General features: G+C 35.7%; 4 protein-coding genes and 1 pseudogene across 5 annotated transcripts; 1 reads left to right on the forward strand and 4 right to left on the reverse strand.

Annotated features, from left to right (window-relative positions):
- Nucleotides 1-13,252: 13,252 nt before the first annotated feature.
- Nucleotides 13,253-16,554, reverse strand: LOC127106267 (ATP synthase subunit beta, chloroplastic-like; annotated as a pseudogene).
- A 445-nt stretch (nt 16,555-16,999) lies between these two features.
- Nucleotides 17,000-17,598, forward strand: LOC127106269 (ribulose bisphosphate carboxylase large chain-like). The gene has a single exon (XM_051043572.1). It carries the CDS (start codon nt 17,166-17,168, stop codon nt 17,487-17,489), a length of 324 nt encoding a protein of 107 aa, XP_050899529.1. The 5' UTR covers nt 17,000-17,165; the 3' UTR covers nt 17,490-17,598.
- Nucleotides 17,599-19,334: 1,736 nt separating this feature from the next.
- LOC127106268 (DNA repair protein RAD51 homolog 3) lies at nt 19,335-23,375 on the reverse strand. Of its 2 annotated transcripts, XM_051043570.1 has the most exons (9): nt 23,129-23,373; nt 22,859-22,960; nt 22,093-22,215; nt 21,932-21,965; nt 21,666-21,736; nt 21,349-21,575; nt 20,947-21,078; nt 19,843-19,909; nt 19,335-19,731 (listed from the first exon to the last, which is right to left on the reverse strand). In XM_051043570.1, the coding sequence occupies exons 1-9, from the start codon at nt 23,238-23,240 to the stop codon at nt 19,550-19,552; spliced, it is 1,050 nt and encodes a 349-aa protein (XP_050899527.1). In that variant the 5' UTR covers nt 23,241-23,373; the 3' UTR covers nt 19,335-19,549. The 2 variants fall into 2 exon arrangements, with proteins under 2 accessions (XP_050899527.1, XP_050899528.1); XM_051043571.1 differs by lacking the exon at nt 21,932-21,965 and having other exon boundaries at nt 22,179-22,215; nt 23,129-23,375.
- Nucleotides 23,376-26,689: 3,314 nt separating this feature from the next.
- LOC127103618 (uncharacterized) lies at nt 26,690-27,860 on the reverse strand. The gene is made up of 2 exons (XM_051040867.1): nt 27,714-27,860; nt 26,690-27,597 (listed from the first exon to the last, which is right to left on the reverse strand). Exons 1-2 carry the CDS (start codon nt 27,714-27,716, stop codon nt 26,836-26,838), a joined length of 765 nt encoding a protein of 254 aa, XP_050896824.1. The 5' UTR covers nt 27,717-27,860; the 3' UTR covers nt 26,690-26,835.
- Nucleotides 27,861-29,030: 1,170 nt separating this feature from the next.
- Nucleotides 29,031-31,288, reverse strand: LOC127103617 (pentatricopeptide repeat-containing protein At2g22410, mitochondrial). Its single transcript, XM_051040866.1, has one exon. It carries the CDS (start codon nt 31,074-31,076, stop codon nt 29,031-29,033), a length of 2,046 nt encoding a protein of 681 aa, XP_050896823.1. The 5' UTR covers nt 31,077-31,288.
- Nucleotides 31,289-72,089: the final 40,801 nt, after the last annotated feature.

Genomic DNA, 72,089 nt, shown 5'->3' on the forward strand with positions numbered 1-72,089 from the left:
TTTGGTTTTGTTATTGGATATTACTATGCCTTATATTTGTTTGTTTTTTATGTTTTATCACATTATAAATTAATTTTATATTTTTAATTATTTTAAATTTTATAAAAAAAATCATTTTAAAAATAAAATTCAAAATTTTATTTTTTTCACAAAAAATTTTATATTCAGATTTTTTTTTTCGAAAAAATTATATTTGATTTTTTTTCAAATAAAATTATTATTTTCTTCTAAATAAAAAAAATATTTTTTATAAAAAATATTTTGTATTTTTTTCAGTAAAAAATTGTAGATTTTTTTTTTATAATTTTTTTAATTTTCAAAAAGGTTATTTTTTCAAATTTTCAGAATACAAAAACTTTTATTTTCAGATTTTTTTTTTAAAATAATTTTTTATTTTCAGAATTTATTTATTTTTGATTTCCATTTTTTTTAAATAAAATTTTTTCAGTTATTTTTCTTTTTTGGAATAATTTATTTTTAAGATTTTTTTTTTAAATTTTTTTTAAATTTTCAGAATATAAGTTTATTATTTTCAATTTTTATATATATATATATATATATATATATATATATATATATATATATATATATATATATATTATATATATATATATATATATATATATATATATATATATATATATTCTGAATATTTGTTTTTATTATGTTTTGTATGTTTTTTAAATTTTAAAAGAAAAAATATTTTAAAACCTCATAAAATTTATTTATGTTTTTAAATTTAAAAATTAATATTAATTTAAAGAAAATAAAATTTAAATTAAATTAAATAATTTTGATTAAAATCAAAATCCATTTAAAACCGGTTTTAAACCGGTTCGAAAAAACCGATTTAAAATTTCAAATTGATTTTTGTGAGAAGTGGTTTGATTTATAAATCATAACCATAAAAATGGATTGATTCATATTAAATGGTATCTATGCACACTCCTAACCACGAGTTAATATTGGTACTACTAATTTATATTTAATATTTTCTATGATATTCTTTCCTATAAACATCAAATATCTTGTGAGTTTATTTCTTCTTGAGATATTGGTTCATCCTCGCCGGGGATGACCATGACCATATTGTTTTATTAGCCTTGATAATGATGAGGAACTCCAAGTTCACCTGTCATATGTATGTGCTATGAAACACGGACTCCGACACGAACATTGGGACACGACACGATACGGACACTCTGACATCATAATGTTAAAATATAAGACATCCACACCGCTATATATAAGAGAATATTTGAGTTTTATTTATCTATCTATGATTAAAACATTTGAAAGTATTCTAATCAAAATTATATATATTAAATTATTTATTGATAACATAGATTGAATACATGTTTAACGATTTAAAATTTGTGTGAGATTTTTGTCCAAAATATGTATAAAGGTGCGTTGAAGTAAAAAAAAACATTTTTTTTTTCAAAACACTTGTTTGAATGTCTGACATATGTGTTATGAGTGTCATATAGAAAAAGATTATCGAAACATAGAAAAAAATCATTTTTAGTAGACACTTGTCTGACTTTTCTGACACTTCTTTGACTTTTCCGATATATATTGTATGAATATCATGCAACTGTCGGATACCGACGTGTGTCGGACTCCACGATACGCCTATTCCTAGAGGTGTCTCTGCTTCATCGTGTATGTGGCTTATTCTAATTTATATTTTATTATTCTATTAAGAATGCTTCATCGTGTATGTGGCTTATTCTAATTTATATTTTATTATTCTATTAAGAAGGTAATCGATACATCATCACGCTTTGAACTTGATTACATTATTCATCAATACCATGGCTTGCTTGCTTTTAAAAAATGCTGTGAGTATGAGGAATTTGTGTTGTTGGTTGTCTCAAAAAGACAAATTTATTGTAATTTTCAATGCAGTAATAAAATCTACAAATTTATCCAAAATTTTATTGTATTTTCAAAACAAATGTGCATGATTTGCAATGCAGTAATAAACTCTTTTATTTTATTGTTTTTTGGTGCTTTTTATCTCATATTTTTCTATTTTCCTAATAAAAGTTTATACTACTTTAACATTTTACATACTATAATTTATTGGCCAAAAAGAACTACATAATTTTTTTAAACATTAATTATTATTGTTCTTTTTTATTCTATTTTAATTATGACATTAACAAAAATACTTGTTACTTATAATTTTTAATGAAACTCTTATTGTTTATAAATTTTTTTCTTATTATCTAGTTAATGTTAGTGCACTAGATTATCATTTTTTTATTTTACATTTATGATAATGAAAATATTCTACTAGTTGATTTGGATAATTCAATAAAATTGTTAATTTTTTATTTATTATTTAAATTTAATTGATATATTTTAATAGTGTAAAATGATTTTCACTGTTATTTAATTATATATGTTAGATTTTCGATAATGTTTGACTTTTATTTTAATCAAATTTAAAATATTATTTATGAATGATTGTGACAAATTGATTGTGTAAATTATTTTACATTAATAATGTATAACAATTAATATTTTATCATTTTTTAAATTGTTTAACCTGTTAAATATTATGAAGTAGAGGCAAAAAAAAATTCATAATCTGGCTCCTAAAATAATTTATGATATGAGACTATTTTTAAAATAAATGTATTATACAAATAACTCCGTTTGATGGTAATAATAATATGTAGATAGACATGATATAATTTAAATTTGGATAGTGTTCAATATGTTAACTACAAAAAAACCATTGATATCTCGTAAATTAACTTCTTTAAAAATTGATTTTATTTTATTTTTTAAAATGCTAGTCAATCCAGAAAACTTTTTAATTCGGAGACAACTTCATTCTCCATCATAAAAAGTTGAATAGGTATATTTCACCTAAATACCATTTAATTTTAATATATTTAATTATTTATTAAATAATATAATTTTTTTTATTATTTTCAAAATATTTTTCACTAAGTGTAACATTACCCAACTTCTTGAGTTAAATAAATAAGAACTCACATTCAATTTGTTTTCTTCCAATGGAATCAATTGTGTCATGAGTAAGTGATTGACTTGACCTTATTTTTTTAAACAATATTGTTTCTTTTATAAACTAAAAATATTAGAAAAATGTATTTAGAATTCAAAATATTAATATTTACAAGGATACAATTTCCTCTTGAAATAATTATATATATAAAAAAATTAAATATATAAATTAAAAACTTTAAAATTGTATCAAAATTTTAACATTACTAAATAATTTAAATAATGGTGAATTTAGAAACTTATTTATTTAGAAAAATGATTTTCTTATCACACCTAATGATGGTAAAATTACTCCATAATAGAAATTTTATTAATATTATCATTCGTTCACGCCTAATTAAAATATTTAGTCATTTCATATTTATTAAATGATATTCCACGTCTATTTGAGACTCTTAAAGATATTAGAGAATAATTAAGTGAGATTTTGTGGAGTCGTTGGCGATAATGGTATTGAATTCCAAATGATACTATTTGGAGGAGCCAACGAATAAAGTATTAACTACATTAACAACTAGAGAGGAAATCCCTCCTCAAACACATATAATCTTAGATAGAGAGACCGTGTAAATTTTTCCTACAAAAATAACTCTCCCTAATCAACAACTAGATCTCATGGCTTTCAAGGACAAATGGGTGATAACGCTCCCATAAAGTCCAACCTCAAAATCATGATGTGATGTTTTATCATAACCTAAACTAAACAAAATAATGAGTTTAAAAATCAAAACTTGCACACTAACAAAATCCTTAAACAACAAATGTCTAAGGTTGACTTGATGGCCACACATAATAAAATGTTGGAGACTCAAATCTCTCATGTGGCGCAACAATAAGCCTCTTTATATGCTCTCCTAGAACATTTTCGGGACATTCTGAATTAAAACCAGAAGGACATGTAAATGTTGTCACACCAAGGAGTGGAAAACAATTATAGAACGTTTGTGGAAAGGATAAGAGTGAAGGGAGTGAATCAATCAATTTCATGTGTGAGGTTGTGGAAGAACAAAAAGAAAAATGGTATGTTGTTCATCTGCTGTATAAACCATCTAATCCATTTCAGCAAAGATTTGTGAAGGAAAAAATCGAGAAAAAAATTAAGAAATTTGTGGAGCTGTTAAGAAAAATACACATAAATATCCTTTTTAGAGGCTCTGTCTCAAAACCCGTCATATGCCAATTTTTTAATGAAATATTATCGAACATGCAAATATTAGAAGATAATTATACAATGGTACTGAGTGGAGAATGCAACACCATAATTCAAAATAAATTACAACCTAAGCTAAAATATTCAGGGAGTTTTCAATTCATTAAGTTATAGGAACAATGAGCATTGAGAGATCCATGTATGATTTGGGGGCAAGTGTGAGCCTTATGCCTCTATAAATTTATAGGAAACTTGATATTAGTAAAATGAAAAATATGAATATCTCATTAAAATTAGCATAAGGGTCCATCAAATACCAAGTATGAATCTTAGAAGATGTGCCAATAAAGATTAGGAAACTTATCATTCCCAATGACTTCGTTTTAATGGCAATGGAGGAAGATTCTGAAATCTCTATCATGTTAGGGAGACTTTTCCTCAACACTGTTAGAGCCATCATATATGTTAAGTGTGGAAAGCTTACCTTTAAAGTGGAAGATGAAAATATATCTAGTTTTTACTGTCAAAACTTATGAAAGCATACATTTAAATGGGAGTATTATCATTAAAGATATCCCATGGGGTGATGTTATAAACCCCCCCTAACGGGGCAACAAAACAAATCAAGGGCCTGAGAGTTAGACAAACTCTCATTTACGAAGTATTGCCTGAGGGAAACAATAATTGAAGTCTCGCTTGAGTGACTCAACTATCTAAGTATCGTCCGAGGGGCTCGACTATATAAGTCTTGCCTGAGTAAATCGACTATCCATGTCTTTCCTGAGGGACTCGGCAGACAAAGTCTTACTTGATGAACTTGATTGTCTAAGTCTCACCCGAGGGACCCGATTGTCTCAGCCTCACTTGAAAATAAATTACCTCTGCTTGATGGATTGTGACTTCAGATAATGTTATCAGGCCTAAAGAGGAAGAGCCTATGAAGAGAAAACCCGAACTAAGTGTGGGAAAACGGGGTAAGCGCCTAAAGTAATCTTAGTCGTCCAACGTAGGTTTAGTCGCCCGAAAAAGCTTTGGATGCCCGATTGGATGCATCTCGCCCATTAGAGATCTTGACCCGTTCCATTTATTGTGTGTGGCCCATGAGGTATCCAAGGGATATCAGTCAAAGGGAAACCGTCTCCCCCACGATTTGGAGGAGAATGAGTCTTCCACTATCTCCATGTTTATGATAGTTGAATAAAGGAACTGCTCATTGTAACACCCCAATTTATTTATCCACTTACTTAGTTATTTATTTAATTTAATCGGGTAATTTATTTAAATAATTATTTTGCGATGTGTGAAATGTTTGGCCGGTGACGACATTTGTCGTGTTTTGTGTGAATTAATTAATTAAATAGAAATTTGAGAGAATATGAAGAATTGAGTCGGTTTTGTGAATTGAGAGAGTTTAGTGGTGAGTGGAGGAAAATTGAATATTATTTGGGCAAAAAGTTTAATTAAGAGAAATTAATTAGAATCATATATATTCTAAAAGCTAGAGAAAATTAGGTTAAAGGGACTTTTTTGTCAGTACGTGAAAATAAGAGGTTATGAGAGAAGAACATTGGAAGGGAGAGATAGGGCTTGAGAGAAAGGATCCTTAGAAGCTTGCTTTGATGATTTTTGCTTGAATTACAAGGTAGGGGGGATTCTTCATCTAAGGGTGCTTATATCATGAAAGGGTAGAGTGGTTTCTCTTAACCTCCAATAGGGTTTATATTTTTCTCTATTATTTGATTAGGAGCATCATAGATTAATGTTGTGATTCGTTTTGTCATGGAATGATGTGATGATATGTGATTTGTTGTTGTTTTGTTGATGTTCATGAATCAATTGGTGTTATGATAAAACTATGTTGAATTGGGGCATCTGAGGGTATCATTATAATTGATTAATTCAATAAAAACAAGGGATCATTGTTATTCTGGGGATATTTGATGTATTAGTCATAATATGATGTGAATTGGTGGTGTTTTGATTGATAATATTGGTATTGGTATGAGTGGTAAGAGGTGTGGGATGAAGAAGACGAGCGATTAAATGAAAATTTGGTTTTCTGGAAAATTTAATAATGTCGATCGATTGTCATTGTAGTGCAATCGATTGCATCCGTGTATTTTTAGAAAAATTTCCTATGACAATCGATTGTCATTATAGTGCAATCGATTGCATCAGTGTATTTTTCGAAATAATAGTATGACAATTGATTGCTATGTTGGATCAATCGATTATTGCTTTGTATTTTTTGGAGAAAAAAATAATGTCAATCGATTGCTGTGAGGAATTAATCGATTAACTAAAGTCATTAGTGAATCATCATTTATGACAATTGATTGTCACCCTATGACAATCGGTTGTCTTAGGCCAAATTGTGAAAAATAGTTTGTTTTGATTTTGTTGCATTGTCCAACGATTTTGGTCGTAACTTTTAATTTGTAAGTCTAAATGAGGTGTCGTTTGAAATGTTAGAGAGATGACGCGTAGACATATCTAGTGCTAGTGTTTTGATGAAATAATTTTGTCGTGTGAGTGTATGATTATTGTGTGAATGTATGTTGTGAATCATGTGCATAATTGAGTAATATTTGTACATGCTTTTTATGATTGATGAGGCGAGTGTTTTAGAGAGGGAACTACTCGTATTATGTTGGAATGTATGGATAATTTTGTGAATTTTTATGTTTACTTAATGGTGAGATGATGTTAAAATTAATTGACATGTGTGAACATTGTGTGGATGTATGTTAAAGGTGTGAATGTATGACTAATTGTGTGAATTGTTATGCATGTTCTTGATGATTGATTACAGTTAGAATGGGGTTGTAATCTTTGAAGAAAATCATCTGAAGAAAATGATTCAGATGATGTGCATGTTATTCGTCGTGATCATAAAGAGGGAATATGGGAAAACTAGCAAGTAAATGTTTTATATCACTTAGCAGTTTATAATTATTCATTTTACTCTTTTTTTATTCATTTTACTAAAGATTCAATGTTGTTGTTGATTATCCTAATTGGTTTAAATTGTTGTTCAAATTATATGTGTTTACCGACTAGTGACAAATCTTAGCATATAACTTTTGGACCGACTACAAGACTTTCCATTTTGGTAATCGCTCTTGTTGGTTAATCATTTGATTTAGTTTTATTGTAAAATTATAAGGTTTTTCTAATTTTGACTTTGTATTTTGTGTAAATTATTGTTCTTAGTTTTGTAATGCAGGTACAATGTTCCTGTTTTAGAAATCAGCAAAATATGATTTTGTATTCTATGATATGGTTATGTAATTTAGGTACAAACGAAAATATATAAAAAATTCACCCCTCAGTTTTTAAATAAAATCGACGTGATAATATAGGGTTATTACCTTGGTTTTTAAACAAAACCGAGATTTTATGTTGGATGCGCCATCCAACTTTGTAAATAATAAAAATGCAGATGTTGGGGTTCGAACCCATGGTCAAATTATTTTATCCCTCGGTTTTTCATTAAACGAGGTGTTAAGTGGCATATTTTCATGTTGTCGTTTGTTATGTTGCTTCGGTAGCCGAGGTTACATCTCTCTCGCGTGCGACGTTAAAAGTGTTATATGTAGTAATGTAACCCTTGCTCTTATAAGTTCCTCAGGAATTTGAACTTGATACTCATTAATATTCCTCCCTAAATCCAACCCATTATCACTCAAGTCTTAATGCTCTTTCCAACTCCAATACTCCAAACACCTGCAAACATTATATGAGGGACATAATTTGCTATTTCTTTCCAAAGCCCTGAGTTGGAACCTTTACACTTTGTAATTTCATGCATATCTCCACACTTTACTAGTGTAAAAAGAGGATTTTACACCTATTTTAAAGATATATTACACCCATTATAATCGGGTGTAAAATCAAAGGGTGAGATATGTATGAAGAATTTATACCCATTTTAAAACCTGTATAAAAAGAGGGTATATTACATATATACATCGAATTTGAACGAATTTACACCCTATTTTGGATAAAATGGATGTAAAATATCTGTTATTCACATTAAAATTTAAGAGTTACACCCTATTTTAGATGAAATTGATGTAAATTGTCACATATATACACTAAATTTACACCCTGTTTTAGTTAAATTGGGTGTAAAATGAGTGATATTTACTATGAATTTTAACAAATTTACACCTTTTTTCAAATATAAAGGGGTAAATTATTTAATAATTACCTTGAATTTTAACATATTTACACCCTATTTTAGATATAATAGGTGTAAAAGATATCAATTTTTAAAATATTTTTTAAAATTCATTAAACAAAATATTTTTAGATATTCATGGACATTTGATAAACAAAGAAAAGGAGCTAACGAAAACGGTTAAGAATGTGTGATTTGGCCTAACTCAACCCTAGAAAACCGGTTTAAACTGGTTGGTAGAGTGAGGACTGCCTCCATTTATAAACACATGTTCAGACCTTATATTGTCCGATGTGTGACTCTTAACAAAAACAAAATAGATTTTCTCATCTTCATGTATCTCGTACTAACAAGTCAATACACCAAACAAAATGGTATCCATATGTAAAAATCCAATCACTTTTTTCATATAAGTGTTGGGTGCATGTGTGAGTGGTTAAAGTCTCACATTGCCTATGAATGGGTAAAATATTTGATTTATAAGAGAGATGATTCATTTACCGACCACCTTAAGGTTTTAGGATGAGATGTGGTGTCTCCCTCGCTCGTGGTCCTGAAGCATTAGTCTCATGGGTGCTCCCGACTATCTCAAACTCCCCAACAGTGGTATTAGAGTCGTGGTTTGGCTTTGTAGGGGAGACGGAGTTGGATCCGGTGTTGAATCTTATTATAGGATGTGGGGGATCACACTTGTAGGGGATAATGTTGGATGCAAGTGTGAGTGATTAAAATTCCACATTGTCTATGAATGAATTTTTTTCCAATCGCTTTTGTTTTCTCATTATTTTTTTGTTTTCTTCGTTCTTTTTCTCTTCAATCATTTGTATTTGGTGTTTCTGGAGATTTTTCTCTTCAACCATTTGTAAAAAAAATTGACCTCAAAATTATCAAATATGATTAATCGACTATTTTTCATATAATGATGTGTTTGTGAATACCTACAAATTCAACTTATAATACATTAAACAATTACATATTAAAACAATAACTCGCATGTTTTTCATTAAATATATATAATAGAAAAATATTTTATATTATATTACCTTATCGAATCTTTTAACAATATTTTGTAATTTGGATACAAAGAAACTTTGTAATCATTCCAAAGAGTATCATGTACATGTTCTCGTTGAAAAGAGTCTTGTCCATATCAGGAATCATATATTTTAGACAATCATCCAACTCTTCATCAACCTCTTCTCTTAAAGAGGACTTTGGTACATCAGACAATTCACCCTACTAAATTCACTTCCTATAATTTTGACAAATTCCATTAACTCCTAGGTATTCATTCCCACACGACGCCGACTTCTAAAGGTGTAATACTCACACAATACTCACACAATTAGCATAAGGATTTGAACCTCGCAAATTGCCATGAGCATAGTCAATACATCCTTCCGCCACTATTATAAAAAATAATTAGATTTATATATATATATATATATATATATAATATATATTATATATATATTATATATATATATATATAATATATATTATATATATATAATATTCATTATTATATACCAAATATATAAATTATTCAATCAATTTAAAAAAAATGTGTTGCTTGTAATAATGATCAGGTGAAGTCAAATAGAGTGTTTTTTAAGAAATATGATTTAACAATTTCACATAGTATAATATCATACAAAAATCATTCTTTTAAACAATAAATTAATATGAATTCTCATACTTCTAAACAATTTATTTATTTTTAATATAATTTTAAAACATATTCAATGATTAAATTATATGCAATCATACATATCTATCATAAAAAAATCCGGCATAATTAAATTTTAAAACATTTTCTACCAGCAATTTTCATGGCTCCGGTTCAACCCATGTTTTAGAGTTTAAAATTAACCGTATGTGCCGAATCATAATATTATATTAATTATATATATATATATATATATATATATATATATATATATATATATATATATATATTATATATATATATATATATATTGTATTACTTTATAAATTTTTAAAATAAAAGTTAAATTTTTTTTAATATCCAACGTCTATAATTAATTGATGGTGTAAAACCCTTTTACACTGTCCGTGTATTTCAATTAATCTCATTTATATATATATATATATATATATATATATATATATATAATATATATATATATATATATATATATATATATATATATATTACTTTTGTTTTCGATCGGAATGAATTAAACTGAATTGAATCATTTTCTAAATGAAGAACTCTCGAAAATGTGAATTTGATGATGCGTTAGGGTTTCTAAAGGCAGTAATTTCTAAAGGCAGTAAAAATTGCATTTAAATATGATAAGGAAAAGTATGATTTATTTATAGAAGTCCTAACAGATTACAATGGTAAGAGAATTGAGAAGAACTCTCTTCATATAACTGATTTCAAAGCAAAAGTCAAGAGTTTGTTTAGAGAGCATGTAGATTTAATTTTGGAATTCAACAACTTCATGCCGAAGGAACGTCAAATCACACTAGATCTTGGCGACTTCATTCAATTTTCTGGTGTCTGCACGAATTGGAGAGATTTTCAGAAGAATCGAAGACGAGTTATTGATGCTTAAGGTTTCTAAAGGCAGTAAAAGTTGCATTTCAATATAACATGAAAAACTATCATCAATTTCTAAAAGTCCTAAGTGATTTCAGTGCTGACAGAATTCAGAAAAGTGGTGTCAAAACAAAAGTCAGAGAGCTTGTTTAAAGGGCATAAATATTTAATGTTGGAATTCAACAAATTCATGCCGATTTCTGGTGAGAGCACTAGTTAGTACTAGTGCATTGAATATACGTATTTTTTAAAAATAAACTTTTTCTTCGTTCATATAAATTTTATATTTTAAATCTTAAATTCTTTTTCCTTCTAACCTTTTTGTTGCTATATTATTCAATATTAATAGTTAGATTTCGGGGTGGAAAATAGCATTAAGAAATGTCTTTTTCTTTCTAATCTTTTTTATTTCATTAATTCTATATCTTTTTCTTTCTAATCTTTTTGTTGTTATATTGTTCAATCTTATCTCTTTTTATAGTTAATTTTAATTAATTAAAATAATGAGGAAATAGAAATATTAAGAGGTGGGGTGAAAAATAGAATTAATGAAATTATGGTATAATTAGTGAGAAATAAAAGAATCAAGGTGTGATTATTAGTAAACTAAAATAAGTAAAATAAATAGATTATGTGATGGGATTAGAGAGTTTTTAAAAAATTTGAATAGTACATGAGAAAGTGAGAAAAAGTGCTTTTGGATGGCAAGAACAAGGGTTTGAGGAAGAAGAGGAAGTCATAGTTAGAGTGCTTTTGCTGGAAAATTGAGGTAAGGGGGGAGAACTACTCAATTAAGGGTGTTAATTTCATGAAAGAATAGTGAGGACTCTTTAATCCTCCTCTAGGTTTTCTCTTATTTTGTCATTGTTGATTGTGTGTGAATTATTCGTTATGAATACATGAATATTTTGTTTTGAATGATGTTGTTGTGATGAAATTCGTGTACTGTACTATGTCAAAATTGATACATGATGAAAGTATGTGAAATCTGCAAATTTGTTGTTGCTAATTAGTGTGTTTGAGTTTATATGAGCATGACTTTAATCCATGATAAATTTGTGAAATTATGAATATGTGTGAAATTAACATGTCTATGTGCTATAATTGATGTATAATTCGTTTCGGGTTGATTGGAGTATTCCGGGTGTGAAATCGGAGCTTCAATGAGCTCTAAGGGCAGAAAACGTGTTTCTGTGTTCTGCACAGGGGTGACAACTGTACCTGCATGACAGGCTACCCGTTAGCGTGTCGAAAGAGGTTGACGCCTGTCAGCTGAGTGACGGGAATACGTCAGGGTCTTTTGAGTGATGACGGACATGGGAAGTGGTGACGGATGGAACAAAGGGATGATGGGTGACGACCGTCATGGCCCTAGAACAGATCGTCGTGGTCTGGGCAGTCATTTTGACACGTCGATTCGGACTTCCAGTGCTGTTTTTGAACCTGGAAATTATTTGATGTTGTTTTATGAGATTTAATGGGTTGGGACGGGAATCGATATGCTCGAAATATTATCGAATGAGTATATGATTAATTGTTGATGAATTGTGAGTTTACATAAACATTGATATACATTAGTGAATTAACATTGGTGAATGTTATTGATAAATTAATATTATGTATAGATAATGTTATGTGATGATGAACTAATGTGTGAGTTGTGCATGTATGTTATGTTGATGACTGCATTTTTGCGTATAATTGCATGTGTTATGCATCATAATGTATGGACTTCGGTCCAATTGTGGGATCGGGAGTGAGTAGTTGATGCCTATGGTGGGATAAATGAAGTGTTGTTGATTCAGTGGTGGAATCAGTATGATTTTGATGTGTTATGGTTCAATGGTGGGATCGGGAGCAAGTGCCCTACTTCCATATAATGGGGCTGGTGAAGTATCGTTGATTTAATGGTAGAATCAGTAATGATTTGATGTGCTATGATCCATTGGTGGGATCGGGAGTGAGTGGGGAATATCAGTAACATACCTCTAATGTCTAATGAGTCGATACCGCATTTGTATTTAGAGTTAAGGTGGTGCCACATTGCATATATATACTTGTACTCTGAATGAATTTATATTGATGATGTGATGTGTAATATTTGTGAAGTGTGTTGTGATTTGATGATGTAGATGTTTGTGATCTTCCCTTTTATGTAATGCACCACTATATTATCTGAGCATACTCTTATCCCTTTTTGTTGTTGTGGCGGTTGTGCTCTTCTAGAGTACAGACAATCAGGTACAAGAGTAGCTGCTTGAGTTAGGGGACAGTGTCGATGCCTCTTTAGCTATTTTGTTCTCCATTTCTAAGTTAAATTCGTAGCCTTCGCAGTAGCTTCATCGATATTACCCACCAAATAAAAGGCTTGTTCAGGAAGACTATCTAATTCTCCAGAAAGAATCAATTGAAATCCTCTAATTGTTTCTGCTAGACCAGCATATTTCCCTGGAGAACCGGTAAATACTTCTGCTACGAAAAAAGGTTGTGAGAAGAAACGTTCAATTTTTCGTGCTCTTGCTACAGTTAAGCGATCCTCTTCGGATACTTAGTCCAACCCAAGAATAGTTATCATGTCCTGAAGTTCGTTGTAACGTTGTAACGTTTGTTTAACTCTTTGTGCAGTTTCATAATGTTCTTCACCGACGATACGAGGTTGGAGCATGGTCGACGTTGAATTTAAAGGATCTATTGCTGGATAGATACCTTTGGCAGCTAATCCTCTTGATAGTACAGTAGTTGCATCCAAATGTGCAAATGTCGTGGTAGGAGCAGGATCGGTCAAATCATCTGCAGGTACATAAACTGCTTGAATAGAAGTTATAGACCCTTCTTTGGTAGAAGTAATTCTTTCTTGTAAAGTACCCATTTCAGTACCCAGGGTGGGTTGATAACCCACAGCGGAAGGCATTCGGCCCAATAAGGCGGATACTTCGGATCCAGCTTTGACAAAATGGAAGATATTATCGATAAATAGAAGGATGTCCTGCTCATTGACATCTCGGAAATATTCTGCCATAGTTAGGGCAGTTAAACCAACTCTCATACGAGCTCTGGGGGGTTCATTCATTTGACCGTAGACTAGAGCTACTTTTGATTCCGCAATATTTTTTTCATTAATTACTCTGGATTCTTTCATTTCCATATAAAGATCATTTCCCATACGAGTACGCTCACCTACTCCGCCAAATACGGATACACCTCCATGAGCTTTGGCAATGTTATTGATCAATTCCATAATGAGTACTGTTTTACCTACCCCTAGCTCCACCGAAAAGTCCTATTTTTCCGCCACGACGATAAAGAGCTAAAAAATTAACTACTTTAATTCTTGTTTCAAAAATGGATAATTATGTATCTAACTGTATAAAAGCAGACGCAGATCTATGAATAGGAGATGTTATGCGAGTATCTACAGGACCCAAATTATCAATAGGCTTTCCAAGCACCTTGAAAATTCGACCTAGGGTTGCTCCGCCGACTGGAACACTTAGAGCAACTCCCGTGTCAATCACTTTCATTCCTCTCTTTAGACCATCTGTAGCACTCATAGCTACAACTCTAATTCGATTATTTCCTAATAATTGTTGTACTTCACAAGTTACGCGAATTTGTTTGCCAACCGTATCTCGGCCTTGAACTATCAGAGCGTTGTAAATATAAGGCATCTTCCCTAGTGGAAAAACTACATCGTGTAAAGACAAAGTGTCATACAACATACGATATCAAGTTTCGATGATGACAAAAGACCATCATGCACGTCTACAAACAAATGCAACACATTACCCACCATATCCTTTTCTACGCTCCTCTAAATCTACTATAATCATCAAAAAAACATGTAGACAAAGTGTGATCATGACTAAATGCATGAAAATCACAAATCACATTTTTTTGCAGATTTGAAAGCTTTGAGTCGACCATAGGGGTCAGCTCAAAGCTCACGGGTCAGCGCAAAGCTCAACCCAAACTGGAGAATGGTCAGCGCAAAACTGCTTGCGTCGACCATAGGGTCGGCGCATAGCTCACGGGTCGGCGCATAAACCCCTTGAGTCGACCACACGTCAGCGCATGGCATAGTGATGCTATCCACGGGTCAGCGTATGAAATGTTTGAGTCGACCATAAGGGTCGGCGCATGCCCCACGGGTCAGCGCACGCCGACCTATGGTCGACCGTTCGCGCGCCAACTCAGTTTTCTGAGTTATTTCAAATATTTGAAATACTGTTATGTTTGTTTGATTTTGTCTGTTACTATATATATAGAAGTCAAAACACTTCTATTAACTAACATTTGTTAATTTGTTTGCAAGTGTTCAAGGAAACAAGAAAGAGTGAAAAAGGTGTCAAAGATTCATCATCTTCATCCTCAACAGTTCACAATACATCAACTGCACACAATAACGTTTGATGTGATTCGTGATAGATTGAAGGTGATAAGGTTCGTAGCTACGATTGAAGAATCGGGTTCGAGTTGAAGTCTTGGCAGGTTCTTTCTTGAATAAAACCATTAGGGTTTTATCCTCCAATACCGGTTTGTGTTTGGGGGTTTTTGGACGAATTGCTTCATTAACATTCAGCTGAGCGAAGGTGACTGATAAGAGAACGTCTTCATCAGTCTAGTAGCGGATTCGGTGTTTGTGTAGTGAAGGATTCGGGTTTGATTCGTTCGTGTTCGTGATCAGCCGGGCCAAGGGGTTGAAGAACGGAAGGTTCCTCAACGAGTGGCAGGAAACGGAGGTCCAGCATCAACAATCAAAGGTCTTGATTCATCTTGAATCAAGGAGCAAGGATAAGAAGTATCATTCAACACATTGGAAGTTCTGTTGTTTACATACTTTGAAATCCTTGTAAAAACGATTAAATCTCACAGGTGATATCTAATTAATCATCTCAATTCTATTTTTAGAATTGAGGGCAGACGTACCCCGAAGCGAGGACGGCGGGGGAACTGCCTCATTAAATCTGCGTCTTCTTTAATTTTCTGCATAATCTGTTTTTCAGCTTAAAATTTAAGTGATTTTAGTTTAAGCAATTTTTACCAAACGTTGATATAAGTTGAGTAAGTGATTAAAACTGCTGTTTGAATACTAAGTACAATAATACATTGTACTAGGACAAATTGATCTACTTACTCAACTCAAGTATCACTTGGGGTGTTTATGCACACCAAGTGTTTGTAAATTTGCTTAAGCCAAAGCTGTCTTAAGTTTACATTCTGTTTGATTGGGCATTTTGTATCATTGGAACTAGGCTTGCTAGTAAGTGAATTATTTCATTGATTGAGCAAATAATTGTAGTGACTTGTATTCCAATTCATCTATTATCCATTAGCTTAACGCATATCCGGTTTTCCAATAACGGTTCGTTTTAGACTAAATTTTCCTCGGTCGCTTCCGCACCTAAAACATTTTTAAAACCAACTTTTCTTCTAAATTGGTAGCGCCGACTCGAGTTTTTAATTGGGATCTATTCAACCCCCCCCCCCTTCTAGATCCGTGCCATAGTCTAACACATCGAGTATCGGACCGATTATTTATGTGATACGCCCCAGATTTTTGTTTTCAAGTACAGAAACCTCAGTATCAGAAGGGGGAGGAGTTATTGTCATATTGCAAAATATCGGGGGTTTTTTTTGAAAAAAAAAATGTTCGATAACAAAGCAAGTGGCTAATGATATTGAAAAATAAATGTAAGTTAATAATCTATTTTCTTGATACCATCCAATCAATTCAATTGTTTTAAAATTTCAATGATTGAATTTTCAAGGTTAACCCAGTCATCTAGATTATAGATAATACTATATTATCTATAGAATTAGAACCTGAAATTTGTTTATGATTCTGTTTTTCTATCTCATTGGTCCTTCTTTTTTATTTCCTCAGCATAGGATTTATACTTAGCATATCATTTTTACCAAAAAAAATTACATATACAACATAGGTCACTGTCAAGGTCAAGAATATCTTTTTTATTATTTAGATTAGAAAATGATATTCCAAAAAAAAAATAAGAGACTAAAAAAACGGTTGGGTTGCGCCATACATATGAAAGAGTATAGAATAATGATGTATTTCCCAAATCAAATATCATGGTAAAACTTAACAATGACCCATTCAGATTCATTGATAATATTAGTTGATGGATCATTTGTAAAAAGGTTTTATTAACTCCTAAGTTATGTCGAGTAGACCTTGTTGTTGTTGCTATAATTCTTAATTCATGCGTTGTATGGGGAGATTTATGTCACCACAAATAGAAACGAAAGCAAAGGTTGGGTTCAAAGATGGTGTTAAAGATTATAAATTGACTTATTATACTCCTGTCTATCAAACCAAAGATACTGATATCTTGGCAGCATTCCAAGTAACTCCTCAACCTGGAGTTCCGCCTGAAGAAGCAGGTGCAACGGTAACTGCAGAATCTTCCACTGGTAGATGGACAACTGTGTGGACCGATGGACTTACCAGCCTCGACCGTTATAAAGGACGCTGCTACAAGATCAAGCCTATTCTGGAGAAGATAATCAATTTATTGCTTATGTAACTTATCCCTTAGACCTTTTTGAAGAAGGTTCTGTTACTAACATGTTTACCTCCATTGTAGGTAATGTATTTGGGTTCAAGGCCTTGCGCGCTCTACATCTGTGTTTCCACTTCTCCCCGAGACCCTGAAAAAGATACAATTTTTTTTAGGAACACATATAAGATTCATCATTACAAAACAAAAAACAGAGGGGTAATCTGACCATTAACACAGAATTTTGAACTTGTTATCCTCTTGTCTAGCAGGCAATTACTTCAGCAAAAAGGATGATTTATTCGGATCGACATGAGAGCCCAACCACATTGCATTGCCATATTGGAAAGATGTTGATCTACTTGCTTTTATGATGTTACAATCCTCTTGTTGTATTTCTCCTCGGTCCACAGCGACAAAATGTAGGTAGTTCATCACGAAAGAAAGGACTCGCTGAGCCGAGATCATTAACTAATATATATTAATAGAATAGTATACAATAGAACTGTCTTTTTCATATATTCTCTCTGATTTCGTTGCTACTACACGTTTTACACAATTCATCGTCGTATCATAAATAGATAGATATCTTTTTAACATAGGTCATCGAAAGGATCTCAAAGACCCACCAAAGCACAAAAGTCAGGATTTTTCACAAAATAGATTCATATTCAAAGAGTGCATAACCGCATGGATAAGCTCACACTAACCCGTCAATTTAAGATCCAATTTCGTATTCCGTATTTTCTTTGGGAAATATTGGGAAGGAGTGGAATAATATTGACTCATACATAAAAAAAAAGGTTTTATCTTTTTTAGTCTTAAAAGAGTCGATCAGATATGTAGCACTGGGGATGAGTTGTTCACTCTTGACTTCCTTTATGCTTTACTTAAGTTTTTTTTTATTTGATGTTGAAGTTTTGTTTTTTATTTGATGTTGAGGCATATGTGTCAAATTTAATGATTTTCCGCAGCTGAGTTTTTATTGATCATAAAATTTTATTTAAATTATATTATGGTGAAGTATGTATGACACTCTAATCATAAAATTTTATTTAAATTATTTTATTAATTGTGGAGTCAAGATTAGAGTGTTAATAGTATGATCCTATATAAAGGATGTAATACATGTCTGTAAAATTTGCTTCCATTAATTCTATTATAATAATACTTTTTTTCTCAATTGTTCTTTATTCTTCTCTATTCTCTTCAATTTACAAATAATTTGTAATTCAAATTACCTAAGATGTTCAATGATCCATTTTGATAAGTAAAAGGTCACGAGAAGTATGTAGATTTAAAAATATCTCAATAAAGAATGAGGATATGTCATATTAATTATAATGTATAAAAAAATTGATTACTTGGCAAATTAATGATGAGGGTAGCATATACAAATGAGACAAATTCTCCATCAACTATTTCATTCCAAACAAGAATATCAAACCCATAATGGTAACATAAGCTCATTTTAACATAATTAAGTGAAAAGTAATAACAGTGCAAATATTGTATTACTTAAAGGATCATTGTACTAAAAAAAACTTAAATAACTAACTTGTTACAAATATTTAATTTTAATGACCAAGTGATATATCTGATCACATGGACACAACTTATGGACATGTTTGTGTACTTTCATTTCAAGGAATCTCTTTTAAGTGACATATTAAGATAATAGTATCCACTAAAAGGAGTTGATCAACTCCAATTGGCTGCACCATGCTTTTAAGTGAACCTGTCTCTATACATCAAAACTGAATCAACAATTTTTAGTCTTTTATTTGTTTGTTTTAAAGACATGCTTTCTAAGGAAGAACCTGTCGTTTCTCTAAAGTGAGCAAATTTCTTGTTATAGTTTAAAGCAACTACTAGCTACCAATATTCATAAAAAACAGACATTGCGTTTACAAAAATTACAATTCTTGATTTTCTCATTTACATTTGACTCAGTTTAATGGAACAAAATTCCATAACCAATAACCAAAACAAAGTTCACTGTGCTTTGAGGCTACAGAAAAGCCAATATTGTAGAAAAGCCACAAAAAAAAGAAGCATGTTGTTCCATTATCTACTTACTCAAAATCTCACACCATCTTGATTCTTTTACTGTTGGAAGTAGAATTACAATTACGAATCCCCCTAGAAGTCACAGAATATGGTGCTGAAGCTGATTTAAGAGAAGGAGACTTGTCAATGTATGCATGTCTTTCATCGCCATTCCAATATAAGATGATCCGGTTTGTGCAAGAATGCGACCAGCTATCACCTGTTCACCGTTATATTTGAGAACATCTAAACATGTCAAATCAATTTTGTTTTCTTCAAAAATGAAGCAAAAAATACACTAAGTAAGATGTGAAAGCTAAGTAAAACTTACCTAGTGCAAGGGTCAGTTGAAATGAACCTTCAATATGCTTGGTTGTAACTTGATTCAACATAACAACCTGCCAAAAAATTTAACATAAACTTCAATTTATAATTGAAATCTAAGAAGACAATAGAGAAAGCAAAAGCATAATTGGTTATAAAGCTAAGTTGGAATTGATTCGCGAACCCAACATGCTATATAAAGCAAAGGAAGTTAGATAAAGTATAAACAACTTCATTAAGCACTTGCAACATAAGTGTTTATTATATAAGTGTTTATATGAAATATAAATTAAATTATTTTCAAAGAAGTGATAAGTTGTTTTCACAAGGTAATCTGGAGAGCTTACTAAAATAAGCTGAAAACAACTTATAGACATGTCATAAGTTGATTCTATAAGCTATATCAAACAGTACCACAAGTGTTTATTCCAATAGATAAGTTCAAATAAGTCAATCCAAACATGTTCTAAGGAATTTTTTTGGCATGTAGCATTGCCAAGGTTGACTATGGAATCATATATACCACAGCTACCAAGTCAAGATGTCATATCCATCCCTCTATATAAACAAGTTACTGTTCAATCTTTTAGTTTTTATGTTTTCTTCATTAAAAGGTTCTGTTTTGACCTACTCACTAACTTAGCATTAGAGAGGCTTTGCAGGAAATCCTATTCCTTACTGTAGTTTCCAGCTGACTTTGGAGCATTCCAGTGAGTTCAAGTTCAATGTTGTGTTGATAAATAGCAACTAAAGCGACGCTATACCTCTATGGCATAGCGGAGTTTGGACAAACCGCTATTGTGCTATTGTTCGGCAGTATGCTACCTGGTACAAAATATTGTCAAATAGCAGCTATAGTGGCTATATAGCACTATTGTGTGGCAGAATTTTAACAGAATGCTATTTTCCATTATACGCGATTGACAACACTGGTTCAGTGCAAATCAAAGCATGGAATTGGAGGCATGGGACGAAAAAAGCCTTCAAATAAAGCAAAAACTCAGATAGCTATCCATCCAAATTTTAGATACCTCGCGTTGCTGCAATCAAAGATAAATAAAAATAAAAATAAAAATAAACTTTCTTGCAAGCAAAATGAATTGAATCTTACAGCCAAAGAAAAGTTTCTGGCAAGCTTCATAAACTTTAAAGACATTTCACCGAGTAATCGAGTTCGGAGAGCCATATCGTCAAAGTCTTGGCGAAAGTGGAAAGTAACGCTGTCAATAATGATGATCTTCACCTACAATAATGTACTAACAGTATATCATGAGGGAATACTTAAGTTTCACTAAAACAATCTCAACTAAGAGCAGAAGAAAAGAGAGTAAAACAAGAGTACTTTCTTTGTTACAATCCAAGGCAAGTAAAGTGCAAAGGAATATGGCAAATTAAAATGAAATTGCCTTCAAAATGTTCACTACAATATGAAGGAACATGGCAAATTAAAATGAAAATTTGTCTTCAAAATATTCACTACAATACCAATTCAACTGATTAAAACCATTCTTACATCTTTATGCTCCGTGATGAATTTGTCCAAGTAATTTACCAAAGCAATTTGTTCAGTATAGCTGCAAACACGAAAATAGAATATATTTTCCAAGATGCTATTAGGGTGCATTTTAACTACATAAGCTTGATTATCTTTGTGAAAGTGGTGGCTATATTCTGACATGTCTTCTATGCATGCTTCAGCAATTTGTAGAACTCGCTCAACCATAAAGCTTCCCTCAGTGTCTGAGTACCGCGCAGGCACGAGAAGTTAAAATCAATGACCTTTATCAAATGGTGAATGAGTATTAGGATATAAATAATTAAGGCTTTTACCAATGTATATTGCCTTCCCACCAAGGCCACCATAGTCCAGTGGAATCTGAACATTTACCGCAAGTTGAATCCTGTAAAAGCAAACACCACTTAATACTTTAAATGACAAAATTTAAATTAAAAACTTCAAAGCATCCTGAAGAAGATTCATTGTTCTTCTCATTTGCATCAAATAATCGATGATTGGTGAATATTTCACAGTTCAGGATGGAAAAAAAAGAAGGAAAAACATAATGTAAAAAATCGGAATGACAAAGCATACCCACCCTATTTGGGTTTTACCAATGCCCGGGACTCCACCTAAATAAATAAACAGAGAATTATACAATTATCGTACATTTATTTGGAATCGACAATTAAGAGTAAATGTATATTCAATTGGAAATCATGGTTATGGTTTCAAAACTCAAACTAAACAGTCACTCGCCTATTTCAGTGACTTCTTTGCAACTAATTCCTCCACCAAGGATGTTATCTAGATCAACACAAGAAGTGGTAACGAGGGAAGAATACCTTTCCTCATTGAGCATATCCCAAGCAGTCTGACCACCTGCTCGACAAATAAAACAGGAAATGGAGAAAACACAAAACAGAAAAAATTGATAATTTTGTATACACGAGAGAAGGGAATATACATATTTTAGTTGAACACATAGCTTTGCGAAAATAAAGATGAATAAACAGCTTTCACCAAACAACATATGTATTCTGATGGTAAGATACCATCTGTACATAAACAATTTAATTAAGCCCTTATAGCGTAAGCGCTAATCATATCAGTCTTATGCATAAGCTATTTCTATAACACAAGAAATAATAAAGTAAAAATGTTTTCATATAAGTTATAAGCTGACTTCACTAACTATCCTAAAGAGCTTATAGAAATAAGCTAAAAAAAGCTTATAGACATGTCATAAGTTGTTTCCATAAACTCTCTCAATCAGTCTCATTAGTGTTGATGATAGTCGATAACCTCATATAACTCCATCCAAACATACCCACCAAACAAAATATCAATTAATTTTCTCATTGAGCATATGGCACATTCACTTGATAGTTCTTTGATTTTCCTCTCAATCAGTAATCTTCACATACTTAACAACTGGCTCAATATATTGAAGTTTCTATACATCTATAAAGCACAGACACCCCGAAAACGACACTGATAATCATTAGAAGGAATCAACACATACCATCAATAATGTTAGTGTTACTCCCACTTGATCTGTCCAAAGCACTAGTTTTTGTTGCAAATTTCAGAATTTCTGAAGCTTCACTCTCAGAAACTTCTATTTCTGTAAAATTCAGGCAATGTGTTAAAAAAAATTAAAAGTACGAAAAAAAAAAGCAAAACCCTAATTTGATCCTTAAAAATTGCAGTTCTGTATCAAATTAGTCCCTCACATTTTTGAAATTGCAAAAAAAATCCCTAAATAAAAGGAAAAGGTAGTTGAAATTGAAACCTCGAGCAAGGATGGTGGTGGAAGTGCGAGAAATGGCGTTGAGTGTTGTGTAACCCGCAGCTAAGAGCTTTCCTCTCTTTGATGCAGAGATTGGTAGCATGCCAATTTCCATTTTCCCACTCTTTTCTGTTTGTTACGTTTTTGCAATTTCTTCTTCGCTTTTATGTATGCGCCTTTTTATAGACATCAAATTCAAAAACATGCTTCCACAATTCCCACCAGTAATTTATACTAATATACATTGAATTTGTTGTAAAAAACAATATTTGAGATTTTTAAATATTACTTTCACATTTTATAATTTTGATTCAATTTTTAATAATTATATAGCATAAATATGAAGAAAAAATAGCCGTCTTTTCCTACAATATTACTCAAATAACTATGTTTTTCAAAATACTCAATGATTTAAATTTAAAAAAAAAATGTATTACAAAGCTCGCCTCAATTGAATTGGCGCATTATAAATGTAATATATTTTAGAAAACAGGTCCGACGAATTGACACCTTCTATGATTCTAACCAATTCAATTGGCATCTCTAATAAGGCAAGTCAGTTCAATTGACGTCTATCCTTTGTTCTTTAGAGGAAACGTCAATTCATTTGACTTTAACACTTTGCATCTTTTTATTTTTTATTTTAATTAAAATAATTAATTAATTAAAAAATATTGATTAAATAATAATAATAATAATATTTAATTTAAATTTTTATACTAATGATAATCATCTACTTGATACATGTCACTGATTTCACATCCCCAAGGTACATTTCTTATACAAATTTTTGTTGATTCACCTGCTGAGGTGTTTGATACGAGATCCCTGGAGTATCATCATCATCAGATTTCTTAAGAATTTCTTGTAATACTATGTAGTCTTGTGTCTGGATTAACGTGTTGTCATAATTGAGTTTGTTGTTCATGTTTTTGTAGTTAGGTTGTGTTGTTTGGGTTGATGGAGTTATTGGTGAGTGGTTTGGTCGATTGAGTCTTGTGTTTGTATTAACGTTTTGTCGTAATTGAGTTTGTTGCTGATGTCTTTGTAGTTAGATTGTGTTGTTTGGGTTGACGGGATTATTGGTGAGCAACTGGTCTAATGAATGGTGATATTGGTGTGAATGTTTCGTTGGGAAAAAGAAGAAATGATTCTTGTGGTATTTGGTAGCCATATGTTTGTTGGATGTTTTGGTGTTGTGATGTTTGAGTGTTTTGGCTATGGTATGAAGTGTTAGTGTCATATGTTTCTTGGGTGTTCAAGTATTCGTCGGAACGCTTTCTTGCATCAATCCGCCATTTACAAATTCGTAAACTTATTTGAGGTATACAACAATAACTTCCTAATGGTAGCAAAATTAGACTACTGGCCTACGTATTAAGGGGGTGCAATTTGACACAACGAAAATGAGAAGGAAGAAAAAGGGTGCTCCAGCAACACACGTATTAGAATCGAAATAGATATGACTGACAAATTAGAAAAAAAGTGTGGTATATGACGTCAGTCCGGACACACACGAAAACATTGTCCCAATGTTAAAACAAACTCAGGATGATAACTTATAATGATGTTAAATTTTTTGTAATCTTGGAATTTAATATAGGTGACAATTTTTTGTTACAACAAAACATATAAACATGCCTAAACGACAACACAAACAACAAATAAAAATGTTTAACTCTACAACATATCTAAGAGCATACAACAATCAAAACAATATCATTTGATACATACATTATATCCCTAACATCATTGTCATCTTTAACTGTCATCCACATATATCTGATATAGTCATTGTCGTCCGCAATAGAGATGTACGAAATAAATCTCTCAATTATTCTAATTTTTTTCCCGTCATTAATCTCTTCGATTAACCAAATAATCAAGTTCCTTTCAAGTTGTTTAAAATACCGGATGTTACAAAAACGCATCTTCATCGAAGGTTGGGTTCTCGGAAAAAAAAAAACATGTCAATGTTTTTTACTACTCATGTTAAAAGATTAAGAAGAAAATGAGAAAAGGAGTTGAAAAAATGATAGAAAATACACATTTATTTATACTAAATGATACCTATTAAAATATAATATTTTTAAAAAATTGTAACACTTAGGCACCAGATGAATTACCACCTCCTCAAAACGCAAATACATAAACGTCAATTAAATTGACAAGGCATATTGGTGGCGTCAATTCAATTGACTTACCTTCTATTTTAAATGCACGTATTAATTTATTTGTTTTGAGTGTTATGCATGATTTTTTTTATTTAAAATATGAATATTTTAAAAATTAGTAAAAACATGATTATTTCGATATTTTAATTAAAAAATAAGGAAAAAATCGCTGAAGTATATTAATGTTAAAAAAGAGTAATATTTTGCTTGAAAATAAATTTAAAGAGTGAAATGTAAATTTAAGTGAAAAAAGTTACTGTTTCAGTTGTAAATTATCTAAAATAAATATATAAATTAATTAATTAACTATAAAATACTAATTTTAATCATCTTTCAAGATATTATTTTGATATAATGTTACATTGGTTTGTGAATAAAATTGAATTTTTGTAATATATATATATATATATATATATATATATATATATATATATATATATATATATATTATATATATATATCTATATATATATCTATATATATATATATATATATATATATTATATTATATATATATATATATATATATATCTATATATATATATATCTATATATAGATATATATATATATATTATATATATATATATATATATATATATATATATATATATATATATATATATATCTATATATAATCATATATATATATATATATATATATATATATATATATATATATATATATATATATATATCTATATATTATATATATATATATATATATATATATATATTATATATATTAAAATAAATAAAATATGTGTGTTTTCGCGATAGAAAAAAATTTAAGTGATTTATATTCAGATAATTTTATATAAAATTAATGTAAAAATTATATTTAAACTCAAACACATATCTTTACTTCAAATAAAATTAAGAGAAAATCAATTCTATTTTAGAAAAATCAAATACCTTTAAAATTAGTTTTTGACTCTTCCCAAATTTAAACTAAAAATATACTAAATTATCTTTAAGATCAAATTGTGTAGGTAAAAAAGTACTTTGCATTTGTAACAGCTACAAAATATGCTTAACTTTTTTTTCTTTATTTGTTTTAAACCTTTAAATAGGCCTTTCAATTCCAATTGACTTTTTAGAAAATACTTTTTCAATCTCTGCATTTGTTGTTAAGATTCTCTCCATTTCCTCATTCTTTTTCCATTTTATTATTCGAACGAGAGTCCTTGTTATTAGATTATTTGTTATCATACAAATAAAACTTTTGATAGTATTTATCAACATAGTTAAATTTACAACACACTTTAGATTCAATAATCTAGTAATAACTTTCTGTTAAAAGTTAGCTTTTTAAAACTATTTTTGCCTACCAGATCCCAAAGGGTTTTATTGAAATTTTGGTTTCTATTAGAGATCAATGAAGTCAAAAGATGAATAACCCCTACAATGAGGTCAACATTGATGGTTGGATTTTTAAGCATTCTTTAAGCTCAGGGCAATGCAAAGCACAGTTAGTTACCAAGACCAAAAAAAAAAACAAATCCCAGAAATATTGGTAATCAATTTTACTTTCTGATTCAACACTTGTTGTCACTATTGTTGCTTCTCCATGATGAAAGTAGAGGAATTTGTGCAAGCAAAGATCCCATGAACCCAGTAGAAGATTGGTCATTTAATTCTTCTATTTCAATATTTAAATCTTTCCAGAACTTGATGATATGGAGACTTTCTTCCTCTGTTGATCTTTGAACAACAATCTTAGAAGCATATCCTTTCTTTCTCATTTCACCGCAAATCTCAGAAGGATTATTTGCTGTGAGAGTAACCATATACAACCATCCTTTTTTCGACAAAAGATTGTCTGCAACAGGCAAAATTCTATCAATCACGCTCCTCCCATTCTCACCACCAGCCCAAGATGAGGTAATCCCTTCAGACCCGACTTCGTCTTCAGGTGTAGGCACATAAGGAGGGTTCACAACCATTACATCAACCAAACCTGCTAGTCGGTTCTCAAGTCCCGATGCAATATCGGTTATTATCAGTTCTGCATGAACTCCGTGTGCTTCCATTGTCTCGCGCGTCACCTTCACTGCATGTGGGTTGATATCAGTTGCTATGTAATTTACGCCATTGCCTTCTTGCCCAAGAATAAGAGCCAGGGAAGTAAGAACATATCCACTTCCACAGCCTATTTCCATACACATTGTTGGATGATGTTCCAATAGGTTAGTGCGATCGGCTAGAAGAGCGTCAACCAGTGCAAAAGAGTCATCACATGGTTCATAAACCTCGTCATGTGAACTAACAAGGCGAATTTGGGCAGTTTTGTGTGAAGCCTATCATTCAAAAAAGAAAAACAGATGTTAGTAAATTTAAATGGCTCAATTCACTCAAAGGTCAAAAAAAAAGGGACTGAGTAAGTAGCAGCAATCAAAGACTTTTGCCGCCTTACCATTATTTCGTTGTTTAATTTGTTTGTGATATCCAAATAACTACTTTTTATCAATTCCAATAATAGATTGCTCTGGTCAATGTCCAGACAACATTCATAATGTCAGGTTCCCCCCAGCTCCTATGTCCTGAACCCAAGATTGCAGATCTGTTACATGACAGACAAGAAGTATATAGCATTAAGTAAATAAATACATAGGAATCAATGAATTGAAACTGAAATCCTATAGCTGATCAACAGGGAGAGACAAGTATAAACAATATGAAATTTTGAAATGGTTTAAATAATTTTTCTTTTGGCCTTTGTATATTATATTTTGGAAAAATAAACTATTTGAAATGCATAAGTGGTCAAAATTCATATCAGAAATATACAAGAGCAGAGAGTTCTATCTATGTATGTTCAAATCTTCTTTTTAAGTTGACATGTTCAACTCTAGCATAGTATTGAACAAAGTTATAAAGTCATTTACCATAGGATTCCAAACTTCAACTTATTGAAGTATATATTATAACAATTATTGACCGTGTTAAAGCTTTACAGCATATTTGCGAGTCTGAACCTAGCCATAAGTAGGGTAGAAGAGTTGACAATCGTAAGCGGGAAAATATTAAGCAAGGACAAAAACTAGCGGCAAAAAACCCCAAAATAATTCTACAAACTAAAATCATATAACACATGCTGTTTAGTCTCTACAGACATTGGATATTCCATATTTTGATTTTTTGCTCTATGATAACCAACTTAATTAAAGTAGAATTCTGAACAAAAGAAAAGGAAGAGCAGAACCCATGCAGCTTCCAACAGAGGGAGAGAAAGAACACAAAGCTTTCATAATAAACAGTCTTGTCTATCACATTCTTACAATGTAAGAAAAATGGCACTATTTAGGAGAATGGAAAACAGAATTCTGGGAAATGATGCAGCAACCAAGAAACAAACTACAAAGCATAATTAATGACACTCGTACAGGAGAAGAGAATATAGAAATCATGTAGCACCTTAATCAAGAGAAATTTGACAATGAGAAGGGAATCGGTGGTTTTCAACTAAGACACGGAAGCATGGCCACAAATAATAATTAATAATCAATATACATTTCTGTACTGAAAAATAATAAAGAGGTATAAAATGACAAAAGAAAATTGAAAGGATGCAGGATTGGAAAGACAGGGCTTCGTGTTATATTCTTACATTTTCTAAGGCAGATACCTCATCAATAGAATGAGAAAACTAGCTCCAAGATGTCCAGTGAAAAAAATTAAAACTAAATGAGCAGAGACATAGCAAACATTCTGACAAGTTTAGGAAAGGAGATTATCTCCATAAGCCGGAAAGTCGTGTAAATTCGAGAAGCTCCAGTTGTTTTGTCAGCGAAACCAGACATTCATAAATCCATTCAGACTGTGGATGTGATGTATCCCTCACCACAAACTCATGCACAATGCCATTGATCTCAACTGAGCTGCAACCCGGAATCTTCTCTACTCCTCTCTCCTTCATTATTATCCTTGTGCTCCTTGCCTCCTTCCACATTTTTGCCTCACTGTACATGCTAGAGAGCAGAACATAGTTTCCACTATCATGAGGATCAATCTCAAGAAGCTTAAGGGCCGTCCTCTCCCCAATTTGAACGTTTCCATGAACACGGCAAGCAAAGAATAGAGCACCCAACACAGCAGCATCTGCTGGCATTGGCATATTTTGAACGAGTTTTTCTGCTTCCTCCAAATGACCAGCCCTTCCTAAAAGGTCCACCATGCATGAGTAGTGTTTAAGCTTAGGGGATACGTTGAATTTGGAGCTCATTTCAAAAAAGTATTTGCGGCCTTCTTCAACTAAACCTCCATGGCAACAAGCTGATAACACACCAAGAAAGGTGATCTCGTCAGGCATTATTCCAATATTAATCATTTTCGAGAAATAGGATATAGCAATCAGAGCATTCCCATGAAGTGCTAAACCACAAATGATGGCTGTCCAGGTCAAACAATTTCTTTGAGGAATCTCTTCGAACACCTGGAGTGCCCTTGCAATATTTCCACACTTGGCATACATGTCGACTAGTGCAGTTCCTAAGGCAACGTCTAGAGAAAGATCATGTCTTTCAATATAACGGTGAATCCATATTCCAACATCAAGTGCTCCCAGTTGTGAGCATGCAGACAGGCAGTTAACCATGGTCACTTTATCGGGTTCTACCATACTAATTTGCATTTCATGGAATAAAGCCAGTGCCTCTTTACTATGCTTGGCTTGGACACATCCACTGATGATGGCATTCCACGGCACAACACTCTTTTCTGGAATTTTATATAAAATCTCCCGAGCAACATCTAGAAAACCGAATCTGGCATATCCCAAAACCATTGTAGTCCATGAAACAAGAGTCTTTTGTGGCATGTTATCAAATAGAGCTCGCGCAGCCAACAATTCCCCGCACTTCACATACATGTCCATAAGTGCATTAGTGAGGGGAATTGTCAACTCGAGATCGTGTTCTTCAATGTAACAATGAAACTCTCTGCCAAGATTCAAATCCTGCAACTGAGAACAAGAAGAAATCATCCCAATCATTGTAATCTCGTTTGGTTTCACTCTCCTTGCCTTCATTTCCCGATAGATTTCTATAGCCTCATTTACCAATCCCCTTTTAACACATCCAGTAATCATGGAATTCCAAGTTACCAAGTCTCTCACATGACTTTTATTAAACACATCATACGCCACACTCAACTCTCCAGACGAGAGTAACATAGTGATCGACGCATTGTGAATAAATATATCACATTCAAACCCAAACTTCAAGACGTGCCCAAGTATACCAAGACCGACATGATTTAAAGACTGACAACAACAAGCTTTAAGCAATAACGGGTAAGTATGATTATCCGGCTTCAACATACCACCTTGCAACATTCTTCTATACAACATAAAACCTCCTTCAACGTCCCCACTCTCCACATAACCCCTAATCGTTGCATTCCAAGAAAATGCATTATGTTCTTTGATTCGATACAATATCTTAGTGCAATAATCAAGGTCCTGCGACTCAGATAAAGCGCAGAACGCCACAAGACGACTCGCAGCAAAGCCATTATCAATCAATCCCGTGAATACCATTTGAGCCTGGATTTGTTTCAACTGGACAACAGACTTGCATCTCTCCACAAGAGAAAGAAGAGGGTTTCCCCTAACAAAACTATGGGTAGTGTTCCAATTTATAGGTTTAACAATCGGAGACAATGAACTAGTACTGAAAAATGAAACTAAGATACCTAAATTTCGGGTCGTTGGAATCGAACTTGAACTATACCTATATCTATATCTATATCTGAACTTGCAAACAAACAAAATAATCATGGCTTGAGAGTGCTAGTCTAAAAATTTATATTGTTTGTTCACAAACCACACCATAATCTTAGGCAACAAACATAGAAAAAATAATAACAATAACAGAATTGAATCATAGGGAGACAAATATGAAGAAAATGACAAGGATTGATTTAGGTATGAGAAAAGCAGTAACAAAACCCTAAATGAAGGAATGGATTAATGGGGAAAGAAGAGAAAGTGATTACCGTGGATGAAGCAGAAAAGGAGAGAGAGGTAGGTTTTAGGTATTGGAGTTTTGGGGGAATGAAGAGATGGGTGGAGTGAAGAGTGGCGTGACTCTGGATCCGACGGCGAATTTGCGCCGTGTTCAACTCTGGTGGCGGAAAAACGGAAATTGTATTCTTTGTTTTGCACAGAAAATTTCTTAATCTCTCTCCCCAAAGTTTTATGTATCTTTTAAATAATTCTTCTTCAATATTTAATTTTGTTACTTAAATAGTCAAATGTACTATTTTTAAGTCTCTTTTAAGATATTAATAATACAAAATTATATTTAAATGAAAAAGCAATGATTCATCCAATCGAAACGTCCATTTGTTCTACATTTCGGTGTATTAGTTTGTCTTCGAGGTCTCCCACAATTTCTTTGAGGTGTTTGGGATCTTTGAGTGTTGACATGATGCAGTCGTGGTTGGTGCAAAGGTCATGCGGAAGGTCCGGCGGTATTTGACAAATTTGTCATCATTTCTCCCAAATAGTTGGGGGATTGCCGCCAACGACACTGTTGTAATTGAGTTCAGTGCCCATGTTGCGCAGTTGGGTCATTGTGGTTGGGTTGTTTGTGGACGGTATGGTTGTCCGAATTGGGACATTGAATCATTATGGAAACGAAATAATGGTTCAAGTGGTGTAAGAAAGTCAAACAATGGTTGGGTGTTGTGGCGGTGGGATGTTTGGGTGTTCGTTGGTGGAGGCTGTGGTGGGATAAAGTGAAATCGTATGAATTATCGGGGCTATAAACAGATGTGGTGGCTGTGTTTGGTTGTTGGTGGTATGGGTTTGGTTCTTGGTTTTGTGTTTGGGTGTGTGACATGTATTGGTTGCAAGATTGAGTGTTTAGGTGTATATGGTATGGTGACGGTGTGAGGTTAGTCATTGGGTTTGGGTGGGTTGACATTATTCTTGGGTTTGGTAATGTGTGGGTTGGTTGTTGGGTGAGGATTTGTCTTTGGACGTATGATGACGAAGCTCGTTGGCGCAGATCAATCAAATACATTGGCTCAGACATAAATTGTGGCGTTGTAATTGACTTTAACCAAGCCATATAATGTTGAGTTGGTCTAGCACCATGTATGATTAGTTGTTTAAGATGTGTTGACACTGATTCCTCCAATGAAGACACGTCTCTTTAGCGAAGTCTCTCCAGTCGGAGTAATCCCATTGGCCATCGATTCTTTGTTGATGTCAATCTCCCAAACACGTCGGAGGTTCTGGAATTTGTTGTTGCATGCCGAACTGCAGCTTCACACAGTCACTCTGGTCCATCTCCACATTAGTGAACCATATGATTGGTGTTTTTGTTGTCCAAACTACAACATCATAGTGGTTAACCTGATGGCCAAGATCCAGATACGGCCTCCAGATAAACTGTATAAAAAATTTACATGATTAGAGGATATGTAATTTGATAATTTTTTTAAATCAAAAGTAGAGTTGTTTAGTAGTAATACATCGTCTGGTCCAATGTGGTCTAAAAGATTGTGATAGACTACTACAGCGTGTGGGACACCTATTGTAGTTCATCCCCAGAACTGACCACCTAGAACGAAAAGAATGAAAATATATTAGTTACATCCAGTTGTAGTATAAAGTCTAATAAATTCAAAGATTTAAGATAAACTTATTTTTTTGCGTTGGGAAATATGAATGGCTTCTCGTTTACCAGGGGAGTGACTACATTCTCGACCGATCCCAAGCTTGTAGCAAATAGGCGCAAGAATAAAGCGTACAAGTATTTTTATTTTATTTTTTCATTTTTACACAATGAACTATATATATGGGACAAAGTAGTTGAACCCTGTGATACGGTGAACTGACTTTGTGTTTTTGCTTTGAAAAACAATGTTGCGGATAGCAAGAGTCGCTATCGACTTTTTTTTTATCCAATAAGGAAAGGCGGAAAAGAACAGGAAAGACCTTGATTAGATTTTGAGTTCGGGAGGTACATTATACAAAGGGAAGGTGTTAGCACCCTTTGTATCCATGGTTATCCATGGGCTCTTAATTGCTTAACTCGCTTATGTTTTCCTTGTTTGAGAAAGTGTTTGAGAAATGTGGTGTGTTTAGAAAATATTTTGAAAGGAGAGTTTAACTTTGTAATGATTCTTGTACGAATGTATACAAAGTGTTTATCTCGTTTGATTTTGAAAGATGTTTAGAAAAATATAACTCGGCGATGATTCTGGTGCGAATGTATACCAAGTGGTGATTTTCTAAAAGATGTTTTGAAAAGTGTGAGGTGTGAAAAGTATTTTAAGCTGTGAGCAAACATTTAAGAGTTATACCTAACCAAGGTCTTTATAGGTATTTCCTATCCTTAGGAGGGTAAAATTGTCCTTACTATTGAGAAGTAAGTAGTCTTATCCTTTGGATGTAAAGGGACATCGTGGGGTCGTCGATTGGCCATTGAAGGCAACATTTGTAAGGATACCTTAGCATTCGAAGGGACGATCATCATGTAATCGTAGGCTACAACGAAGGGTCATCGAGGGACAAAGTCATATATTCGAAGGCAACGTTCGAGGGACAAGGTCATATATTCGAAGGCAACGTTCGAGGGACTATGATTTATCTTGTAGGGACATTGACCTTTTGATCGAAGGGACTATGACTTATCTGTTTAGGGATGATGACGATTTAGTAAAAAGGATCTTTGCTAAGGGTATCCCCACATTCGCGGGACATGACCGTAATATCGTAAGGCAACAAAGAGAGGGTTACCCTAGAGGTGCAAGTGTGGAAATGATTGAATTCAGATATATTATCTTGAATTAATTTATCTAAATTCGATTATTTATCTTTCCATGCAATCCTATTAGCATACATCTAGACAGTTATATTCACAGTATGGAAAAATTAAAGTGCGAAAAATAAGACTACGCTATTACATGGCTTCGGGATGGGGGTACATAATTTAAAAGGGGATATAAAATATCTAAATCTTAATTAATGAGTACAAAATTAAAAGGGCATACAAAATAATAAAACCTAATTAAACTAAAAAGAAAGAAATAAAAAAAATCCTAATTAAATCTATTACATAGAAAGTTCATGACAAATGAAATAAATAAACTAAATTTAAGAATGAATTAAGAATATTACATAGTAAAAACACTGAAAAGCTAAAAAATAAGTCTTAGGGGACCGAACCCAAGACCTCTACATTGCATTGAGGGGGAGTTACCAACAAGCCATGTTGGTCCATCCGTTATTTATTCGCCTTCATTAAAATATATATTAATTCTACATGGATTTTTCCATTTTGACATAACACCACCATGCATGTTACAGCTTTCTCTCTTACGGCAAGCTACTTTATTTTTTTCTCATGCTGTTTCTTTCATGTGAATACAACAAACCTGTAACTCCATCTTATATCAAACCACACACATAAAATAAGATCATATGTAATCATCATGCAATAATAAAAATATCCATGCACAAATCAAGAAGCTTATATTATTTTACTCATGTATTAGTTCTTTTTACTGCAAGTGATAATGATAAAACAAACCTTACACATACATGTTAAAGACAACCAAGGATTTATATTATCACCATTATATCATCATCATCATTTTTATGTAATAACAGCATGTGAAATAAACATAATCATGCTAGAAACAACACTCATATAATAATAATTAAATGACAGATATAATTCTTTAATCATGCAAACAGAATTTCTCCAACATGCTATGACATATCAAGAACAGATGCATACTTGAATAAAGCAATATCAACATCCACCAAACCATGAATACATCATCTCAATATATATATTAAACTAATATTATTCATGCATGAATTAAGGAGTATTGCAAGGTAATCATGCTGGATGCAAATTCCATAATGAACACTTACTGGGGATTTGATTCTTCTAGCTTGCTCACTGTATGTGTGTTGTTCTTATTCAGGCTATGAGTGCTTTATGGTTGCTTCTCTTTTCCCTGCCCGTGAATCTTCTTGCTTCTGCCTTGCCTTGTATATCTTCTTCTCCTGTATCTCTCCTCTTTTTCGTCTCCTCCCCTTGTTGTAGCCATATGAAGTATTTATAATGGTGTGGATTAGGGTTTAACCTTGCTAAATATTTGGATCCCTTCCTATACTTTAGGGTTTAACCTTGCTAAATATTTGGATCCCTTCCTATACTTTAGGGTTTAACCTTGCTAAATATTTGGATCTCTTCCTATACTTTAGGAGAGTTAGGGTTTAACCTTGCTAAATATTTATTAAATACAAATATTATTATAAATAATGAATAAATGGAACATGAGTCACTAAATTATAAAAAATAGTTATTATAATTTAATGAGCTTTAACAAATAAAATTAATTTAAAATTTTAATTATACAATTAAAATTCAAATCTATTTTTATTTATCATTAAATTAAAACTATTTTATTTATATATATATATATATATAATTTATCTATATCATACAGATAACCAAAATCATTATTATTTTTTATATCTGTATCACATAATAAATAAATTATAATTTATAATTTATATGAGAATGTATGCTAATGAATGAATGCAAATGTGAAATGAATGTCATGCATGAATCAATTTATCATAAAAATTAACAGGCAAATTTTGGGGTATGACAGCTGCCCCTGTTCAATATTCTTAAACCGAGAGAATTAGAATGGTATGTACGCCATTCGTGATCTGGAGGTGGAAGATTATTGAACACTTAGAATGCCCCAAAAATTTGCACTTGTTTATTAAAAGATAGTCTTGATAGAGATGGGCTTAAAGATGCCATCCAGAAAGTTTGATGATGAGAGCTTCAGAGTGCGTCGTACATTAGACCATATCTAAAGACATGGTTGTCACACTGGGTCGTACGCTAGACCGTATAATGAGTCATCCATTAGGTGATATTAGGGTGAGCTGAACCTGATGAGATAAGGATCAGAATGGGTCATACGCTAGACCGTATCTGAGTAGCAGAGTGAGCCGTCCGTTAGGCTGTATCTGGAGAAATAAAGATCAGAATAGATCGTACGCTAGATCGTATCTGAGTAGTAGAATGAGCCGTCCGTTAGGCTGTATCTGGCGATAAAAAGTAGTCGTACGCTAGACTACATTTCAAAATGTACCGTACGCTAGGTAGTATCTGATGAGAAGAGTCAGACGGGGTCGTACACTAGACCGTATCTGAGTTGCAGAATGAGCCGTCCCTTAGGTTGTATCTGAGGATAAAAAATCAGAATGGATCATACGCTAGATCGTATCTGAGTAGCAGAATGAGCCGTCCATTAGGCTGTATCTGATGATAAAAGGGGTAGTCATACGCTAGACTACATTTCAGAATGTACCGTACGCTAGGTAGAATCTGAGGGGATGAATATCCAAATGGGTCGTACGCTAGACCGTACTGGAACAGTTGAAGGAACCATATGTTAGGCTGAATCAGAATGAGTCGTACGTTAGGCTATATCTGATAATATTTGTATATGTTGTATTTGCAATAAATGACTGGGATGGGCTTAAAGATGTCATCATTAGGAGGATATCAGAATGCTTGTCAGAATGAATATTCATATGGATTATATCTGAAAGATGTATCTGAATCTTGAATGTAATCGATAAAGATATCCGTCTGAATGAATCTTTATTTTGACTGTATCAGGAGGATAATTAACCTTGCATGCATGTATATGCTGTGGAATGATGCATGAATGAATTATGCGTCTGAAAATTTTTGCCATGGGAAAATAAATCCCGATATTCTGGTTGGAGATATTTGTATTGATGACCCTTTCTTAGCTGGGGATATTTGATTTCTGTCTGATGGTAGAAATATTCAACAAAACCTGACTGGGGATAAAAGAGATAACCAGTCTGTCTAGTAGTGCCAATTTCTTCTGGGAATAACTGGTTTTGCTGGGGAATAGAATTTGCAACCGGATTTGTTAGAACGCATGGTTAAACCTTATCCTTGATCCTAAAGTCTTTTAGTAATTGTTATTTCTATTTTATGCATGTATTTTCGGTAAACATCAATCATATTCAAATGCATATATTAATTCGAATTAAATCAATGGACGTTTATGCAAACAAAACGGAGAAAGTAAAACAAAAGTATCTTTTTGGAAATAAAATTGTATTGATTTTGAAAGAGGGCCTATAAACAAGCAATTTTAATACAAGGAGATAGAAATCCTAGTAAGAGGAAATTGTCAAGAAAGCAAAGAAAAAACAGCTATGAAAAAAAGTCCTATTGATTTTAATTCTACTACTGCTATTATGTCTTCAAGCATCTCATCTCTTGTTGTCGGATAGAAGTGATTGGCTTGTTCAGTCTCTTTGACTTTGGTGAAGCTGACCGAGAACGGGACATAGTCATACGCTTTAATCCCTAATTTTTGCCTGGACCGCCTTTTCAGGTTTTCAGTCCACCAGGATACCCTTTTTTGCCCAAGCCGCCTTTTCAGGTTTTCGACTTGCCGGGTGTACATTTTTATATATTTATCCCTAATTTTTGCCTGAACCCTTTTGGTTCGCCGGGTGCCCTTACTTTTGCCTAGATATGTCGACCTAGCGGGTCTCTTTTATGCGCAGTATTTTTTAACTATGTCCGCGTTCACGGGATGCGGGAAATCTTCGCCATCCATTGTAACAAGCATCATGGCTCCACCAGAGAACACCTTCTTAACTACAAATGGCCCTTCGTATGTGGGAGTCCATTTGCCTCTAGGATCACCTTGTGGTAGAATGATACGCTTTATCACCAAGTCGCCAATTTGATACACCTGTCTCTTGACTTTTTTATTAAATGCCTGGGTCATGCGCTTCTGATATATCTGCCCATGACAAACAGCCGCAAGTCTCTTTTCATCAATCAAATTTATCTGATCGAGTCGAGTCTGAATCCATTCATCTTCATCTAAGCCTGCATCTTTCATAATTCTTAGAGAGGGAATCTGAACTTCCACTGGTAAAACGGCTTCCATTCCGTAGACTAAAGAGAAAGGAGTTGCCCCTGTCGAAGTGCGTACTGAAGTGCGATAACCATGAAGAGAAAATGGTAACATCTCATGCCAGTCTTTGTATGTTACTGTCATCTTTTGTATAATCTTCTTAATATTCTTATTAGCAGCTTCTACGGCGCCATTCATCTTTGGCTGGTACGGAGAAGAGTTATGGTGTTTTATTTTGAACTGCGTGCAGAGTTCAGTAATCATCTTGTTGTTCAAATTAGTACCATTATCAGTGATAACTCTTTCAGGGATGCCATACCGACAAATAAGACTATTCTTGATGAACCGTGCCACCACATTCTTGGTGACAGAAGCAAATGAGGCTGCCTCTACCCACTTCGTAAAGTAATCAATAGCAACAAGAATGAAACGATGTCCATTAGAAGCAGTAGGTTTAATCTCTCCAATCATATCAATGCCCCACATTGCAAAGGGCCAAGGGGCTGTCAACATGTTCAATGGAGCAGGAGGTATATGTACTTTGTCCGCATAGATCTGGCACTTGTGACAAGTTCTGGAGTGATGGTGGCAATCAGCTTCCATGGTAGACCAATAATACCCTGATCTCAGAATCTTCTTGGCCATCGTATGTCCACTAGAATGAGTCCCAAAAATACCGTCATGCATGTCTTCCATAATCTTTTCTGCTTCCTTTTTATCCACACAGCGAAGCAAAGTCGAATCATGATTACGTTTGTATAATACTCCATTACTCAAAAAGAATTTAGCGGAGAACTTCCTCAAAAAAATTCGGTCATTGATGGATGCCCCTTCAGGGTATTCCTGAGTTTCTAAATATCTTTTTACTTCGTGGAACCAAGGTTTCTCTTCTACTTCATCATCATTAAGTTCATAACAATATGCTGGTTCATCTAATCGTTCAATGGTGATCATGGGAGCTTCATTGTCCCATCTGACTCTGAACATAGATGACATGGTAGCCAATGCGTCTGCCAACTGATTCTCTTCTCGTGGAATATGTTCGAATGTAATCTCTTCAAAGTATGGGATTAATGTCAACACCCTCTCTCGATAAGGGATGAGATTCGGATGTTTAGTGTCCCATTCTCCTTTGATCTGACTGATTACTAAGGCTGAGTCTCCGTACACACTCAAAAACTTGATTCTCAGGTCTATAGCAGCTCTGAGTCCCAAAATACATGCTTCATACTCAGCCATATTATTGGTACAATCAAAACATAGTCTAGCAGTGAAAGGCATATGGAAACCCTTGGGAGAAATAATTATAACACCAACACCATTGCCCAATGCATTAGAAGATCCATCAAAAACCATAGTCCATCGGGATCCCAGTTCGGGTCCTTCCTCCGGTCCAGGTTCTTCATAATCAGTAACAAGCATAACATCCTCATCAGGGAACTCAAAATTCATAGATTGGTAATCATAAACTGCTTGATGAGCCAAATGATCAGCTAACACGCTTCCTTTGATTGCTTTCTGGGTAGTATACTGGATATCATACTCTGTTAAAATCATCTGCCATCTTGCTATTCTTCCGGAGAGAGCAGGTTTCTCAAATATATATTTGATAGGATCCATCTTAGAAATCAATAAAGTGGTATGATTCAACATATACTGTCTTAGTCGGCGAGCAGCCCAAGCCAAAGCACAACAATTTTTCTTAAGCAGTGAGTATCTTGTTTCACAGTCGGTAAACTTTTTGCTAAGGTAGTATATTGCATGCTCTTTTCGACCAGACTTGTCATGTTGCCCCAGCACACACCCCATTGAATTTTCTAACACGCTCAAATACATGATTAGAGGTCTTTCTTCAACTGGTGGCATCAGAATTGGAGGTTCTTGGAGATACTTCTTGATTTTGTCAAAAGCTTCTTGACATTCATCATTCCATATTATCTCTTGATTTTTCCTCAGTAATTTGAAGATGGGTTTGCAAGTAGCAGTCAAATGGGAGATAAATCAGGCAATGTAATTCAAGCGTCCCAAGAAACCTCTGACTTCTTTATCTGTACGGGGAACTGGCATTTCTTGAATAGCTCTCACCTTAGCCGGGTCAACCTCAATTCCTTTACCACTGACAATAAAGCCCAAGAGTTTACCGGATCTTACTCCAAAGGTGCATTTGTTCGGGTTCAATCTTAACTTGTATTTCTTCAACCTCTCAAACAGTTTGTATAAATGATCAAGATGTTCTTCTTCAGTATGAGATCTGGCTATCATGTCATCCACATATACCTCTATTTCATGATGGATCATATCATGGAACAAAACCACCATAGCACGCTGGTATGTTGCCCCTGCATTCTTTAAACCGAATGGCATTACTTTGTAACAGAAAGTGCCCCATTACGTCACAAACGTAGTTTTCTCCATGTCTTCAGGTGCCATCTTAATCTGGTTATAACCTGAGAATCCATCCATGAATGAGAATACCTTGTGTTGAGCGGTGTTATCTACCAGAACATCAATGTGCGGAAGTGGAAAGTCATCTTTGGGACTTGCTTTATTCAAAACTCTGTAATCTACACACATTCGTACCTTACCATCCTTCTTTGGCACTGGTACCACATTAGCAACCCATTGAGGATAAGAAGTAACAGCTAGAAAACCTGCATTAAATTGTTTCATAACCTCAGCTTTGATTTTCTCATACATTTCAGGACGCATGCGACGAACCTTTTGCTTAACAGGATGACAATCTTCCTTTATCGGCAAATGATGTACTACTATATCAGTATCCAGTCCTGGCATGTCTTCATAAGACCAAGCAAAAATCTCTACATAGTCATGTAACATCTGAATCAATCTTTCTTTGACACTGTTTTCCAAGCCTGCTCCTATTTTGACTTCTTTCTTTTCTACTTCAGTACCCAGATTTACAATTTCAATTGATTCCTCATGCGGCTGTATAGTCTTTTCTTCTTGCAGCAACAGTCTGGCAAGCTCTCCAGGCACTTCACAATCTTCCTCACTTCCATCCTCGGCTTGGTAGATCGGATTTTTAAAGCTATAATTAACAGTAGCAGAATTATTATCAACAGGATCCAGAGTGGATATGGATCTGCAATTTGTTACGTGAGTGTGTGTAAGAAAACATAGCTTATTTGAAAGATGACAGGAAAGATAAAGAGAGCAATATTTGAATGCAAAAAGTCCATTGATTTATTGAATGTGAATATGCTTATGAAAATGACAAAACCCTTAACAAATTAGCTATTGTGCCTCGGGCATAGTGTAACACCTCAAAATTTGCCCTCCTCTCTTGGGACTAAGCTAATCATATTGCATATCATTTTAGGTCATTAGGCATTTCATATTGCATATCATGTGGTTACATTGTGCAAATCATTCTCCCAAGTCTTGATCAGAAGATGAGGAAGTCAGGAAGTGCAAGCCTAGGGTTTATTGACTGATCATGGCCATCTGAGGATTGGGCTGTGAATTAGGGTTTCATGATTCTCCAAGGGTATTGGTCTTCATCTTGTTTGCAATGATACATCATCATCATCATGATTGGGTGTCATCAGAAGATTGAAGAAGATTCCTTGAGATTAGGGTTTTGACCACTGGTCAACCCTAATCAGTTGTATTGGGCCAATCAGGGTTGGATCAGGAGATGGGGTTTGTGATGGATATGAGGTTCGTTTGATGGTTATATGGTGCTTATTGAGGCTAGGGTGTCACCCTTGAGCCATTTCAGTTGGAAATTGGGGTTCAAATTGATCTATGCATGGCCAAATTCATCTATCAGATGAAAAGTCAACTATGGTCAACTGTACATGATTTGATGGATGTGGAGGTGGAAATGAGTTAGACACACTTCATTCATGTTGGAACAAGTGTTAAATGACATCTCAAAGCTTAAGAATGAAGAAAATCAAGTCAGGACAAAAACTGCCAAAAATAGAAAGTGACTTGTAACTGAAGTTTCCAAAAATGGAAAGTTTTTGACCTCAAAAACAGATGTCCAAGGGAGCTTCAAATGAAAAATTGTTCAACATGACAGATGTAGATCTTGTTCTCACCTTTCCAAAAAGTCCAAGAACTTGAAAATCCAATGTATGGTTGGGGAGATATGGCTCAGTGAATTTCAGAAAAGACCCGTAATCAGGAGGCCATAACTACCACATACTTTGTCCAAATTGCAAGTTCTTTATATGCACAAACTCCATTTGACATGTACATTGAGGGTGCATCATTAGATTTGTTCAAAAATGGCCAAGGCAAAAAGTCACTTTTCAATTGGACAGTTGAATTGGATCAGGGGCAAAATTGTCCAAATGTCAAAATAATTGGAATTTTTGAATGGGACTTTTTCCAACACCTCAGGAATGGCATTTTAAGTGTGTTTGAATATTCATTTCATGGATAAGGCATGTAAATTGGATTTTGGCTTGGAAAATGAAATGCTAAAATTGGACATTTTGCAAATACAAGGTGAAATTGAGAAATACTCCACCAATTGGAATGAAACAAGTTTCTACAGCCCACATATGATATTTAGAAGGTGTATGTGCTGTCACTGAGGTGGCATGAGTTGTCTAAAGGAATTGACCATTTGCCCTCACTTACAAAATTACCATTTCACTAATTAAGCCAAAATGCTAATTAACATGATTAGTAATGGATTAAGCTACCATATATATTCTAAATCATTTCCTAATCATAACAGAATTCACAATTCCCCAAGTTGGATCTCAAAACTCTCCAAATTCTCAAGTTTTCTCTCTCAAGAACAAAAACCTTCAAATCCACAATTCTTCATCAAATCTCAACCAATCTTCAAGATTTTGGTTTGCATTCAACTCCATACATCATCCTCTCAAGCTGTTTTTGGAAATTGGAGCATGAGGAGTAGTAATTCGCAGCTGTCCAAAGTGCACTCTCCAATGGAAAATCAAGAATTCGCACACTAGAGGCTACTTCAATCAAACCTGAGCGTTGAATTCAATTTCTTGGAGCTTATATTGCATCTGTTTGGAACCAAAACGAGCAAACTCATCACGATTCATCACTGCTACATCAAGGTACGCAAAATTCGAATCTCGCGGTTTGTAAATTGTTATATGCATTGCGTAGATCGTTCATCGTAGGTTAGCGTGAAACTTGCGGTTCATGAAATGATTGAGCGAGTTGAGAGAAATCGCGACTCGAAGCTGTGAATGAGAAACTTTAAGTTATCGATCCGGTTAGCACAGTAGGATTTAGGTTGATTAGGTTACGTATTCGTGTTCTATGTTAAGAGACCTTTCCAACGGATGTTCATTTGCGAGTTTTGGTGAAAGTTTGAGCGAAACCGTAGCTGGCGGTAGGAAGCTCGTGCGTGAGGAAGAGAGTAAAAATTCTGGAAAAAGCGTGTTCGATCCAATTTCTCGTTTGAATGTTTCAGTTTGCTGTTTGCCGCGCTACTGTTGTAGTTTATTACAGGATTGCCATTACTAACTTTAATTAATTAAAATTAATTCACAAAAAATTCTAAAAAATATTTTAGCGCCTTAAAAAAATTCATAAAAAATAGTAGAAAATTCAGAAAAATATGGAAATTTTTATGTTGACTTTGTGGTTGAGTGTAGAATTTTTTTGACCTATTGGTCAAAGTTGTGCATGGTATATTTTTGGTTTGACCTAAGGTTCTTTCACATGTATGACATTTCGACACACTTTACCATTTTAATTGTGAAATGCACATGCTTGCAAATAAATTCTTGAAAATTTTTGTGATGATTGTGGACTCATTGATGTTCATTTATATGTAAATTTCATGCATTTTTGATACCTGGTCAATGAGCAGCAAATTCTGGAACTTAGGTGTGACAATTTGTGTTACACCTCATTATGTCAACTTGCTGGATTTTTTTGAGTGACCTATACTTGTTGGATTAATGTGAAATTTTGCATGATGGTTGATTAACATGTCAAGATGCTATGTGAATTTTTGTGGAATTTTATGTGGCATTTTCAAATTGATTGCTATTTTTCATCTCTGGTGATCATTTATGCAAGCTCATGTGACCTAGGTTGGTAGAATGATTGAGAAATGCTCATGTTGTATTGTATGGCCATGAAATTTTATATGCATGAACTAGACACATGTTAGGACCTCCCTGTTTTGGTCTCATCCATTTCTTTTTGTTTTCAATGAGATATGAATTTTTGAATTGGATGTATGCATTGATGTTGTGAATTGAAGCATGTAATTGTGTCTGTTTTTGTTGATTTTCATTGACATGGTTCCATTTGCCCAATTAAGCTCAAATTTGACATGGTAGACCTTGGATGTCCCCTGTTTAGGTGTATTTAATTTGAGAATTTTTGGATGTGTTTTGGTATGGATTTGAATGCAATACTTCTGTTTGTATGTTTGATGCTTCATTTGAGCCCATTTGCCTTGATTTGTGCATGAATTGAACATGATGAATGATATAAACATGAGACCAATGATGTTTGCTCTTGTTTGATGTTAATTTGAATTTGGTTTGAAGATACCTTGCTGTTTAGGGATTTTTTCTTGCTTTGGACCCTAGGCTTGGCCTAGTGGTCTAGTTGCTAATGTTTGCTTGATTTTTCAGGATCAAAGGCATAAGGCACATGGAGAATGATTCAAATTAACTTTAATTGATGTTGTTGATGTTTGTACACTAACATAATTGTGTTTTGCAGGTTGTGAAGCATAGGCTTGAGCCTTGGCTTGCTTTGTTTGTGCATAGCTTGTATAGTTTGTCTGATTGAACTTGCTGTTTGGTTTGGTCTGTCTGAGTACTAACTGTGTTTGATTGTTTCCAGGTACTTTAGTTGCTCAGTTCCTTGTGAACTTTTGCTTTGCTTTGCTTAAGCAACTTGCATAGAGGTATAACTTCCTAACTTCATGTAGTCTGGAGACCCGGCTGTTACCGGGCCGGGCAAATAAATGTCTGAAGTCCTCCTTAAGAGGCAATGATTGTGGTTGTTTATTTTTAAGCCCAAGCAGGTGAAAGTCCTTTAAATAAGGCAATTGGTGGAAGGTAGGGGTATGCAGCCTGCCCCCCACTCTTCAGTTGAGTCTTCTCCTTGCTCCCATTACATGGTTGAAGCATTGAGATCCTAACCCAAGATCATGTGCAGTGCACATTGAGTCAGAGTCTCCGAGTATAAAAGGGTTCCCCTATTCTGGACCCATGCTCATTTGTCAGCTCTCCCTGGTTAGGGATAAGAGCTGTGAGGTCTGATCCTCACTTCATCCTTTCATCTGCTTCACCTTAGCCTCGTAATGGCAAGGTTAAGAGCAAACACAGCCTGTACAGACGATTGCTTAGGCAGTCAAACCTGATTGATTGAGCCCCTTGTTTGGCTATAGTGCGTGTTATGTGGATATCTGATTGACATGCTTGTTTGAGATACCTGTTCTCATTTGATGATATATGATTGTATGCTTGTGTGCTAGCTTCTTTCCTGGTTAGGTTAGTTTGCTTATGCAAGTAGGATAGAAAACCGAACTTAGGGTTAACGATGCATGACAACATTAGGCTCGAGTCTCAGCTCCCTAGTTGTGTATCTTTCCCGGTTTCTGGTTAGCAATTTAGTCCCTTTCAGGGGAACTACATCGCCCTGATCCTCGTGCCAGACGAGGTATGTAGGCAGGTGGTCGTGCGAGACCACTCCGGGCAACCTTTTTCTTTTTTGCGTGCGTTAACTTGTTATCTGATTGTGTGTTTTGGTTCGGATGCCGACGTAAGCCCAGTGATTGGCTGTCGGGCTCCACGTTGCCGTTTTGTGCGTGTTTTGGTTCGGATGCCGACGTAACTCCATCCAGTGGTTGTCGGGCTCCATGTTTGCCACCCTTGCTTGTTTGTATGTTTTGTGTTGTTTGGCGTGCGTAAGCCGAACTACAGAGGCTCTGATTCTTGTTCCAGACAAGATATGTAGGCATAAGGTGCGATACCTTATCGAGCTCGTTCCTCTTAACCCCACCTGCGTTCCCTTGTGTGTGTGTGTGATGTTTAGCAACCTTTTCTTTATTCTAGGACGTGGATCCCTAGGAGTACCTAGGACGTGAGGGGTGCTAATACCTTCCCCTTGCGTAACCGACTCCCGAACCTTTTCTCTCTGGTCGCGAGACCATGTCTTTCCAGGTTTCTCTGAGCGTTTCCTTTCCCTATCTTGGGATAAATAACGCGCAGTGGCGGCTCTGTGTGTTTTTATTTTTAGTCCCGCCGGTTGATTTTTCGCAGGATGCGACAGCTGGCGACTCTGCTGGGGACTAGCATTGATGTAGACCTATGCTGGTCCATCGTCCCTAAGCGAGTCTTTCCTAGCGTTTTAGGATTAGTTTAGGTTGCTTGTTGTGTTCTATTTATTGCATTTATTATTCTAACCTGTGTATATATTTGCATTAATGTCTGCATGCATCATACTATCATGTTGTTGCCGTCCTCTGTACAGGTGGTTCCTCTGTTTTGGGGTGGGAGTTACTCGAGGTAAAAGGCCCAATACCCAGGCTATGAGTGAAATCTAGGAAACCTAGGAATAGAGTGATTCATGGGAAGCGGGTGGTATGGCGCCACTTAGCGGAACATTGATATCACGAGCAGTTCAGACCCTGGTGGGATATTATCGTTACATACTTCGGGTGTGTATATGATGGTATTCTGCGAAAGGTTATTTATGCTGCGTTTCTTTCGACTTTACCCTGGCCTAGATGACACCCGTGAGTGGGGAGGGAATGATCATTTTAACAGGTACAGATGGTGACTGTTGGTGATTGATGGTGACTCAGATGGTGAATTTTTGTTCCGTGGATCCGAGTCATATTTATAAGTCGGATTTATGGTCATTTATTGCCGTGACGCCGGAGTGCTGTCCGAGATTTATCAGTGGGGATCCGTTTATTTCAGGATTCCCCGGGCCGAGTTATTTATCAGTGGGGATCCGTTTATTTCAGGATTCCCCGGGCCGATTCAGATGATGAGGGGTATCTGCTCAGAGACTGATGATGATGATGATGATGATGTATCTGTCTTCTGTTTATTTCGGAACCCGTGGATCAGATGTGTGATTGTGTATTCCTCAGATGGTTATGATCGGTTCAGAGATCAGGGCTGTGATTCAGAGCAACAGATGATCAGATGACTTGGAGGATGGCCCAGTGCATTGCATACATCTGCATCATTCTCATTTTGCATTCATCTGCACTCAAACCACGTCTAGCCATATGGGGAGTATTATTGATTGAGAATCTGGTTGAGAGACATCTTGAATTTCAGAATGTGGATGTCAAAATATTAGCTGTCTCGATGAAACCAGAATCAAAGGACAGAATCTTCCTCATATGGACGGACGTTGCATTCATGCATACTAACCCATTTGCTATTTTGTAGGTGTCAACCGGTGCGCATAGCTTGTTTGCTCAGATATCCTGCTAGGGGCAACAAATCCAAACTGATGGATCCTCCCAACGCCGACATCCTCGAACTGAAAGAGATGGTGAGGGATTTGATCAGTGTCATGCAAGAGTTCGCCTTAGGGCAGAAAGTAATTGCCGAAAAGGTGAGGAGGATTGAAGACTGGCTGAAGATGGGGAACATGCAAGGAAACGCTTCGTTGTCTGGACCGAAGAAATCCTTCGGTAATGACCGGCGCAAGGATGAGGGTGGATCGAGTGCTGTGTATGCCCAGAGAGGACACGGTAGGGGTCGTTACTACCAGCACACTGCTGCAGTAACCATCCCTGCTGGCAATCAGTCAGTACGACAGCAACATCAGCCAACTCCACAGAAGATACAGGGAGCTGGGAGTCAAGTGAAAGGAAAGGGAGTCGATCGCCATTTTGACAAGCCGCCCGTGACATATGCTGTTCTGTTTAAAAAGTTGATGGACTTTGGGTTGGTTCAGTCAAGGGCGATGGTTCCGATGAGATCAGATCAGAAGCCTCCTAATTATGATGAGAACGCCCAGTGTGAATTTCATTCTGGAACACTGGGGAATAACATTGAGGGCTGTAGAGCATTCAAGAATGTTGTCCAGGATCTGGTAGACTCTCAGGCTATCAGTTTTGCGCCATCACCGAATGTTAATGCTAATCCCATGCCGGCGCATGGTCAGGTGATGAGGGGTGCAATTGCTGAAGATTCAGATCACGCCTATACGGTGGGGGGAGAGACTAACAGTGACTGGGGGACTGATCAATGGATAAGATCGTGCGTACCAGGAAGCTGGAAGGCTTAAAAAGGGATCAACACTGTCACTCGTCCGGAAGAGTAATGATTTCTGTTTTGATTTTATCTGCATGAAAGCCATACGTGTTGCCCGACACGCAATGGTCCATTGTAAGGGCCACCTCATGTTTAAATTTGCATTTCTGCATCATTAATAAATGGATGTTTTTTCAGTCAAAAAACGGTGTTCCCTGTTTTTCAATTATTTTTGCAGTTTAAAAACAAAATAAAAATGGCAATGTTTATTTTCTGTTTTTTCCTTTTGTTTTGTCTCGTCCCGACTTCAAAAAAATTCTTCTCCGGATCTCATTGATAACAATTTGGTTACGCCCTCATATGACTTCGACAATTCGATCTATCTTGCTGAAGAAGAAGACGAAGAAGATTGGGATCTGCTGGAATTAGCCAGGTTGTTGAAACAAAAGGAGAAGGTGATTCAGCCGCATGCGGAGCGAGTTGAGATTGTTATTCCAGATACCGCCGAGGTCAGGAAGGAAATGAACATCTGAGTTGTTTCAGAGGCGAATCGAGAACAGGATGGTAGGCTTGTTGAAAGAGCATATGAATGTTTCTACTTGGTCGTGTCAAGATACGTCAGGGTCGAACACCGATGTCGTTGTGCACAAGCTACCATGGAGAGAAGACTGTCCTCTAGAGAAGCAGAACGCCAGTGCCTGTATCAGAGAGCCATGGTGACTTTGTTTCATGATGTGATTCAGTATGCTATGACATGATAGCAAAGTCCCAAACAGGAGTGGGGCATCTGGTCAAGATAATTCAAGCTGAGGTTGAATTCAAGTAAATGCACGTTCAGAGTGCGATCCGGTAAGATGTTGGGGTTCAGTGTCAGAGAGGAATCGAGGTTCCCGCTAAAAAAAAAATAATAATAATAAAAAAAATTTAAAAAAAAAAAAAACAAAGCGCCTGGACCGAGGAAAAGAAAAGAGAGGTTCGTGATTTCTTAGGAAGGATGAACTATCTGTCATGGTTCACATCTCATCTAACAGCCACGTGTGAACCCGTATTCAAGACTGTTGAAAAAAAAAAAACGGTCAGGCGAATTAATGATTGCCAAGGGGCATTGAAAAAAATAAAAGAGTAAGTTGCAGGGAACCTCTGATTCTGATACCTTCTGTGAAAGGAACAATTGTTAATCTGTACTTAACGGCCTTCGAGGGGTCTACGAGGTGTATTGGGTCAGCATGACGCGTCTTGTCGAAAAGAGCATGCAATTTACCTTAGCAAAAAGTTTACCGACTGTGAAACAATACATTCACTGTTCGAGAAAACTTGATGTACTTTGGCATAGGCTGCTCGCCGACTGAGACAGTATATGCTGATTCATGCCACTTTGTGGATTTCCGAGATGGATCCGATCAAGTATGGGTTTGAGGATCCAGCATCGACCGGACGGGTTGCGGAAGAGCAAAAGAATGTTGACTGATTTGTGACACTCTCAGAAAGCAATCAAGGGGTGTATTGTCTGATTACATCGCTCCGCAACCCATTGAGGATTATCAACCGATGAAGTTTGAGTTCCCTGATGAGGACATCTAGAGGTGCTCCAATCGAAAGATTGAGAGTAGCCGATCCCGGAGGAGGGGCCTGACCCTGAATCCGAACGGGTTCTGATGTCTGATGGGGAGAGGTTAAGGTGAATAAGCTTTTGTTGCCCAGATAATGTCTGAAGGACCAACGATGGTGGTAGAGTACGAAGCTGGTATCCTGGGTACCATACCGCGGTACGTACGTCTGCTGGGGCACACGCCTTTCTCACTCAGGAAGCCTGATTGAAGAAAAAAGGCTGGTAGTCATCCGTCATGGGCAGCTATATCAGCAGTGAATGAAGCGTGCTTGTGACAAGAAGGTGCGACTTCAGGTGTATCACGTAGGTGATATGGTGTGGAAAAGGATCCTTCCTCCTCAAAACGATCGAAGGGGCAAATGGACACCGGATTATGAAGGTCCATTCGAGGTCAAGAAGGTCTTCTCTGGTGGAGCCTTGTTGTTAAAGACCATGGATGGCGGAGATTTTCCATCCCCTGTGAATGCGGACGCAGTTAAAAAAATACTTCGTGTGAATAGATCCGCTGGACGAAAAGAATAAAATAGTCCAGGAAAAAATGGGCGTCCCGGCGAACCAAAAACAGAAAAGGGTTCGGGCAAAAATTAGGGATAAAATGAAAAATGTACACCCGGCAAGTCGAAAACCTGAAAAGGCGACTTGGGCAAAAAAGGGTATCCCGGTGGACTGAAAACCCGAAAGGGCGGTCCAGGCAAAAGAGGGATTGAAACGAACACCTGCGTCTAGCATGATCGTTTGCGCTTTGGTTGAAGCATCATGGATAATACCCGGTAGGGATCAGTCAGAATCGTCTTGTTCAGAAGGCAGAAAAGCACGGAGAGTCTGAGGACATATGGGGTGTAACCGAGTTGGAACTCGATGAGATCACGGGTTTCACGTTGCCATTAGGATAGATTTTTCCTTTTGTGCGCAATTACCTCTTTTCAGGAATTGCTTCCTTTTGTATTGCTCATTTGAGCCACACTTTTCAAATCAACAAAATGCACATTCAGTCAAATAATTTTGTTTTTGTTTTTCATTACCGTTTTGATTGCAAGAACATCCAATTATTTTTGATAAAGAATCTTTGCATTTTAACACATACAGGTTCCTTCCGATGCATGTTTATAAGATTGAGAGCTTGAAATCTTATTTGGAAGGTTGAGTGACCCAAGTGTTGAAATCTTGACACGCCTGGGGCACGGTTTTATCTAACGATCTGTTTTGCAGGAACTGTTAGATGTTTTTCACTCACTTGCAGGTTGTGATGTGGAAGCTTTGAAACAAATCCCCGGAGAGTTCGTTCAGGAACGAATGAATGAAAAGCGACGAAGTGACGTTGCGGCGCACGACGATCCTTGATGGTAATCAAGAAGACTCTTCAAAGTCGGAAGATTTGAAAGTATGTAATTCCCCGCAGAGCCCGATCAGGGGCGAGTGCACGAAGAAGGGCGACGAAGAGACGACGAGAGACGCCCGACGACCATTGAAATTAATCAAGAAGACTCTTCAAAGTCGGAAAATTGAAATTTATGTATAAATCCCAGGAGTACGTCTCTCGTCGAGTGCGGAACGACTTGGAATGCAAGATGATGGAGCAGAAAAGGTCCAGACGAGTCTGGGAGTTCTCAAAAGTGGAAAGCTGGTGCGAGATTAGGAGGTGGATACCTTGGTTCGATGAGTCGACAGGTGTTGTGCCAACTTTTCTTATTTCCCCAGCTAGTTCCCCGAGTGGAGCGGGTTTTTTCAATGACATATCTCTCCAACAGTGTTCATTCTACCAGTGGATTGAACGAGTTTCTGTAGCAGACGAATATCTGCATCCCCAGCCGAGGGTATCCTACATGTGGATTGATTGGGTCCTCCCCAGCGGAGTAGTTGTCGTTCCCCTAGCAGGGTCTGGATGGTATTCCCCCAACAGGTTGAAGATTGCTCTTTTCCCCAGCGGGAGTATCTGTGAGGGTTCCCAAAGCAGAGTTGGGATCTATATCCCCAGCAAGTCAAAGACTGTGGTATTCCCACAGAGTGCAGTGAAGGATCTGTATCCCCAGCATGTCCTCGAGAGGGTTGGGTGCAAAGGATCTGTATCCCCAGCAAGGGTTGTCCTTTTCCCAGCAGCAGTTTTTATTCCCCAGCAGGGTGGAATTGGAGCGGTGACGAGTTCCTCAGCAGAGTGTCTCATGCTCCCCAGAAGAGTCCCTTGAGGGGGATACCTTTTTATGCATTCATCATGAAAAATAACATGGCATATTGCATAGAAAAATAAATAATCGCGTAGCATTTCCATAAGTATGGAGCATTACGCAGAAAAATCAATCATGCATCATATTGCACGCATAAGCTAGTCTCAAGCCGTGGTTACCGTTTGAGAAGTGGTTTTGGCCAGACGGTGAAGGTGCTATTCAGAGGAGTTTTAGCCTCAGGATTCGATCAAAGATTCCCCAGTAGTGCGATACTGGAGGGTATTTTTTCCGTCGGGCAGAGATGGAAAGGTTACGCGATCAGCGCGATTCAAGCCGTGGTTACGCTTGAAGGTTTGGTTTCATCAGATGGTGAAGGTGGTACTCCGAGGAGTTCAGAATCTTGGGTTAATCAGCAATATTCCCCAGTAGTGCGATATTGGAGGAAATGTTTCCGTCGGGCAGAGATGGAAAGGTTACGCGATCAGCGCGATTCAAGCCGTGATTACCGCTTGAGGTTTGGTTTTGTCTGACAGCGAAGACGATGCTCCGAGGAGTTCAGCATTGTGAGTTTGGAACCACCGTTTCTTCCCAGACATCAGTAAGTGTTTGGTCGATCATTGTTTGATGTCTGTCCGCATCATTGTTTGATGTCTGTCCGCATCATTGTTTGATGTCTGTCCGCATCATTGTTTGATGTCTGTCCGCATCATTGATTGATGTCTGTCCGCATCATTGTTTGATGTCTGTCCGCATCATTGTTTGATGTCTGTCTGCATCATTGTTTGATGTCTGTCCGCATCATTGTTTGATGTCTGTCCGCATCATTGTTTGATGTCTGTCTGCATCATCGTTTGATGTCTGTCCGCATCATTGTTTGATGTCTGTCCGCATCATTGTTTGATGTCTGTCCGCATCATTGTTTGATGTCTGTCTGCATCATCGTTTGATGTCTGTCCGCATCATTGTTTGATGTCTGTCCGCATCATTGTTTGATGTCTGTCCGCATCATTGTTTGATGTCTGTCCGCATCATTGTTTGATGTCATGTCAACATCATTGTTCGGTGCCTGTAAACATCGAGTTTCCTCCCGGTCATTGGTTAATGTCTGGTCGAGCTTTTTTTTGGTGTCAGTAAACATCATCGTCCGATGTTCAGTAAACGTCGAGTTTCTTCCCAGTCATCAGTCAGTGTCTGGTTGAAGGTGTACCCTCTGACGTGTTGCCCTTAGAGTGGTGATTAGTGAAGTTTCCGACTATCAGGTTGAAGCACTTATGGTATTCAGGCCAGTTTTTCGGAGTTCAGACCGAAGTGGTTTTCGGACCAGGTAGAAGAAGAGAAAATTTTCGGGGTTCAAGAAAAGCAAAAAAGGAATGAGAATCCCGAGTGGATGTGTGGTGTTCAGACCATGGTTATCCCTGCGTTACCATTTATTTTGGCATCCAGGTCGTCGGTTTTTCGAGTTTTTCTTCGCCGATGCTGACAGGCGTTGTTAATTATCATCCCATCAGAGTACAAATTGTTCGTATGTTCTTGGTATTCAATCACTCTTCATCCTGATCATCCGAAAGCCGAGGCTATTTCGTATCGACAGGTTCACAGTGGATTGAATAGGGGCAGCTGTAACACCTCAAAATTTGCCCTCCTCTCTTGGGACTAAGCTAATCATATTGCATATCATTTTAGGTCATTAGGCATTTCATATTGCATATCATGTGGTTACATTGTGCAAATCATTCTCCCAAGTCTTGATCAGAAGATGAGGAAGTCAGGAAGTGCAAGCCTAGGGTTTATTGACTGATCATGGCCATCTGAGGATTGGGCTGTGAATTAGGGTTTCATGATTCTCCAAGGGTATTGGTCTTCATCTTGTTTGCAATGATACATCATCATCATCATGATTGGGTGTCATCAGAAGATTGAAGAAGATTCCTTGAGATTAGGGTTTTGACCACTGGTCAACCCTAATCAGTTGTATTGGGCCAATCAGGGCTGGATCAGGAGATGGGGTTTGTGATGGATATGAGGTTCGTTTGATGGTTATATGGTGCTTATTGAGGCTAGGGTGTCACCCTTGAGCCATTTCAGTTGGAAATTGGGGTTCAAATTGATCTATGCATGGCCAAATTCATCAATCAGATGAAAAGTCAACTGTGGTCAACTGTACATGATTTGATGGATGTGGAGGTGGAAATGAGTTAGACACACTTCATTCATGTTGGAACAAGTGTTAAATGACATCTCAAAGCTTAAGAATGAAGAAAATCAAGTCAGGACAAAAACTGCCAAAAATAGAAAGTGACTTGTAACTGAAGTTTCCAAAAATGGAAAGTTTTTGACCTCAAAAACAGATGTCCAAGGGAGCTTCAAATGAAAAATTGTTCAACATGACAGATGTAGATCTTGTTCTCACCTTTCCAAAAAGTCCAAGAACTTGAAAATCCAATGTATGGTTGGGGAGATATGGCTCAGTGAATTTCAGAAAAGACCCGTAATCAGGAGGCCATAACTACCACATACTTTGTCCAAATTGCAAGTTCTTTATATGCACAAACTCCATTTGACATGTACATTGAGGGTGCATCATTAGATTTGTTCAAAAATGGCCAAGGCAAAAAGTCACTTTTCAATTGGACAGTTGAATTGGATCAGGGGCAAAATTGTCCAAATGTCAAAATAATTGGAATTTTTGAATGGGACTTTTTCCAACACCTCAGGAATGGCATTTTAAGTGTGTTTGAATATTCATTTCATGGATAAGGCATGTAAATTGGATTTTGGCTTGGAAAATGAAATGCTAAAATTGGACATTTTGCAAATACAAGGTGAAATTGAGAAATACTCCACCAATTGGAATGAAACAAGTTTCTACAGCCCACATATGATATTTAGAAGGTGTATGTGCTGTCACTGAGGTGGCATGAGTTGTCTAAAGGAATTGACCATTTTGCCCTCACTTACAAAATTACCATTTCACTAATTAAGCCAAAATGCTAATTAACATGATTAGTAATGGATTAAGCTACCATATATATTCTAAATCATTTCCTAATCATAACAGAATTCACAATTCCCCAAGTTGGATCTCAAAACTCTCCAAATTCTCAAGTTTTCTCTCAAGAACAAAAACCTTCAAATCCACAATTCTTCATCAAATCTCAACCAATCTTCAAGATTTTGGTTGCATTCAACTCCATACATCATCCTCTCAAGCTGTTTTTGGAAATTGGAGCATGAGGAGTAGTAATTCGCAGCTGTCCAAAGTGCACTCTCCAATGGAAAATCAAGAATTCGCACACTAGAGGCTACTTCAATCAAACCTGAGCGTTGAATTCAATTTCTTGGAGCTTATATTGCATCTGTTTGGAACCAAAACGAGCAAACTCATCACGATTCATCACTGCTACATCAAGGTACGCAAAATTCGAATCTCGCGGTTTTGTAAATTGTTATATGCATTGCGTAGATCGTTCATCGTAGGTTAGCGTGAAACTTGCGGTTCATGAAATGATTGAGCGAGTTGAGAGAAATCGCGACTCGAAGCTGTGAATGAGAAACTTTAAGTTATCGATCCGGTTAGCACAGTAGGATTTAGGTTGATTAGGTTACGTATTCGTGTTCTATGTTAAGAGACCTTTCCAACGGATGTTCATTTGCGAGTTTTGGTGAAAGTTTGAGCGAAACCGTAGCTGGCGGTAGGAAGCTCGTGCGTGAGGAAGAGAGTAAAAATTCTGGAAAAAGCGTGTTCGATCCAATTTCTCGTTTGAATGTTTCAGTTTGCTGTTTGCCGCGCTACTGTTGTAGTTTATTACAGGATTGCCATTACTAACTTTAATTAATTAAAATTAATTCACAAAAAATTCTAAAAAATATTTTAGCGCCTTAAAAAAATTCATAAAAAATAGTAGAAAATTCAGAAAAATATGGAAATTTTTATGTTGACTTTGTGGTTGAGTGTAGAATTTTTTTGACCTATTGGTCAAAGTTGTGCATGGTATATTTTTGGTTTGACCTAAGGTTCTTTCACATGTATGACATTTCGACACACTTTACCATTTTAATTGTGAAATGCACATGCTTGCAAATAAATTCTTGAAAATTTTTGTGATGATTGTGGACTCATTGATGTTCATTTATATGTAAATTTCATGCATTTTTGATACCTGGTCAATGAGCAGCAAATTCTGGAACTTAGGTGTGACAATTTGTGTTACACCTCATTATGTCAACTTGCTGGATTTTTTTGAGTGACCTATACTTGTTGGATTAATGTGAAATTTTGCATGATGGTTGATTAACATGTCAAGATGCTATGTGAATTTTTGTGGAATTTTATGTGGCATTTTCAAATTGATTGCTATTTTTCATCTCTGGTGATCATTTATGCAAGCTCATGTGACCTAGGTTGGTAGAATGATTGAGAAATGCTCATGTTGTATTGTATGGCCATGAAATTTTATATGCATGAACTAGACACATGTTAGGACCTCCCTGTTTTGGTCTCATCCATTTCTTTTTTGTTTTCAATGAGATATGAATTTTTGAATTGGATGTATGCATTGATGTTGTGAATTGAAGCATGTAATTGTGTCTGTTTTTGTTGATTTTCATTGACATGGTTCCATTTGCCCAATTAAGCTCAAATTTGACATGGTAGACCTTGGATGTCCCCTGTTTAGGTGTATTTAATTTGAGAATTTTTGGATGTGTTTTGGTATGGATTTGAATGCAATACTTCTGTTTGTATGTTTGATGCTTCATTTGAGCCCATTTGCCTTGATTTGTGCATGAATTGAACATGATGAATGATATAAACATGAGACCAATGATGTTTGCTCTTGTTTGATGTTAATTTGAATTTGGTTTGAAGATACCTTGCTGTTTAGGGATTTTTTCTTGCTTTGGACCCTAGGCTTGGCCTAGTGGTCTAGTTGCTAATGTTTGCTTGATTTTTCAGGATCAAAGGCATAAGGCACATGGAGAATGATTCAAATTAACTTTAATTGATGTTGTTGATGTTTGTACACTAACATAATTGTGTTTTGCAGGTTGTGAAGCATAGGCTTGAGCCTTGGCTTGCTTTGTTTGTGCATAGCTTGTATAGTTTGTCTGATTGAACTTGCTGTTTGGTTTGGTCTGTCTGAGTACTAACTGTGTTTGATTGTTTCCAGGTACTTTAGTTGCTCAGTTCCTTGTGAACTTTTGCTTTGCTTTGCTTAAGCAACTTGCATAGAGGTATAACTTCCTAACTTCATGTAGTCTGGAGACCCGGCTGTTACCGGGCCGGGCAAATAAATGTCTGAAGTCCTCCTTAAGAGGCAATGATTGTGGTTGTTTATTTTTAAGCCCAAGCAGGTGAAAGTCCTTTAAATAAGGCAATTGGTGGAAGGTAGGGGTATGCAGCCTGCCCCCCACTCTTCAGTTGAGTCTTCTCCTTGCTCCCATTACATGGTTGAAGCATTGAGATCCTAACCCAAGATCATGTGCAGTGCACATTGAGTCAGAGTCTCCGAGTATAAAAGGGTTCCCCTATTCTGGACCCATGCTCATTTGTCAGCTCTCCCTGGTTAGGGATAAGAGCTGTGAGGTCTGATCCTCACTTCATCCTTTCATCTGCTTCACCTTAGCCTCGTAATGGCAAGGTTAAGAGCAAACACAGCCTGTACAGACGATTGCTTAGGCAGTCAAACCTGATTGATTGAGCCCCTTGTTTGGCTATAGTGCGTGTTATGTGGATATCTGATTGACATGCTTGTTTGAGATACCTGTTCTCATTTGATGATATATGATTGTATGCTTGTGTGCTAGCTTCTTTCCTGGTTAGGTTAGTTTGCTTATGCAAGTAGGATAGAAAACCGAACTTAGGGTTAACGATGCATGACAACATTAGGCTCGAGTCTCAGCTCCCTAGTTGTGTATCTTTCCCCGGTTTCTGGTTAGCAATTTAGTCCCTTTCAGGGGAACTACATCGCCCTGATCCTCGTGCCAGACGAGGTATGTAGGCAGGTGGTCGTGCGAGACCACTCCGGGCAACCTTTTTCTTTTTTGCGTGCGTTAACTTGTTATCTGATTGTGTGTTTTGGTTCGGATGCCGACGTAAGCCCAGTGATTGGCTGTCGGGCTCCACGTTTGCCGTTTTGTGCGTGTTTTGGTTCGGATGCCGATGTAACTCCATCCAGTGGTTGTCGGGCTCCATGTTTGCCACCCTTGCTTGTTTGTATGTTTTGTGTTGTTTGGCGTGCGTAAGCCGAACTACAGAGGCTCTGATTCTTGTTCCAGACAAGATATGTAGGCATAAGGTGCGATACCTTATCGAGCTCGTTCCTCTTAACCCCACCTGCGTTCCCTTGTGTGTGTGTGTGATGTTTAGCAACCTTTTCTTTATTCTAGGACGTGGATCCCTAGGAGTACCTAGGACGTGAGGGGTGCTAATACCTTCCCCTTGCGTAACCGACTCCCGAACCTTTTCTCTCTGGTCGCGAGACCATGTCTTTCCAGGTTTCTCTGAGCGTTTCCTTTCCCTATCTTGGGATAAATAACGCGCAGTGGCGGCTCTGTGTGTTTTTATTTTTAGGCTCGCCGGTTGATTTTTTCGCAGGATGCGACACATAGACACAATGCTTTAAGAAGTTCAATTGTTCATAATAAAAATTACAAAATCTGAAACACTAAAATAAGCAATAACAATTACTCCTGACTAAAGGAAATCGGGATAGTGTCTTCAGCCTTCCAATTATTGAGTCTGTCACTAATTGTTGGGAAAATCCAGCTATCCAAGTCGTAATCGCTATCAGCATCTTCTACAACATTAATCTGATCTTCGACTATCTTTTCAGAGCTAAACCCCAGGCCAAATTTATCAGACTTGTACGGTACATCGATCAGTTGACCCCAGCCAGTACGACCACCATCTTCAACCACGGCTTGAGCATCTTTCAGAGAAATCATAGTAGGAGGAGCACGAATAACCTTGGGCACACGGGAAGTTCGCTTAAGGACAGAACTGGTCGGAGGAACTACTTCAAATGACTGAGAAGGAGTCTCAAAGAATTCACCATCCATCTCGACGTATCTGAAGGTATGCACACTACTGACAATATACTCTTCTTCTCCACACACAGTGACAATCTTGCCCTCTATTGGATACCTCAGCTTTTGATGGAGAGACGAAGCTACAACACTTGCCCCATGGATCCAAGGGCGTCCCAGCAAGCAGGAATAGGCAGGACGAATGTTCATTACGTAACAGGTAGTGTTGAAGACTTAAGGTCCTATCTTGATAGGGAGAACCACTTCACCATGGATAACACTCTTCGCACCATCGTAAGCACGCACCACAACGTCACTAGGTTTCAGTTCAATGCTTTTACAGTCAAGCTTATCGAGCACAGCTTTTGGTAGCACATTCAAAGAAGAGGCATTGTCGATCAACACATGAGACAAGGTGATCCCCTTACACTCAATGGAGATATGCAGAGCTTTATTGTGATTCTTTCCTGCTGGTGTCAGGTCAGCATCAGAAAAGCCTATGCCATTATCAACAGCCAAGTTAGCAACATAATTTTCTAACTAATCGACAGATGTCTCCTGAGGTATATGAGCGGTCTTCAAGAATTTTATCAACGTATTGGCATGAGATTCAGAAGATAACAACAAGGATAAGATCGAAATTTTAGACGGAGTATGCCCCAGCTGTTCTACCACACCAAATCACTCTTACGGATGATTTTCAGCATTTCTTCCATTTCCTGCTTGGCAACATCTTCGGTAGTAACTTCGACTGGTGTCTTTGACTAAGAAGGATTGATTACTGGTCCCTTTCCTCGAGTTTCAGGGGCGGAAGGTGAGATTTCTGGAGAGAAGATCCTTCCACTTCGAGTAATTTTACTAGTCCCAACAATGTCAACGTCATTAGGATTAGCATAATCATCATCTTTCTTTATGCCATGGATGTAAACATCACCTCCATAATTCCACGGAATGACTTTGCTTGAGGAATACGGTACTGGGCGAGGTGCAGTAATAATTAGGGGAGCTACCTTAGGCTCAACAGTAATCTTCACAGGCACTCTAGTAGCGGTAATCTTCACTAGAACTTTGGACCTAGCAATCACAGATATTTCTTCAATAGGGTTTTCCACCTTAGGAATCTTTTCAAAGAGAATTGTACGATCATCCATCAGCCGTTGAATACCATTCCTCAACTTCAAGCAATCATTGGGTCAGAGTATACGGAGATCGCAATTTTCAGCACAACCTGGAAATAAACCAGCTTGCAATAAATTCTTCTTGATGATCAGGAGAGGAGATGCTAAGTCAGCTATATTAGTAATGTGAGAATTGTCATCCACAACATTAACAGTCTTGTCATGATTAGGCATAGGAGCAGTGATGACATTAGGAGTCTCCGGAGGATCAAATTCAATTTCTCCAGCGTCGATCATATCCTGAATCTTATTCTTTAAGAACCAACAATCGTTTGTATCATGCCCGGGGCTATCGGAGTGATATGCACACCTGGCATTGGGATTATAACGAGGAGAAGTAGTGTTGGGATTTGCAGGAGGATCTCTGAGGGTAATTAAATTTTCTTTTAGCATACCATGTAGTGCTTGTGCTAAAGTCATATTGATCTTGGTAAACTGCCTTCTTGGCCTGTCTTGTCTGTGTTGGAAGTTTTGAGATGGCGGTGCTGCAATCGTAACTGCTCCAACAGTATGGTCACGATTTTTCTTGTTATGACCCCTTTGACCATACATAGCATTTGATTCATTTTTCCCCTGATAGGACTTTTTGGTGCTTGCAGAGGTAGCCGCCTGTATCTTTCCACTTCGAATGCCGCTTTCAACACGTTCACCCGTCAATATAAGTTCAGTGAAACCCGATGAGGAACTTCCCAATAGATGGCTGTAGAATGGGCCAGTCAGTGTACCCATGAACATGTCCACTAATTCTCGATCAGTCATAGGGGGTTTGACTCTACCAGCCAAGTCTCTCCATTTTTGAGCATATTCTTTGAAGCTTTCTTTAGAGCCCATAGTTATATTCTGCAGCTGTAGCCGAGTAGGCGCTAATTCAGAATTATACTGGTAGTGCTTGTAGAAAGTTGTCGCTAAATCAGTCCAGGTGCGGATGTTAGAGCTCTCGAGCTGATAATACCACTCTAACTGTATGCCAGAGAAACTCTCTTGGAAGAAATGGATCCATAGCTTCCTATTAGTGGTATACGGCTGGATCTTTCTCACATAAGCTCTCAGATGCATCTGAGGACAAGACGCACCATCATACTTAGTGAAAGCGAGGACCTTGAATTTGCAAGGAATGACCACATCAGAGACCAGACCTAAGCTTTCGAAATCCAGACCGGGCGCCTTCTGACCCTCCATAGCTAGCATACGTTCTTCCAGCAACTTATACTTATCATCTTTCGGAGAGTACTGTTCATTTTCATGATTTTCATAGTCGTTCTCAGGGTTGAAGGGATCAACATTCTCATCTTCCGAATCATTTTCTGTCTCATCTTCTTTATCCTTCGGAATTCCAATCTTGACTCCTGGAGCCTGTCCTTTAAGCCTTCTTCCCGGGTTAATGTAACTCACAGATTTCTTGTCTTTCTTCTTCTCGAGCAATAGAGTCTTCAGTTCCTCCTACCCCTTGGATAAGTTCAAGATCATCTCCTAGAATTGAGCATTCTGAGCCTGGAGATCCTTGACAGTTTGTTCGAGGGCCATTTTTCTGTTTGAGAGGAAGACCGTGAGAACATTGATCCTTTAGAGTACCTGTTATGCAATGTTATGTTATGCTATGCAATGTATGAAATGTTTTCAAGGACTTTTGGAATTTAACTTTGCGTAAACCACCAAAAAGGGGAACTTTTATTAATAATTTCTTTAATCAATGTTCATTACAAGAAAAAATGAAAGCTCAAGTCTCCCAGGGACGGCTTCTTTTTGGGCGGAGATATGCATTGAGACTTCGTTCCTCATTAAGCTGGCTGGTGAGCTCTAATACTTTCTTCCTTTCAGCATATAACTGAGCTTCAAAAGTATCCCTTTCCTCTCTCAACTGGATCCAAGATTTCTTCAATTCTTCAACATTGGTAGGCATATCTGGATAAGGAATGATCTGAGGAGTACCTCCTTCAACTTTTGGTTCAACAATCAGAGGTCCGATTGCAAGATATGGCATGATAAGCTCACGAGCTCTGGCGCGTACCCATCTAAGATAAGGTTCCATAGAAAAAGAGTTTTTCTATCCTAAAGTACTTCTTTTCACCATGCCCCAAGCTCGTACAAACCTTTGACGGAGACCTTGAGAATCGTTGTCATAGTCAAACACAGTGCCTTGGATAATTATTTCATGTGGACCATCTCTTCGAGCATAACCAAACTGACGTAGGGCTAAAGCAGGATTATAAGTAATACCTCCTCTTATCCCCAGGAGTGTACGTTAGAGAATTCTCCACAACGGTCAATAATGATAACATTTTCTTTGGGTTGGGGACACCAATGGATGTCTGAATGGGAGAGCGACATTATCCTTTGAGACCATTTCAAATTTTGCTCATTCTTCAAGACTGATTGAGGAAGGTGCGAAATAAACCACCTAGATAATAAAGGTACGCAACACATGAGAGTCCCTTGCCTTTTCATAGTCCGAGTGTGAAGGGAATGCAAAATGTCTCCAAGCAAGGTGGGCACAGGGTTATGAGTGAGAAATATCTTAACAGCATTCATGTCTATGAATTGATCCGGATTAGGAAATAACACCAAACCATAGATTAGTAATGCTAGAACATCTTCGAAAGCGTGGACACTCATAGCTTTTAGGAATTCTCGGGCCTTATTTATCAGAAATTTGGCAAGTAAACCCTTAACTTCACTTCTTGTTACCCAATTAGTTTCAATGTCGGACTTTGTCATGTGTAAAGCCGCGGCAACCTCTTCAGACCTCGGAATCTTTTCTAAACCACTGAAAGGTGTTTGATCAAGGATAGGTATCCCAAGAAACCTGGAAAATTCTTCTAATGTGGGTACCAACTGATAATCTGGGAAGGTGAAGCAATGATGTTTAGGATCGAAGAACTAGAATAGAACTCTCATCATATCTTCCTTGAAACCGGTGGTAACTAAATTGAGGAGATAACCATGTTTCTTGATGAACTGAGCATGATCGGGAAGTTCCGACACTAAATCCTTGAGTTGAGGAGTGGTCGCTACAAAATTGATCCGGATGGTCTTCCTGGAAGCCATAGCCCTACCAAACAGAGCAAAGTTAAATCCCTAAGTCCTCAAAATGGTTAGTACAATGCCATGATGTCATGATGTTATGATGTTATGATGTCAAGTAAGTAACAAGCACAAACAAGTCACACCACAATCATTCCTAGGTTTTAATGCTTGCATGAGTTCCATAGGTAAGTACCCTCCCCACTGAAGTTTGATTGGTTCAACCTGTCCTAGAATAGTAACCGGGTTCTAGAAGGATCTCAAATCATTGACCTTTCCTTAAGTCCACTTCAGTGCAACACCAAGCGGTTGACCAAAATTTCCCTAAAGTCCAATCTTAAACAGTGTAGTATCGAGTATCAACCAACCCTAGTCGGAACCGAAGTCAGTTATCTCACTACTTTCTAATGGCTAGGATGAGTCAATTAGGGTTCTAAAGGTCTGGTTAATGCTTTGATGACACCACGTAGACGCCAAATTTTTCCTCAAGTAAACATGAGGAACATCAGGACATCCAAAGTGTCACATTAACTGTAGCCATCATTTTAACCATTCCAGTATACGCCGGACAGTCGCGATGATCTCTTGCTACTTACCTAAGGTACACTAGATCCGGGTGTAGGATCTTTCACTCAAGCATAGAATACCCAAACAATCCCTTAAAAGTAAATCAGACAAAGAAACAATTCGAATACATAAGTGATCTTATCTTTAAGGTAACCTCTCTTTTTAAGATTCCCCAGCAGAGTCGCCAGTTCTGTGATACGGTGAACTGACTTTGTGTTTTTACTTTGAAAAGCAATGTTGCGGATAGCAAGAGTTGCCACCGACTTTTCTTTTATCCAATAAGGAAAGGCGGAAAAGAACAGGAAAGACCTTGATTAGATTTTGAGTTCGGGAGGTAAAATATACAAAGGGAAGGTGTTAGCACCCTTTGTATCCATTGTTATCCATGGGCTCTTAATTGCTTAACTCACTTATGTTTTCCTTGTTTGAGAAAGTGTTTGAGAAATGTGGTGTGTTTAGAAAATATTTTGAAAGGAGAGTTTAACTTTGTAATGATTCTTGTACGAATGTATACAAAGTGTTTATCTCGTTTGATTTTGAAAGATGTTTAGAAAAATATAACTCGGCGATGATTCTGGTGCGAATGTATACCAAGTGATGATTTTCTAAAAGATGTTCTGAAAAGTGTGAGGTGTGAAAAGTATTTTAAGCTGTGAGCAAGCATTTAAGAGTTATACCTAACCAAGGTCTTTATAGGTATTTCCTATCCTTAGGAGGATAAAATTGTCCTTACTATTGAGAAGTAAGTAGTCTTATCCTTTGGATGTAAAGGGACATCGTGGGATCGTCGATTGGCCATTGAAGGCAACATTTGTAAGGATACCTTAGCATTCGAAGGGACGATCATCATTTAATCGTAGGCTACAACGAAGGGTCATCGAGGGACAAAGTCATATATTCGAAGGCAACGTTCGAGGGACAAGGTCATATATTCGAAGGCAACGTTCGAGGGACTATGATTTATCTTGTAGGGACATTGACCTTTTGATCGAAGGGACTATGACTTATCTGTTTAGGGATGATGATGATTTAATCAAAAGGGTCTTTACTAAGGGTATCCCCACATTCGCGGGACATGACCGTAATATCGTAAGGCAACAAAGAGAGGGTTACCCTAGAGGTGCAAGTGTAGAAATGATTGGATTCGGATATATTATCTTGAATTAATTTATCTAAATTCGATTATTTATCTTTCCATGCAATCCTATTAGCATACATCTAGACAGTTATATTCACAGTATGGAAAAATTAAAGTGCGAAAAATAAGACTACGCTATTACATGGCTTCGGAATGGGGGGTACATAATTTAAAAGGGGATATTAAATATCTAAATCTTAATTAACGAGTACAAAATTAAAAGGGCATACAAAATAATAAAACCTAATTAAACTAAAAAGAAAGAAATAAAAAAAATCCTAATTAAATCTATTACATAGAAAGTTCATGACAAATGAAATAAATAAACTAAATTTAAGAATAAATTAAGAATATTTTTAGTCTATAATAATAAAAACTTTTTTTTTATGAATTTATGGGAAAACTTAGACTAAATTGATAGAAATTTTAAAAGAAAAGAGAAAAAAAAATATAATTAGATTTTTATTATTCAAAATAGCCCATTTAAATTAATTAAGTGATATATGAAAATTTAATTAATAAACTAGATTAAATTATATCCTAGTTTAAATAACTAATATAATATATTAATTAGAAAATTAATTAATGGGTTTTATTTTAATAATAGAAAAATAGTGGTGAATTAATTATAGTGGAAAGGGAGTAAACATAGTAAAAACACTGAAAAGCTAAAAAATAGGTCCTGGGGGCTCGAACGAGCCATGTTGGTCCATTCGTTATTTATTCGCCTTCATTAAAATATATATTAATTCTACATGGATTTTTCCATTTTGACATAACACCACCATGCATGTTACAACTTTCTCTCTTACGGCAAGCTACTTTATTTTTTTCTCATGCTGTTTCTTTCATGTGAATACAACAAACCTGTAACTTCATCTTATATCAAGCCACACACATAAAATAAGATCATAGGTAATCATCATGCAATAATAAAAATAGCCATGCACAAATCAAGAAGCTTATATTATTTTACTCATGTATTAGTTCTCTTTACTGCAAGTGATAATGATAAAACAAACCTTACACATACATGTTAAAGACAACCAAGGATTTATATTATCACCATTATATCATCATCATTATTATGTAATAACAACATGTGAAATAAACATAATCATGCTAGAAACAACACTCATATAATAATAATTAAATGGCAGATATAATTCTTTAATCATGCAAATAGAATTTCTCCAACATGCTATGACATATCAAGAACAAATGCATACTTGAATAAAGCAATATCAACATCCACCAAACCATGAATACATCATCTCAATATATATATTAAACCAATATTATTCATGCATGAATTAAGGAGTATTGCAAGGTAATCATGCTGGATGCAAATTCCATAATGAACACTTACTGAGGATTTGATTCTTCTAGCTTGCTCATTGTATGTGTGTTGTTCTTATTCAGGCTATGAGTGCTTTATGGTTGCTTCTCTTTTCCCACTTACTGATGATTTGATTCTTCTAGCTTGCTCACTGTATGTGTGTTGTTCTTATTCAGGCTATGAGTGCTTTATGGTTGCTTCTCTTTCCCCTGCCCGTGAATCTTCTTGCTTCTGCCTTGCCTTGTGTATCTTCTTCTCCTGTATCTCTCCTCTTTTTCGTCTCCTCCCCTTGCTGCAACCATATGAAGTATTTATAATGGTGTGGATTAGGGTTTAACCTTGCTAAATATTTGGATCCCTTCCTATACTTTAGGGTTTAACCTTGCTAAATATTTGGATCCCTTCCTATACTTTAGGGTTTAACCTTGCTAAATATTTGGATCTCTTCCTATACTTTAGGAGAGTTAGGGTTTAACCTTGCTAAATATTTATTAAATACAAATATTATTATAAATAATGAATAAATGGAACATGAGTCACTAAATTATAAAAAATAGTTATTATAATTTAATGAGCTTTAACAAATAAAATTAATTTAAAATTTTAATTATACAATTAAAATTCAAATCTATTTTTATTTATCATTAAATTAAAACTATTTTATTTATATATATAAAATTTATTTATATCATACAGATAACCAAAATCATTATTATTTTTTATATCTGTATCACATAATAAATAAATTAAAATTTATAATTTATATGAGAATGTATGCTAATGAATGAATGCAAATGTGAAATGAATGTCATGCATGAATCAATTTATCATAAAAATTAACAGGCAAATTTTGGGGTATGACAAACCCTAACTATATGTGTCTACTTTATTTATGTTTCGTAACAACGGCAAATACATAATCTTTACCGTATTACCAATACTTTCAGGAAATAAAAAATTACCAAATAGAATGATAATATAACAACGAGCTTTAATTATCTTTTCATACTCAATCGATTCTTCGTTTAATGTTATACTTGAATAATGTTGTTTAAGATATTTTAAATTAATACCTTGAACCCTAGATTAGCCTGAAGTTTGTCTCGTAGTTGTATCTTCACACAAATGGGCACCCAACAATTTCTCGCATATAGAGTTATCTTGGTTAACTCTACCATTTACGGTCTTACCATCGATAGGTAGACCCAACAACATGTAGACGTCCTCGAGTGTGACGGTACATTCACCGAATGGAAGGTGAAAGATGTGGGTCTCGGGTCTTCATCTTTCTACTAAAGCAAGAATAAATTTGTAATCAACTGAGTATGAGACTATGTTGAGTAGATTACCAAAACCGCGTACTCGTAAATATGATTCTATCAAAGGGTCGTGTGGTACATATTCATGTACACGGCATCGAAATCTCTTTGGATCCTAACAAAAGATAAATAAGAAATAAGTAAGAATAAGTAATAAACTATAGTGTTGGGAAAGTTAAATAATCTACAATATTAATAAATAATAACTTACAAATGTTGCAATATTGTCGATAGTTCCTCGATGTTCATCACCCATGGTTAGTAGAGACATTTTGTTGAATTATTTTGAGTATTTGTTATTGTCATTAGCGACAATCCGTCATTAAAGGTGAGTACAATAATCTCACATATCGTTACACAATATAATTATACTCCATCATACAGGAAGGCATGGATAACTATGACTAAGGCAGTTGAAATAGTGTTCAGTAATTGGGAGGAGTCGTATAAAGAACTTCCAAAATACTTGGTGGCACTTAGGCATTATACTCCATGAACTATTGTCAATTTGGAAATGTTGTTGGCATATACCCTAGACGGGACTTGTGTTAGTGGAAATGACATATTCCACCGACACTTCTGGGCATATGAACCATGCATCAAAGGTTTTGCTTTCTGTAAACTTATTATACAAATTGATGGAACATGGTTGGAAATATAAAGGAACGTTACTCATGGTAGTGGCATAATATGACAACAATAACATTTTTCCAATCGCATTTACACTGATTGAAGGGGAAGTTGTTGGTGGATGAAGTTTTTTCCTAAAAAATCTTCGATTACATGTTGCTCCTCAACCTAACTTATGTTTGATCTCAGACGAACATCCATCAATTGTGAATGCCTATAAAAACATTGATAACAGCTAGCAGGATCCTCCTTCGATGCATGTCTACTACATTAAACATATCACTCAAAATTTCAGGTAGGAGATCAAACACAAGACGCTGCAAAAGAAGGTTGTCAATGCAGGGTATGCATTAACAGAACCTTCCTTCAAACACTACCGCGAAGACATCAGATTGTCAAATACAGATGCAGTAAGGTGGATCGACAATATTCCATTGGAGAAGTAGACTAGGTCATACAAAAACGATCAATGATAGGGCCACATGGCAAAAAATATCGTGGAATCAATGAACTATGTCTTCAAATACATTTGAAACCTATCAATAACCGCTTTAGTGTGAGCAACCTATTTTAGGCTAGGGACGTTATTTGAGATCAGACGTTCCAAATGGAGTTCAGTATTATAATATGGACAGTTGTTCAATGATGCTTCAATGAAATTAATTAAGGAGGAAGATGTCAAAGCTAACACACACGTGGTCACAATGTTTGATCGTACTAAAGGTTGGTTCAATGTTGCTAACTCAATGGATCACAATGAAGGCAGGTCGATGGGGACACTATCAAGTGGAACTAGATAGAGGTTGATGCAACTGCGGAAAGTTCCAAGCCTTTTGTATGCCCTGCTCCCATGTCATAGCGGCATGTTCAAAGGTTTAACGGGATCCTTCAAACTTACTATCCGATGTTTACAAAGTCATAAACATATGCAATGTTTACAACATTATCTTTTCGGTAGTAGCAAAACAGGATTATTGGCCTGCATATCAAAGGGACATACTCTGGCACAATGAAATAATGCGAAGAAAGAAATAGGGCCGCCCAAACAGCACCCGTATTTGAACTGAAATGAATACGGCGAACAAAATGGTGAGATTATGTAGTCCATATTTCTAGCCCAGACATAATCGTACAAATTGTCTCAGTGTTAGACCAAGCACAATAACATAATTTTAAATGTAACCCTTTTGGTTTATATTAAAAACAACTTTCATTTCATAAGTATCATAACATTCAGTTACAACAATTTGAAAACAACAACTAAACAATAATTTTAACAATAATTTAAACAACAATTACATAACAACACAAACAACTAAACAATTATGTACATGACGTGAGTATAGTGTTAAAATTGAACATAAGTGTACTTAATTTGAGAAATTAGACATTGAACCAATGCTATAGGATGATCAGTCAAAATAATAGATGTTTAAGTAATGTTGTTACCATATGTCAATTAATTTCTACAACTTCCGATTTGTATGCCATATTAGTCATTTGCCTATAACTTTAGTTACCTAGATCTTTTAAGAATGAAACTGAGACCATTAGAAACTAGACAAGATTTAGAACAAGATAGACTTCAATCTGGATCAATTTTGTTATTGCAAAGGCTAGAAAACTGAATTGCAAGTTCAGTTAATATTTTGAAAACTCTACAACAGAACTATTTGACATGATGTTAGTAATTTGGACATAACTCACTCTATATAAATCCTCTAAGAGTAAATCTTATATCATAAGAAAATAGACAAAAAAATTATACATATTAGACTTAATAAGCATCTCATTCCACTAAGTTCAATAGGAAAAATACTAGTTACAAATACGATAAAATATTTTGCCCGATGCCTATACCAGTTCCTATTGTTTGATTAAATTGTACCGATTGGGATCTTAAGTCCTGAAATAAAAAACATAGTCTTAAATTAGACTCTCTAAGCATTTTGAAACATATTTATTTACTAGATTCCGACTATGTTTGTATTTTTAAATAACTATTCAAATTTGAGGTATGACTAGTAGAAAACATAATTTTGGGGTTGTTTTAATAAGATGCTATGTGAACTAAGTTGTTAATATTTTAAGACACAAGTCCAATGTTTGATAATACATTTTAGGGAAATGTGATTTGGATATTTTAGGACATTGGCACAATGTTTTGATGGTATATTTGTTTCGAATAAGATCTGGATATGTTTAGGACTTTGGTTTAATTTCTTGATAATACGTATACGAGTTAAGTTGTTAAGGTTAGGATGCAAGTCTGGTGCTAATGTGATTTATGATTAGGTTTGGGAGAACTAGTGTTGATATGTTTAGTTTTATGAGAGCCAGGGTTGATATGTTTAGGTTCGGGAGAACCGGTATTGATATGTTAAGGTTCACGAGAACCAATGGATATTTTTTAGGTTTGAAAAGACTAGTGTTAGCTGTAACACCCTAAATACCGAATAATAGATTTTAAATAAAAATAACAGGAAAAAGGATGTTACTCCATTGTAAATACTTCATAAATCATAAAACAACAGATGTTGTACAATGAAAGTTTATTTAGAAACACCATAAAACATGTCTGAAGAGAACTAAATCAGTACATCATAATCAAAATACCATAATAGTTGATTACAAGCAAATCCAAGTAATGCAAACGAACACCCTTATCCAGAGTGTTACAGATCAGAGAATTCTTATTTGAAAACTAGAATATACGGAAGATAAAACTCTGCTGAGAGGCAACAACCATCTCACTGCAACAACGAACCCCAGTCCTGCAAATCACCTTTGCAAAGTACACCACAAAACCAAGCAAACAAGAAAAGGGTGAGAATATACTTACATATAGTAATGGTGAAAGTTTCGGCAAATAGAATGTTAATCAAGATACGATCATTCACTCAAAACATGAATGATAATCACAAACACAACATTGAAACAAGCATTCATCACAAGACACATCAATGTATACAAGACTAATGTTCACCAACTCCATCACCTAAATGCACGTGGTACCAAAGTTTTGTGAATATTAGAGGTATGTTACTGATATCGTCCACCATCGTAATAAGTCTTCGGCCCCTCAACTGACTTGACGGTCCCCACCATAGGATCTGAGACATACCTCTAGGCCCTCAAATAGACTAACGATCCCCACCATAGGATCAGAGGTCATCCAAAAATAGACAGAAGTCTCACCTAACTCCGAAATAGTATGAATGCATGACATGTTATAAGGATTCAAACTAACATCCATAGAAAATCACTCAAACATCATCAAAGGTTGTATATTCATCAAAATTGATATTTCATCATTATCATCATAACATGTTCCAAGTATGAACCCAAATGTCAGTCATAGGCCTCCAACAGAATAATATTGTAACATCATTAATTTCTCAAGAGGATTTAATTAAATTAAATCTAATGTTTTTACTTAATTTAACTTTATTTAGAAAAGTTAAAGTTATCAAAACTAACATCATTAATTTAAAAAAAAAAAATACTTATTTCAACTAAGAACAAAGATTTTGTTAGTTTTACATTTATTTATACAAATTATTATTCACTAGAAAGAGTAAACAAAACTCTGTAATTTATTATAATCAAAAGGTTAATCCTTATGACATTGT

The sequence above is a fragment of the Lathyrus oleraceus genome, chromosome 7 (genome assembly GCF_024323335.1).
Source record: "Lathyrus oleraceus cultivar Zhongwan6 chromosome 7, CAAS_Psat_ZW6_1.0, whole genome shotgun sequence".
NCBI classification, from domain to species: domain Eukaryota; kingdom Viridiplantae; phylum Streptophyta; class Magnoliopsida; order Fabales; family Fabaceae; genus Lathyrus; species Lathyrus oleraceus.

Coding starts and splice junctions, on each gene's coding strand:
- LOC127106269 (XM_051043572.1), top strand. CDS start 17,166: ATGCGTTGTATGGGGAGATTTATGTCACCACAAATAGAAACGAAAGCA.
- LOC127106268 (XM_051043570.1), bottom strand. CDS start 23,240: ATGGAAATTGGCATGCTACCAATCTCTGCATCAAAGAGAGGAAAGCTC. Junction 21,737..21,931: donor ATTGGTAAAACCCAAATAGG/GTGGGTATGCTT, acceptor TTGCTTTTACAG/GATTCAACTTGCGGTAAATG. Junction 19,910..20,946: donor CCAGAAACTTTTCTTTGGCT/GTAAGATTCAAT, acceptor ATTTTTTGGCAG/GTTGTTATGTTGAATCAAGT.
- LOC127103617 (XM_051040866.1), bottom strand. CDS start 31,076: ATGATTATTTTGTTTGTTTGCAAGTTCAGATATAGATATAGATATAGG.